The sequence below is a fragment of the Silurus meridionalis genome, chromosome 6 (genome assembly GCF_014805685.1).
Source record: "Silurus meridionalis isolate SWU-2019-XX chromosome 6, ASM1480568v1, whole genome shotgun sequence".
In the NCBI taxonomy this organism is placed as follows: domain Eukaryota; kingdom Metazoa; phylum Chordata; class Actinopteri; order Siluriformes; family Siluridae; genus Silurus; species Silurus meridionalis.
Window position 1 is genome coordinate 16,607,834 of NC_060889.1, and position 72,089 is coordinate 16,679,922.

Genomic DNA, 72,089 nt, shown 5'->3' on the forward strand with positions numbered 1-72,089 from the left:
TTTGATATGTGTGATTTTCTTTAGCAACACTGACAAACAAATAACATGTCAATAAGCCAAAATTGAGGAAAAACAGCAGCAAATCTCTTCCATTGAACTTTTTTGCATCTTGTCATCATTGTCCTTCGCAAAATGACTTTACTTCGGGTCCAGTGCGTTGAGGGAACGTGTTCTGCAATGAAGATCCATATAAATCATTGAGATGGGAAATGGATCTGCCTCCAGGATGTCCTAAAAAGGCCAAGGACAAGCGGGAGGTGCTTGGGGAACGCTTTTATACAGATATGGAGGTGTGGTCACATAGAGGGGTACATGCAGCACACGCTTCAAAGTCGATGTTAAGGATTGGAGGGGATGCTGGAGGTTTGAAGAAGAGGGAAAAAGTAAGAGAGAGAATTGAAGAAAGTGCTGGAGCAGCAGATCTCAAGGCCAGAATCTAATTAATCACTGAATAAGGACAGTTCAAGAAGTGGCAACGTAATATTGCCTGTATAAAAATTCCCTCAACCTCTTCTGGTGACCTAGAGATAGTGGCTCTGACACTTCTGGCTTTTATGACACAGAATACATTTTCACAAGAAAGAGAAAAAAAGAAACAAAAACCCTCACCACCCTCAAATTCATTTCATCTTTTCACCACAAACCGATCTTGGAAATTAATATACTGCTAAACCAGACTGGGCCTTCCAACAAAAACGTGGGAAGTCTGTTGAATAATTGGGCTCAGTGCCCTGTGGTTCAGCATATGAGAAAACCTGCTTGTGAACTGCACAGACTGTGGCGATAAAAACAATTTTCATGAAGTGAAACAACCAAGGTCAGTAATTTGGTGGAAATATGAAAAGGAAGTGTGTTTTGTGTTTGGTTTTGTGTTAAATTTACGAGGAGTGGAATACGATCCGCAGCGAGGCAGCGTAGACCCAGGAATTCTCTTATTCTACCTTATTCTCTATCTCTCTTTCTCTGAGGCTTTGGAAAGCAATTAAAGCGCCATTGCGATGATCAAAAAGATGTGCAAAATGCTGGACCCAAGTAAGACCTGTTTTAACAGCTTCAGAGTGTACAATCATCACACACAAACTCTCTCCACTGAGCACAAACACATCTTTCACAGATGCTTTACTCACAGAAATAGTCCTTTTATGTAGCTACGAGTCACATGGAATAACTTTCAATGGCTTTAAATGGAGAACTTGTCCACTGGATTCTACACACTTACATAAAAATGTAAATGTAGTCGGTGAGACAGTATCAGTTGTTTTTCATTTATATTCCTTCTTATAGGAAGATTCTACCTTTGGGCACATAGTCTGCTTTGTGGCATATTGAAGTGCCATGGATGGATGCCTATCTAATCAGACTTCAGACTGCATAGAGCTGCAGCAAACTCATACCTGGCCTGTTCAATTTTGCCCTGTCGTCTTGGTACTTGCAGAAAAACAACATGAGCATATAACTAGTGGTCCAAAGGCCCTTTTCACAAGCTATTACTATTATTTTGATTCACACAGGGCTGACATACTGTCTGTCAACCATTTCTTAATGGTTTTTCAATGCGGGAAAATGTAAAGTGAGAATGCTTTCAAAAATAAAATACAATAATTATAATTATAAAAACATAATCATTTATATTTAACAAAATGAAAAGTGATGAACAAGAGAGAATCCGAAACAAATCAATATTTGGTGTGAACACTCTTAGAATTCAATTCTTACTTTTGCACACTTTGTACACTTGCAAAAGTCAGGGATTTGTAGTATCTGATTAACCAGTTATACCAAGCAGGTGCTACTGATCTTCAGTTTCATATGTAGGTTGGACCGGTCATTCTCTGAAACAGAAACAGCTGTGTAGGAGGCTTACACCTGGGTGAGGAACAGCCAAACTCTGCTAAATAAATTAATAAATAAATACTAAGGTGAGGTTGTGAAAGGCAGTTTCATGTCACAGGTCATACACCATGGCAGAGCACAGCAACACAAGGTACAGTGGTACAGTAATTTTATTGCATGTTTGTCACACTTTAATGTTTCAGATCATCAAACTAATTTAAATATTGGTAAAAGATAACACAAGTGAACACAACATGCAGTTTTTAAATGAATTGAATGAATGGTTTTTATTATTGAGCAAAAACAAAATCCAAAACTACATGGCCCTGTGTGAAAAAGTGTTTTCCCTCTAAATCTAATAACGATGTGAAGGAATTTTGCTCCACTCATCTATGCAGAATTGTTGTAATTCAGCCACATTGGAGGATTTTCGAGCATCCCAATAGGATTCAGGTCAAGACTTTGACTAGGCCACACCAAAGTTTTCATTTTGTTTTTCTTCAGCCATTCAGAGGTGGACTTGCTGGTGTGTTGTGGATCATTATCCTGCTGCAGAACCCAAGTTCACTTCAGCTTGAGATCACGAGTAGATGGCCGGACATTCTCCTTCAGAATTTTTTGGTAAACAGCAGAATTCATGGTTCCATTTATCAGAGGAGGTCTTCCAGGTCCTGAAGCAGCAAAACAGCCCCAGACCATCACACTACCACCACCATATTTTACTGTTGGTATGATGTTCTTTTTCTGTCAGATGTAATGGGACACACACCTTTGTAAATGTTCAACTTTTGTCTCGTCAGTCCAGAGTATTTTCCCAAAAGTCTTTGGGATCATCAAGATGTTTTCTGGCAAAACTGAGACGAGCCTTTATGTCCGTTTTGCTCAGAGGCGGGTTTCGTCTTGGAACTCTGCCATGCAGACCATTTTTGCCATGCAGACCTCTTTCTTATGGTGGAGTCATGAACACTGACCTTAACTGAGGCAAGTGAGGCCTGCAGTTCTTTGGATGTTGTTGTGGGGTCTTTTGTGACCTTTTGGACAAGTCATCGCTGTGCTCTTGGGGTAATTTTGGTCGGCCGGCCACTCCTGGGAAGGACACTGTTCCATGTTTTTGTCATTTTTGGATAATGGCTCTCACTGTGGTTTGCTGAAGTCCCAAAGCTTTAGAAATTGCTTTATAACTTTTTCCAGACTAATAGATCTCAATTACTTTCATTCTCATTTGTTTTTGAATTTCTTTGGATCTCAGCATGCTTTCTAGCTTTTGAGGATCTTTTGGTCTACTTCACTTTGTCAGGCAGGTTCTAATTAAAAGATTTCTTGATTGTGAACAGGTGTGGCAGTAATCAGGCCTGGGTGTGGCTAGAGAGATTGAACTCCGGTGTGATAAACCACAATTTTAATAGGGGGCAAACACTTTTTCTAATATTTACTAATATATAAATTAGTTTAATTATCTGAAATATTAATGTGTGACAAACATGCAGAAAAATAAGAAATCAGGAAGGGGCAAACACTTTTTCACACCACTGTAGCTATAATACATCAGCAAGGGCTCTCCCAGGCAAAGATACACACCGATCAGGCATAACATTATAACATTACGGACAGTGAAGTGAATAACACTAATTATCACCATTGCACCTGTTAATGGGTGGGATATATTAGGCATCAAGCGAACATTTTTTCTTAAGGGCCAAATTGTGATGGCTAGACGACTGGGTCAGAGCATCTCCAAAACTGCAGCTCTTGTGGTCTGTTCATGGTCTGCAGTGTTCAGTATCTTTTAAAAGTGGTCCCAGGAAGAAATAGTGGTGAAGCAGCGACAGGGTCATGGGCAGCTGAGGCTCATTGATGCATGCGGGGAGCGAAGGCTGGTCTGTGTGGTCTGATCCAACATTTGAGCTTTTGTAGCTCAAATTGCTGAAGTTAATGCTGTTAATGCTCAATGGATCAGGACTGTTTTGGCAGCAAAAGGGGCACCAACACAATATTAGGCAGGTGGTCATAATCTTGTGCCTAATTGGTGTATGTTACCTTGCTCTGTCTGGATCATACTCGAAAAACAAGCTGCCATTTACTAAGAAGGAAGTGAAGCAGCTAATATACCATATAACTCAATTGGATCCTTGATTAGCTTCCATTACATTTAACTATTAGAATCAGTCTAAACCAGGGGCATGCAAACTTTTGTCATTGAAACTGAAAATCATTAGAGTTAAACAGGTAGAGTTTGGTGTACAATTGCTTGGTTGGAGTGAAAACCTGCAACCACACTGTTTATTTTTTGTGGAAAAGATTGAACACCGCTGGTCTAAGCAGTGCTGAAGCAGTCAAGAACATGCGGTCACCTTAAAATGATTTTTTGTTCACTCATGGGAATTAATTCTAGATGAAACACCAATCCATTTCCGGACACTATTCACACTCTCACACACACACAAATGTTCTTTCAATCATACTTAGGTAGAAAACTAAAGAATCTAGAACACATGTAGACAGACACTAAATAAACTACGATGTAACCACTGTTTCTCCACCTCAGTTATATTTTACTGTTGCCCTGTTGGTCTGCGATATCCCAAATACTTGTTCACATTAGGCCGGCATGCCGGAGTTCCAGCAGGCTGTACACAAAGTACACAACACTGTTGTACACAACAGTGTTGAGGTGACACGTCTGTTCAGATATTAAATGCTCCACAATAAAGTGACGGATAAAGCACGATGTGTGAAAGTCTTGACCACACATCAAAGAAAGATGCATAAAAGTACACCATTGTCTTATGTTTAAAATGATATACTGTACAACAAGATATATACATATTTTTTGTTCACAAAAAGTAGGCCTATGTCCTGTGTATGGCCTGTGTCCTTATTTGTACAAATTGGAAATACCAAAGGTTAGTTTAAAAAAAATAGAATGTGAGGTTAGAAAGATACTACAATTGGCACATTAACATCTTGGTCTTGGAATATCTTGGTCTTGCCCCACTGTCATACCCGCACTCCATTGGATATGGTCTTTTTCATAGTTTTCAAAGTTTCCAGATTGCAATGAACTCACACTTTGCATTAAACTTATAGAATAGACCTGGGCTTGAACTCTCACCGTATTCCTTTTAAATGATGGGTTTCAGTGAAGACAGCAATTCAGACTAATGATGTTTCAAAAGCAAAAAAAAAACAATCTAATATTCAGCACCTTGGACAGCTACTGACAGATCCAAAGAAACCAAAGCAAAAATCTCAGAAAAAGGCCAAGTGTCTGTACACCCAGCACGTTTGCCTCTGTTCAGCTCCCAAATTTTCTACTGTCAGGGCTGCCGACAATACAGCACAATCCGTAATAAAAATGAACCTTGTGAAGCCTGAAACACTTAGCTCATGGCTGAAGGGCAGACTCTAGTACTCCAGTAGCAGCACCCAGTGATTTCACAGCTCTGGCCAGACCCAGCACACCGCGTACAGCCACATAAAATAATGTAAAAACTTTCTCCACTGCTCAAGCATGAGTGGATAATCTGGTCACGAGGATGCACTGCATTTATTTATTTATTTTTTGTTTGTTTATATTTCTGCACCTAGCATCCAAGACAACAAAACTCACACAACTTCTTTTTTCTTTCTGATTCTTTTAAGGAAAAGCCTTTTTAAGAAGCTTTTAGGCTCCATCAGCCCACAGTGACTCATGTGTCTGTGGCGCATAGAAGCGCATAAACCTCTTGATGCATTGGGAGAGTAATTGGTTGTGCATGTGCAGGAAATGAAAAGCTCCCCTGGTTTTTAATTACCCAGTTTAATTCTGTTTTTCTCCCATTTTTAGCCTCTTTGTGGGAAACTGCGCACCCTGCAGTCTTATTGACGTGGCAATTATATAGCATTTTGCCAATGTGGTAGCTCAGTGGTTATGGTGCTGGTTTACTGATTGGAAGGTCAGGGGTTCAAGCCCAGGTATCACCAAACTTCCACTCTTGGGCCCTTGAGCAAGGCCCTCAACCCTCTATGTTTCAGGGGTGTTGTATCATGGCTGACCCTGTGCTCTAACCCCAGCTTTCAAAAAGTTGGGATATGTGAAGAAAAGAACTTCACTGTGCTGTAATGCATATGTGACAGATAAAGGCTATCGTATCTATTAAAATTACTCTTTCCTGCTTTTTTTTGTTTTGTCTGATGCCTAAATATTATAATGGTTTTAGAGAATATGCCTCAAACCCATAAATCTCTGTAAAAATGGATGCTCGTGTGGCCTGAAGTGTGCAAGTCTTTCATACTGAAACTATGATAGAATAAATATGCAACTAGTACACACAGCATCAGTCACAAGAACTCATGGAGGTTCATTATTACATTATAAAGTGACATTTCTCTTAATGACTGCTCATCGTTTTGGAAGATTAACAACAGACAGACAATCTTGATTATTTACAATTTGACTTCATATAAAAGATCATGTTCAGGAAATGAAATTGTTGACCTCAGATGATGAGATGTTAACATTTGTGTTCTATGTTTAGGTTCATCATCTGCACTGTATTCAATAAGACTGAACTCAATCAAAGCATTAAGGAAAATACGAACACCCTGTAAATATCACCAAGCACCCTGCCAGATTAGAGCATTGCGAAAATAAACTCATCCGACAACACAAGGGAAAGTTTAGTTATCGTTTTACGGAAGTGTTCACAAAGCACAATAAGGCCATAAGTAGAAACCCCACCTACTTTACCACAGCACACTACTAATAATAACTGTCAGACATCCATTCTGACCAAAATGCTCGAACATCCATAACCCATGCCTTCACGAAACACAATTTCCCACTAAATTTATCTAGAACACTGGTATCAATATAGAAATCTGAATTATAGACCCATGCCCAGCGTCACACTACTGCATCAAAGCATGGCCTCATCGAGTTTATTTCATTGACTGGATTTCTGGGGAAGATTTGATGCATTCTGTTTATTGTGCTTATTAATGATTCAAATCAACGGCATGGCTTGGGGTTTCTATCGCTTGCAATGCAATGTAACTTTGGATTGTTATACTTGTAAAATAAATGTTGCTGTTTAGAAGTGAGATGCATGAAATTCAAGCATTATTTAAAACAGTGGTTCTCAATGTGGGCTCTATTAAGCAAACAATTTTTATTATTTTTTTTTTTTATTGATTTATTATTATCATCCAGCTTATTTATGCAGGGTGTTCCAAATTTCTTCATGCATACAGGATTATGTATGCCAGTGCAATGTCGGTCATGCCTTCATTAGTGGATATTCATATACATCCTCTTCTCGGGTTGGTCTTCCCGTCATTTAAAAAAAAAATGTTTCAGAGTTCATCAGCAGCAGCATAATGTCTGATGCGAGACATTCAGCACCATAAGAATGTCAAAACTTTTTAGCAAACCTTTTTTTAGTCTGGTTCCTCTCAAAGTGTCTTCCTCATACTGTCTCAGGATAGTTTTTCCTCGTCACTCTCGCCACTGGCTTGCTCATTAGGGATAAACGTATCATGAACAAACAAATAGGCACTAAACTTTTACATTCCAACTTCATAACATATTTATCAATGTAAAGCTTCTTTGGGACAATGTCCATTGTTAAAAGCTCAATACAAATAAAGGATTATCTGAAAATATATATCAAATATAAACTAAGCATGAAATATTTTGGAAGGCATTGTGCTAAAAATTCATTTTCCCCTATGGACAGAGATTTTTGGGACATGCTGTATGGATTCCCGGTTTGAAGGTCATGTGAATAGACACAGTTAAATCCGAACATCTTAAACTGAAGCACAGGGCCTATTCTTTGTTTTCTCCATGCTGTATATTTGTGGGTTGCCTCTGGGTTTCCTCCCACCTAAAAAAATATGCCAATGGGTGGAACAGCTATGTTGAATTGGCCAACGATTTGAATAAGTGCATGAACTGACCTTGTGATGAACCAGGAATCCCGTTCAAGATGTTTTCTCGCCTTATATGCTGTGGTTCTGAGAATCCAGAATCTATAATGACCCTGGAGAAGTGTTTACTGATGAATGGATGAATGAACGAATAAATGAATGAATGAACCAAAGTAAGCCTGTACGCCTATATATATATATATTTTATCGCTTTGCATTCCAAGAACACATTACGCCTAACAGGTAAATGTCAGGATTATGTAAGTCTGTAAAATTTCGTAGTTAAAACGCTCCCCGGCTGCGTAAAAGTTTGAGAACACCGTTGCTTTAAAGAAAAGTTGCTTAGCATCTCAATTCACATTTTTCTGACTATAAGCCACTTTATACAGATCGTATAGTGCAATTAAGGCTTTCACTATAATTAAAAAAAAAAAAAACGTGACCTTGTACATTTTACGTCACTGTTTGATATTCATAAATACAGGCATGTGAGGATTACCATTATTTCAGGGTTTGTCACCTCTGATGTCATTTTAGAGCACTCAATCAATATCAGCTTTCATTTTTAGACTTTACCTTAGATATATTCACCATGCAGGTGATATTACGTTCAAATTGACAATTTTAGGTATGCTTCATCACGAATATGGCGAATGAGAGCCATTTTCTCGGTTCTGGATGAAGTGGAGCAGCAAGGTGAAGCGGATACAGGGCTCGTGTCCCCTACCTGCTCAAACGAATTCTCCCAGGTGAAGTTGTGCAGAGACGAGGCGAAGAGCTCCTCTTCCGACAGCCCGTAGCCTTCCATGATCTGAGAGGCTGTGGGGACTTGTGCTGGACAGGATGAAGGAGGTGAAGAGAAACGCCTGCAGACGGGTGTCGGTCGGTTCGGCTCGGTTCCGCTCCGTCCTGTCTGTGGACGCAGACGGCGGATGGAGCGCGAGCTGCTCGGCTTGATCACGTGGGCGTCCTTGAGCGGCGCGAGCCTTCACCGCGACCCGTGTCCTTATTTCTCCTGATCCACTTCCTCCCTCACTCTGTGCACAGCGAAGTCCTCCAGCCTCATCCCAAACCAATTGGATTTCAGTTTGGCACTGAAGTGTCACAATATGGAACTTGGACAGTATTTCCCTGGCACGATGGAGTGCAAAAGTTTGCAAAAATGCAGCTCTAGTTTACAATTGATCTGCAAATGAAAACAAGATGCATATCATTCCAGGATGTTGGAATCAGACAACCATTTTAGAAATGAAAATAAATGAATTAAATCAACAGTGTTTAGAAAGTTTTACCAGAACCCTTTTAGTGAATGAATGATATCTGGCATATTAATAAAGTTCTATCAAGTTATACTGTAACTAGGATCTTAAGGAAAACTTTTCTATTGTTAAATTTATTAATGAAAACATAAACCTTGTTTTTGTCTTAATTGAAACCATTTTAAATACACAATAGGGATAAAAGTATGTGGACACTTGACCTGACCACTAAACATCCCATTACAAGGATTTAGACATTGATATACAGTTGGTTCCCCTATGCTGATAAAACAGCCCCTATTCTTCAGAGAAGGTTTTTTTACTTGATATTAGAAGGGGGCTATGGGATTTGTCGGGTACTGTTGCTGTCATGTGTGTTTGTATGACTCACTTTTTCACCTCACTGAGATGAAAATGATGTCTCATAGATTTTCAAAGAACGCATAGATACACTAGAACCCTAGAATGCTTAATGGGGTCACTCTGTTTCGAAAAAAAAAAAATTCTATAAATAAAAACATTTCTTTGTTTGATATTCCATGATTATTTTTTTAGAAACCTGTTTCTCACACTCATCAATAAGTTTTTAAGTATTTGGGCATAGTATGGGAAAATAATTGTATTCGTATATCAGTACCAATGACCTATATTTGTGCCTATGTAATTTTGATAACACGGTTTTCTTTTAGAAGTACAAGTCAAAAATTAGATAGATAGATAGATAGATAGATAGATAGATAGATAGATAGATAGATAGATAGATAGATAGATAGATAGATAGATAGATAGATAGATAGATAGAGAATTTAAAATAATTTCTCAAAACTTTATTTATTATTCACAAATCTGTTAAAACCTTTGGCTCTAAGCCAATATTTTACTCCATCTTGGTCGGTGCCTTTTGGCTAAAAGAATTAGAATGTGTTGTCCAAGAGCTGTTTTGTGACCCATACAAAATCTACCACGTATAAATATAATGAGGTAGATTTTGATCTGATCTTTAGACCTTTAGATAATTGGTTTGATGATAAGGAAACAAAAGCTGCCTGTCTAGCAACAGACCACATATAGTTGGGACCTCTTTATGGTCAACTGTCAAAAGTGTTTCATCCCTAGTGACTGTCTGAGAGTTGATGAACAGCTGGTACCCTTCTGAGGGAAGATGCAAGTTTACCCAGTACATGCCAAGTAAAGCAGCAAAAAATATGGCATCAAGATTTCCTGGCTCTGTGATGCATATATTCCTTATGCCATAGATAGTATTATTTATACTGAAAGACAGCCTGGGGAGGATATCCAGAGGAACACGGGTACAAATGTTGTCAGAGGAAACACAAGTGTGATATCTGAGTCACTACAACATATTTTACAATAATCCTACAGAAGCTCGAGTTTGTTCAGAACAAGCAGAGCTATATTTAAAAATAATACGTTTTATCTCTTGTTGTATGTAAAAAATAAAAGAGAACAAATAAGCTTGATATATTCACAAACTTGTGTAACATTGGTTCTTTTAATTAGTTTATTACTGATGTTTTAAAGAAATTCAATAAGTCTAATAGAGTCAAAAGATGTTCTGAGCATCTGTTTTTTTCTTGTTCTTGCTGCACTGTCATAGCCAGCTTGGCTCAGACTCCATAGTTATGGTATGACTTGGTTTTGATTAAGGCGAACCGAACACAAGTCATTTCCACCATTTTATTTAAAGTAAGGAACACACCGGCACTGTATTTACTTTTGGATATCGTGCATAAAGGAAGAGCTATAAATGAAAAGAACCTAAGTAGCCTCCAGAGAATCCTGACCTCAACCCCACTGAACACCTCAGAGATGATTTGAAACACGGACTGCACACCAGGTCTTCTTGTCTGACATCATTGCTCGACCTCACTAATACTATTGTAGCCGATGGAGTGCATCTTCACCGCCACTTTTTAACATCTAGTATGAAACACTTCTAAAAAAAAATTGGAGTTTATTATAACAGCAAAGAGGGACCTGAATTTATAATGGTCAACAAGCCCATGTTGGGTGACTGATTAGGTGGCCACATATATTTGACAACATAGTGTATGTATATAGTGTAGATTGTAGCACAACAGCTACATCAGACATTTATTCAAAATAATTTTCTTTAATGATTGACAGTGTACCCTGTCATTTTCAAAATATAGTACAGCAAAATGTTGGAGCTATATCTTCACTAAAATTAGCTCTCTTGGCACTGGTATTGTGATGCTAAGAATACTGCATTCAAAGACTCATCCTATGTGCACCTGACATTTATAGCAACTTACCGTATCTGACTGTTTCTGTGACGTAAGTGTAGTTGTTAAGATGAGTGGAACTGTGTTTCATCATTCATTCACAATCATAGCTGGAACTTTATCCTGGTCAAGACTGCACTCGATCCAGAGTCCAGAGGCATAGTGGGAGGTTCTCCCATTAGGGGTCGCCACAGTGGATCATCCTCATGTTTGATTTGGCACGTTTTTACGCTGGATGCCCTTCCTAACGCAACCCTCCCCATTTATCCGGGCTTGGGACCGGCACTAAGGCTTGTGCAACCCTAATGGCTGGGGTTGGTTCCCTGATGGTACGCATTATATGGTACGTCAGTCCATGTGCATTATTTACATACTTATTTGCTATAGGTAATTTAGCATAGCCAATTCAGCTTCCAGCGCAATAGCAAAGCTTGCATGAACATATACAATATTGCCAAAGGTTTGTGGCCACCTGACCACCACACCCATGTGTTTGATGAACAACCAATTCCACTAGACTACCATAATGCAACCCTGCACCTGCGACTTATTTTGGAAATATTATCTACCCTGCACAAATTATATATTTAAAGTCTCTATCTTTATTTATTGCTTAATTATTCTTTTATTTATTTATTTATTTATTTATTTATTTATTTTTATAGAACAAGCACACCATGAGAAATTCCTTGTACATGCAACCCATGATACTTGGCAATAAAGGTGATTCTGTTCTGAATTCTGATTTAACCCTGTGTTAAAATAACCTCCACTCTTCTGAGCAGGCTTTTCACTAGAGTTTAGAGCTGTTGCTGTGGAAATTCACCTTATCGGTCATTAGAGCATTAGTGAGATCAGATCATTTATTAATGTTTGGTGAGCCACAGACAACAATATTGGTTCCATTGCAAACTTGGCAATCCATGATCCTAATGACTTTGTGCACAGAGGCATTGTCCTGCTGGAACAGGTCTGAGATGCTTACTTCCAGCAAAGTTAAAATCATAATGATATAGAATACAAAGACATCCTTTACAGTTGTGTGCTTTTAGAGTTCATAAGGGTGTGATGGTCAAGTATCCACAACCCTTTGTCCTGTGTACCTGTATCTATAGTGTACTGTAAAATTCCACACAGAGAGAAACCTAAGCTCCAAATTAATCCAGCTGTGACGCTTCCGTGCTCTCGACAGTGTTTTTCCATTCATCCAACAGGCTTTATCAGTACAACTGAGCAAAGCTGATGAAACTCTTCAAATGAGCAGCAAATGAGCAGCATGTCATAAACTGTAATTAAGGTATACTATTGATTGTATAAGATATAAGAGTTATTATTAGATTTATTTGAAGCCAGTTTCAACATCTTTGTGTCCTTTCACAAAAGTTGTTCTATATTTACAACCAAATAAATACATCAATCAATCTTTCAGAATATAAATAAGGGGTAATGAGGAGGTGTTATAAGACAAATGAACCTGAAATTGGGCAATTTTTAACTAATCAGGAGAGAATTTCCCAGAGGCATGGTACTGCAGAGTTTTTTTTTTTTTTTCTCAAGATGTTGCCGAGTTTCATTTACATACTCTCTGCAATAATTATGCTGACTTTGGGAATACAAGAACAATAAAGCCGTTCCTACATTACTGATACTCTCATCTTAATATCACAGTCTAATTTGTCCACACAATTATAAGTAGGCGATTTTCGTACAAGAATTAACTTGTCCCTCTGTCCCCCTAGAACACTAGACAAAACCTTTTGCAGCACGCTCGAATAGTTCAATTCATAGGCATGTTCATGCTTACTGAAATTGTCAAGATTCACTACATTGGCTAAAGTAATGAGAAAAAGAAATTGACATTGTTCTGTGTTGGTTGTGTCGCCCAAAGTCATGTCTCACAAAGCCAGTGTGAGATGTGATTTGTTTGAAGTGCCTGATAATATATTGCATACCCACATCTCAAGTGTATTAAATTAAATCAGGAATCAAATAAGTTAACAGACGAATATTTTTTTTTTCACTTCTGAAAACATTGAAGGTTATCTACTAGCGCAAGGCTCGGGAAATGGGCTTTTGAGCGTTTGCAATCTTCTGCAGGATGTACATTTAAGAGATTAGCACAATGCTCAAACACTGTATTATTATTAAAACTACACAGTCTAAAATAACCTGGTCAGGCAAATGTACATTGTGTTTTTTCCCCCCACAAACATAATTTTTGGCAATTTTTTAATGTAGATCTAATCATCGAAGTTGAATTTATCTTACTACTGTACTGTATATCCTGCTATTGTTCTCACTCAGTAGTTCTGCAGTGTGTCTAATACATTTAAAAAAAAAGCACCAGTACAGCAGATCAAGACTTTCCCTAATACGCTGTTAATCCCACAGCATTGCAGAGGAAGTTTCTCACCCAGAACACTGGTGCCATCTTGGTGTCAGTGGCGTAACCTTTCTGTGAACTTTCATTAACCCGGGGTGAGACACACGTCTCAGGGAACTCACTATTTCTTGTGTTTCTGAAATGCGCAGAACACACCTTCTCCCCCGAAGGGACTATACATCAGCACAGACGCACTGTACATCACACAGGAACCTATCACACGCAGGCCGACGAGTTCTGTGTCAGAGATGCTATGATTGAATTGTTCCATCATTCAGTCACCAGAGGGGCCATTACTCCAAATTAGCATACAAATTCAAACCAGGACAGATGGATTTGTCACATTCCACTCGACTGCGTCGTCTTCCAGGCAGGCGTCGGCAGCACCGTGTGATGGAGATAAGACACCTGTCTCAGCTTCGTTTGGGACAGACTGCTGTATGAGCGGCGAGAGGAAAGGCTTTAGGTGTCCGCAATAAACTTCCTTACAAACCTGACAGAATATCACGGGGGGTCGTAGGACACGTGGTGACGATGCTTAGTGCTCGTCTGGATGATGGAGCAACGTTTGTGTCTGTCAGCGAGACTTAAATAGACAGCGGCTGTACGTATGGACATTTCGTATGACTGGATAAAATGTCCCAGGGAGAAATAAATGGAGCAAGGCAAACAAGGGCTGACACTTTTAAGCATCATTTTTATTTGACAAATTACTCTAAGCTCCATAGTCATTAGCACACTCATTTTTTTTTAGCATGGCTAAAGCTAATTTTGCAATTTCTCTCTCAAGTATAAAAAAAAATACAATTCGAGTAATAATTTGGCAAACAGGTTATTGATGCAAAGCTAATTAACTTTCACAAAACTGTGAAGAAGGTCAGTTTTCACATCACAAGACATTTGGTGGTTAAAATCTATAGTATATGTTTATGTGACTTCATTATTATTATCCACTGACCAGGCATAAGATTTTGTGTATTTTGGATATTACAGACCAACAGTAAAATATAACTGAGGTGGAGAATCAGTGGTTACATCGTAGTTTATTTAGTGTCTGTCTACATTTGTTCTAGATTCTCTAGTTTTCTACATGAGTATGATTGAATGAACATTTGTGTGTGTGTGTGTGTGTGTGTGTGTGTGTGTGTGTGTGTGTGTGTGTGTGAGAATAGTGTCTGGAAATGGATTGGTGTTTCATCTAGAATTTATTCCCATGAGTGAACAAAAAATCATTTTAAGGTGACCGCGTGTTCTTGACTGCTTCAGCACTGCTTAGACCAGCGGTGTTCAATCTTTTCCACTAAAAATAAACAGTGTGGTTGCAGGTTTTCATTCCAACCAAGCAATTGTACACCAAACTCTACCTGTTTAAATCTAATGATTTTCAGTTTCAATGACAAAAGTTTGGATGCCCCTGGTTTAGACTTATTCTAATAGTTAAATGTAATGGAAGCTAATCAAGGATCCAATTGAGTTATATGGTATATTAGCTGCTTCACTTCCTTCTTAGTAAATGGCAGCCTGTTTTTCAAGTGTGATCCAGACAGAGCAAGGTAACATACACCAATTAGGCACAAGATTATGACCACCTGCCTAATATTGTGTTGGTGCCCCTTTTGCTGCCAAAACAGTCCTGATCCATTGAGCATTAACAGCATTTATGTCTTCAGCAATTTGAGCTACAAAAGTTCTCCTGTTGAATCGCACCACACAGACCAGCCTTCGCTCCCCACTGTTCCTTCCTTGGAGCACTTTTGAAAGATACTGACCACTGCAGACTGGAAACAGCCCACAAGAGCTGCAGTTTTGGAGATGCTCTGACCCAGTTGACTAGATCAGTGGTCCCCAAACCCCGGTCTGTGGCTCAATTGGTACCGGGCCGCACAGGAAGAATACATACCTTACATTGTTTCTGTTTTATTTATCTGATTCTGAACAATGTTTAATTTTGAAAATGACTGGATTCTCTCTGCCACATCTGTCTATGACTCACTCTTGAGGCATTTCAAGATGCCTCGGTTACGTCTTACCTCCATCTGCTACCTTCTTAAAGGGGCTGCTCCGGCCGCTAACACATAATACATTACTGCTAAATTAAAAACCCCAAGCGAGCAAAATTAACAAAAAACAGTTGATTCACGTTTATTATTATATTTAGAAAATACCAGTTTTTATCCCAGTCGTATCATTTTGTTGTAATTATCTGCCAAACCTTAAAGGCCGGTACATGAAAATATTATGACATTAAACCAGGCCTTGGTGCAAAAAAAAGTTGAGGACCGCTGATCTAGTCATCACAATTTGGCTCTTGTAAAACTCAAATCCTTATGTTTTGAATTTCTGTAAAGCTGCTTTGAGACAATGTCTGTTGTGAAAAGCGCTATATAAATAAACTTGACGACTTTCGCTTGCCCATTTTTCCTGCTTGTAACACATCAACATTGAGGACAAAATGTTCACTTGCTGCCTAATATATTACACTCACTAACAGGTACCATGATGAAGAAAGAATCAGTGTTATTCACGTAACCAGTCATAATGTTATGTCAAATGTTATAATAAACATAAACCAACCAGGCATATTTTTGCTAATTACATAATTATTAAGAAGCATTTGAAAAACCCCAATCCCCTTTCAAATCTAAATCAATCCCACACAATTTTCCAGTCAACTCCAACTCCCAGTGTTTTCTCTATTGCTTTTGGAGAGGTGTGAATTCTAGCATGTTCATTTAAGGATAAAAAATAATAAATAAAAATCAATAAAAAGATTTCTATTTAGAAATTTAGAGCTGAGAACACTCTCTCTCTTACAGTCAACTAACATCAAAACACATGCTAATCTCTCCCTTTTAAATATTGAATTCAGTAGCCCTGATGTGAACTCCCACAGTATGAAGCACATCATTTCTGTCCCTCCCTGTCACTGTTCAGCAAAGATCTAAACAACAGCGATTCTTGCTCTCCGGACGGTGCGCCTTTCAAACTGGGGGCACACGCTAACAGGGTCGCTTTTGAAGTTACCATGCCTTCATCAAATGCCATTTTGCATAAAGCTCATCCCCACTTCTCCCATACTACCATGGTGTATAATGCCATAGGTAAGAAACGTGGTTTATCTGCGTCTAATGGATTAACAAAAAGAACCCCCTGGGTGTTGTGATTAAGCGTGCACTCTTCTAGCCGAAGTGTTGCATAAACACAGGGATGAAGCAGTAAATGCTATAATCTCAGGCTAGCGGGGCAAGGCATCGAGATGGATTATGCCTGGTGCCTTCACTAGGATTCTAAGAATTCCCACAATTGAGGAGAAACAAGTCGGATGAGTATTCACTAAAAATTGAGAATGTGGAATGCATTAAACAGCTGGAGTAAGCTCTGAAAGCAGCTCTAGATGCATGCACTTAACCATTTGCATATAGTGGGGTTTTCAGCTGTCTGGCATCAATGCAAACGAGTACTTTTATGAGCATCAGCACCCGGGAATCCATTCCAACAACACTGGGTGAAAGGCAGGAATGGATAGAACACCAGTGCAAAGCATGAATGGATCTATGACCAAATACTCAGGTGGCCTCCTTCCAACGGATATTTGACCCCTACTCAAAAGCTAGTGATGTGCCACAAGACCCAGCCTTTCTGCAGAGACGACCCACAACCCACTTTCCACTCTGCCGCTCTTGTTCCCTTTCATTTTGCGCACTCGATCCAGAGAATTAAAAATCTTTTCAAGAATCACTACAATAGAGGTCAAGCAGACGCAATTACACCCAGTCTACACACTCTTTCCCCAGTCCCAACCATCTTACATGATAAAACTGAAAAGTTATCTACATACCTTTGTCAGGCCCTACAACAAAAAGAAAAAAAATCCAGGCTGCTCAATAATATATTATATATCTGTCGGGTCTTTAAATCACAATATTGTGAAATATAATTGGATATGAAAGAAAAAAAAGACCGCTTTTAATTTAATTAACTGTACATAAGGGAGACAGGAGTTTATAAGGGAGCACTATTGGAGAAATGACCAGTGAGGAGTTTCCTTTTTCAGTTCCCCCTCCAAGTTAATTCATCCCACCTCTATCCATTCTCAATTGTGTCACCTGCTAAAAATAGAATCAAAATTGACCAGGGGCTTTGTTGAGGTACCATGAAGACCCAGTGCTACTCACATCCCAGACACTGTAATTCAATTTAGATTGGCAACTTTCGCACTTCTGAAACAGTTACTCATCAGTTTTTTTTTAGTCAGTGGTCAATAATAAGGGGAAAGGCCATTCTTTTACATCACATGTAACACGAGCCTGGATTAAATATCTTAACCACTGTATCACATCCTTTTTTTTTAAATGATGAACGCTGCTTAAAACATATACATATTTAAATCGTGTTCTGAGAGTCGATCCACAGCCGGTATCAATGTTTTTTTTTTATTGAATCCAAAGTTTTTCTTAACAGAATAAACAAGTACTTGTCTACTCAGTTACATTTCAGTAAAAGTTTGCAATGCCTATAAGGAATGTCAACATCCACATGAATGATCATGCATAAAAATGGTCGATGTCTGTATCTCTGTTGAGCATTCACTCCCAATCAAATGAATCGTTTGTGTCTAGTGAACACTATGTAACGTCACAAGTGGCCATAAAGAGAGAAAAGCCATTAATTATCCTTATAAAAATAATCTTACCGATAAACAAACAGAGCGAGGGAGGAAAAAAAAAACAAACAAACAAATGACAATCTAATTGTTGACAGGATGACGATGTACAACTTTCAGAGTTGAGAGAAAGAGACGTCGAACAGCTGCGGGTTAAATTTCATATTGTCCTTGAAGCCGTTCAAATCGTTTAGTATTGAGTGTATTCCTTGGTTTGAAGTTTAGCGACGATGCGCTCCAACTGCCGCTTGGCTTCACACTGAGGGAAATTGCCCAGCTCGTAGTACTGTGGGGCAATTTTGACAAGCCTGGAAGAAGAAAAATAAAAATCCAGAGTAAGAGTGGTGTAGCTTAAACTCTCAGACCTTACACATCAAGCTAAACTTCAGTTATTAGACCAACACCGATAGTACACTACATTCACACTAGCAAGGCACAAACAGACAAGCAATTTTCTAGATATATTCCTGACACCTGAATTCCCCAACCATATGTGGTTCATTCCCAAACAGTTATCGCAAAGCTGAAGGCACACAATTGTATAGTGTGTCTGGATGCAGTAGCATGATTGTAGGAAACAATGTGTCAATGCCCCTGTGCACAAAGAAAACTCCATGAAGATTTGCTTTGCATGGGATGAAGTGGAAGCTCTATTGCCATAGAGCTTGGACCTCAAACCTATTGAACATATTTGGGGTGAATGAACGCTGACGGCACCCCAGACCTCCTCACCTTAAATACATCAATACCTGTCTGAACGAGCAAAACCTACACAAAAACATTCCAGAATCTAGTGGAACATCTTCCCAGAAGAGTGGAGGGAATTATAAGGGAATAAAATTGGGACTAAATGTGGAATGTGATGCTCAAAAAAGAATATACCATACTTATTGACCAGGTGTCCGCAAACTTTTGGCAATATAGTGCAGATATACCAGACACTCAACTCCCCATGATAAGAAATGTTCATCCTGCGATTCTGACGTGTTTATATACCATTTAGATGTTTTGCAGCGTATAATAAGACTTTGTTAAACTCGCGCTGTTTAAATATTATGCGCAGTTTTACATGCAGAAGAAAATTATTTACCATTTTTCTATTTTTTTTGGGAGGGTCACATGTTTGCATTTCACTAGAAAAAAATAATGTATCTAATATTCACATAATTTATTATTATTGCTATATTTTAATATGATGGTCACGACTTAGTACTTCTGATTAATATTTGTGCTTTGCTTGGCTCTCAAGACTGTGACTTGTGGCCAAAAAGTGTTGAATGTTACGATTTTTAGATTGTTAATTATATAGTTCAATAAAAAAAATAAAAATAAATAAAATAATTATTATATATATATATATATATATATATATATACACACACACACACACACACACACACACACACACACACACACACACACACACATATATATATACACACACACAACTTTATATTATTTTGTTTATATTTTATATCATTCTATTAGATGGCTTCTCACTTTCTGTTGCCTATAGCGAGTGTATGTGACAGATTAGCAAACCAGGATCGGTCTCTGCATGTCCATTTAATACTCAAAGAACTTGTCACTTACTATTGTGAACACAGGACTTATTAACACACTCTTCGGCTACTTTCTCCATTATAAAGCTTAGATAAACAAACAAAGAAAGTGCACATCCATACATAGAAAACACAAGCACCAGGAATTTTTTGCTTACCACTCAGGTTTGATGTCTGTACAGGTGCGGATGTAGTTCTTGGTGGTCAGCACAAACTCGTTGTACAGCACCCATTCGGGCTTGTGGTCCAGCACGGTGGACGGGTGCAGCTGGACCACCTGGTTGTCCTTCACTGTCAAATAGTGCCCTGTACGCTCCAGGTGGGCCACCTGATAACACAACGGCAGCAAATTAACAAATAAATCCCCTACTCTCACGGATGCGCGCACACGCACGCACACACACACACACACACACACACACACACCCGCCCATGAGCCAATTAAACATTCAGCGAAGAATGTGCAGATTAAACGGGGTGATCCGTCTCAATAAAATCCCACTGCAAACAAAGACGTCGGCAACAGTACACGAAGGCACGAGTTTGCCTTGCCAGTAAAGGTTAATGTTGACAAATATTTTGATATTAATGGAGTAATTTAACTAGTCAGGTCACTTGTTTCAGGCGCCCCTTCTAGAGACAGGCCCATTAAAAATGCCATTTATTTTCCTTCAGCGGGCCAAAAAACCAAATTGATTTCTGATTATATGCTTAAATGGTTACACTTTGAAAGAGAGCTATCCATTATAATGGCAAGCCCGAGGTGACTGTGCGCTTGTTGCAGGGTTTAAACCCATTCATTATTCAGTCAACTCTAACTTTCTGGTTGCAGTTCTAAACTGAGAGCGAACTTATACGGAGTGTCGAGTACAAAACCACAGTGCATCTGACAATGTCGAAAGAATAATTATCTGCTTATTAACAACAATAAGCTGTTAAGTGGATTCACGCAGGACCATTTATCTATGGCATGGCAACCCGAACGTCCCTTTTGGCGCGAATTAATTAATTACGATCTCCAATGAGACCCACAAAACAGCATTTAATGAAATTCTTTTTAATATTATATGACAAACGGGTCATTTTGGAGAAGTATTTAAAGGAAAACAATCAGCTCCCATTCAAAAAAGATAACTCAACATTAGCCTCCGCTACCTCTCGCACTCAATGCTGAACTTCCACACACACACACACACAAACCTGCATGAAGAAGCCGGTGACCAGTGCACGGCGGATGTTGATGTAGTAATCTCTGCTGGTGAACTCGGTGCTACGCCGTGGCAGGTTGAAACGGTCCATGATGCGCGACAGCTGCTGCCGCACGTTATCTGCCGACATCAGCGAGCGGTAATTCACAAAGTTATCATAGCACCATTGCACTGACTCGTGGTCTGGGGTTGGGGGGAAAGAAGAAAAAAAAAAGTTTAGAGAGTATTAATTATGTGCCTCGTTTCACATGAAATAACTGCTGCCACCATCTATAAGTCATGTTACTATTCCTAAATAAATAAAACTGATAAAAGTCTATTTGTGTGTGGTACATACTCTGTTTAAAGGCGTGATAAACGTTGAGCAGGGTGAGATGGTCTCCGTCGATGTGGGCAAACCTCATCTTGGCCTCGTCAGCCGCCTTCTTGGCCTCGGTGGGGCGCACAAAGCACTGTGGGACTAAACAAGGTTGGTATGGGCCCCAACACAGCCGCCCATAGGCATGAGTCACGCGTTCAAACAGAACACAAGGCCTAGTTGAGAGGCTAGAGCATGGCACAGGCTATGCTACACGGAGGGGGGAAGGAGAGAGAGCACACGCCACTTCTGCTTGCCTTAATGTGGAACGTTCCAGAGGCTTAGGCTGCAGCACATAAAGCCCAGCTTCTTACGAACCTCTCCGGAACCACCCCAATCAGGGCGAGTTAAGTCTTTCACCAAAGAGGAGCGCAAAAAACGCTCCAACTCGTCCTTTCTCTTCGGTATAAATCAGCAAGGCTTAATCTCAAAAAACTTTTGAGAAAATCAGCTCAATTTGGATCAAAACGCTGAATTAATTTCAGACTCAAATAGTGACCATTTATGCGAAATGCATGCAGGATTAACCGAGCAATGAAGCGCTTACCTAAAGCCTTTTTTTCCGTCTCATTTTTCCCCTGCTCTCCCCCACCCCTCCACTCAACACACCCTGAAATCATCTCTTCAGCAACCGGACACGCTTACCATCTACATAACTACAGCAGCACACTGAATTATTTACAGTGTTTTTCTTTCTCTACACATACTCACCAGGACTTTATGTTTATAATAATAAAAATTAATAAAGAAAAAAGAAAAATCACTTCTAAAGTAAAAAAAAAAAAAAGAAAAGAAAAGAAAAAAAAAAAAAAAAAAAAAGAGTGAAACTTTCAAGGTTTTTCTCGAGGAAGCAAAATATGAGAAGCTCCAGACACTAGCCAAATGGAGCACTTCTTTACCAAACATGACACCACAATTTGTCCAAATGAGACAGGTTGAAAAACAAAAGTCCACCGATTCAAAGCCACACTGTGCTGAGTGTGCATTACCTGATAACATGGCGGTGATGGAGAGGATCTCGTTGGAGCAGTTGTATTCGCAGCTGGCGATGACCATCTTAGCCAGCTGAGGGTCCAGAGGGAACTCTGCCATCATGGAGCCCAGCTCGGTCAGGTCTCCATCATCGTTCAGCGCTGCCAGGTAGTTTAACAGCTCCAGAGCACGCATCAGAGTCTCAGGAGCTGGCAAGAAGAAAAGCCATAAAATAAAACGGTGATTCAGTTTCTCCAAACGTACACACACCACTTAACACCAGTCTTATATTTCAGAAGTAAATACTATAAATACAACAGAGTGTGACAGAACGTCACATTATTCTAGTTAATGAAGTTCTATTAAACACCTGCTTCTCATAGCCAGGACATAACCTACTGCTTTAATAAAATCAAGCTCATCGGCTCCGTTTCACTGCGTCCGTAGGTGAAATTCCGTTGTTCGATCGATGGATTATGTTTTCAATCCAGAATTAGAACCGGATGTCTGTGAGACGAGGTGTATACACGAACGTAATGAGATCGCGAATAAAAATTAATTACTTGCTAATTGCTTACCGATAAAAACGGACCTAATTTACAACTGAAATGCCACACGGCAGCTAATAATACTAAAGTATCGTACGACTAGCAACACACCAGACTGAATCAGACACGCACAATCCACACACTCACTCACTCACACCCACAAAACAAAATTCAATTATTGACCTTTAGCTCTGGAGAAGCAGAGCCTAACAATCAGTTGCATGTTAAGTGAAAACTGCCAGTGGAACAATCAAGGGTCTGCATGCAGTCAATCAGGAAAGATTTATTCCTTAGAAGGCAGCTGTTGGTTAGTTATTAAGACTTTGTATCGATCGCTTACACTTATACTGTTTTTTGGGGTTTTTTCTCTCTTCCCACTGTGATGAAAGCATGCACAGTTTTTTTCTCGGCTCAACGGGCGGTTTTGGCCTGAGTGGATGACCATGGCATTAAGGCTAGGTAAAAAATAAAAACATTTATTGATACACCATATGCCCTAATCAGCAATAAACTTTATGATGAAGGGTGCTGATTTGCTGACCCAAGGCCAAATGGAAAATAGGAAGACATAAAAAGGTAAAGCATAAGCAAATATCTCTAGGCAAAGGGTTCACTTTGGCTTTAACCAAAATTACAGACTACCTCATTTTCCTAATTTAGCAAAAGGAACCGTTGCTCCAATAGAATACAGTAATCCCCCTTTTACCACGGTTCGATTCTGGAATTGCATTCATCACATAACTCATTTGTTGGGCTGATTTTTCCGGTCTCTCGCTGGATAGCACGATAATTATAAAATTAAATAATGAATTTTTAAGAAGAATAAAATGTTAATAAGTACAGTACAGAAATTTAAGAATGCAGTGACATGTATCTTTAACTCAGCCTCTTTTTTTTTTTTTTTTTTAATGTCATAGGACGCTTCAACCAATCAACAAGCAGAGAAACTACGCATAGGCTACGCTACTACAGAACTGTATAGTGTACAGTACAAGTGCTCACTATAAATGATGCAGTGTACTGTTTTTCTACTGATTTACACAAAATTCCTCTTGCTATATTCTTGAAAATGTTTTCTGTTTAAAGTGTGTGAGAGGAGGATTTATAGCTTAAACAATAAAAAAAAAAAGTTAAAAAGCATTTTGGGGTGGTGTCCGTTTATTAGTTTTGGAACGAAACCACCGTGATAAATGGGGATCACTGTATATATCGTTTACTGAATTATTTTTCCAATAAGATTTCAGATATTTCAATAATATTTTCATTAAACACGACTGGAAATATTCATATTAAAACATTTGCATTGCCTGAACAAGCACCAATATTTGAATTTCAGATAAAACAAAACAAAACAAAACAGGGCAGCAATAAGTAAGAAAGGCACCATAACACTCATCCAGAAATCTCATAGTCAAAAGGAATTCTAGAGACACTAGTACAACATTTTAGAACGGGGGGAAAATTTTAAGCAGAATTGTATGAACAAGGTTTAGACAGACATGGATGTTTAAATGTATAAAGGAGTTTCTGGCTTGCTTTACGCCCAAGGTGGACTGACTCACCCAAAGAGATTGATTCAACCCAGACAGAAATGCCCAGTCACCCCAATTTCATGTGTGATTAAATCATGAAGAATTAACAGCAGAGCTAGCAGCAACGCAGTGCCAAGGGGCAACTTCTCAATGCCCAGTCAGAGGAGTCAAACTTGCCCGGAAAATAGAACCTATATCTGTGGGTGCACATTATACTAGTGTGGGACTGGGTGCCTCACATTTCTCATCACTTTCTCTCAGAGATGCATTGGGCTTTTAAACATTGGAAACACAGAAGAAAAAAAATACCCAAGAACACCAGAACAACTGAACTCAGTCGACTGCGTACATCCTGGCAGCATCCCAACGTAACTGCATATATATTAGAGCTGCACAACTGATCGGAAAATAAAAATCGATAATGAGATTCGCCGTCAACGAATACCGTTCTTGATTAGTTGGGCTGCTCAAGGTACGGTTCAGCGTGACGCCAAGAAAGCACAGCCGCCCGTGACAATGACGGACAGTACAGGGTCAACCGGCAGCAGGGAAAAGTGTGCGTCCCAAGTCATCCAATATACATTTTATACTGAAGGCAAGGCATGAGAACATTTTATAAACAAAGAAAACTGTACCTGCAAGTTGTGGTTATCAGCAAATGATTAAGCATTTGTACACCAATTTTGCCTTTTTTAAAAATTTTCTTTTTTTTTAAATAAGCCTGTTCGCTTGCGTTTCTCTGTTCCATTCTCAGCATTTGTCTGCTACAACAGTCAGCTTCGGTTCTCAAACGCGATTCACTGCGACTTTACTACGTTCAAATGCTGTTTTTTTTTTTTTTTACTGAAACAAACAGCATGAATTTGTTCAAAAAAGAGATAACTACTGCACTCCTCAACAAGCAGCCACTATAAGCTTTAAAATATCTAAATAAAAGATAGTTGAAATTGATACGATTCAACATGATTCGGTTCAGTTACATTTTAAAGTTTTCGATCATGAAAAAGACTTTAGGGCACAGGGCTACGGGCTTTCGTTGCAACATGGGGGTGGGGAGGAATAAAAAATATTAAGTGTATAAATAAAACTATGAAGTGTTTACAGAAACTAGCCAATATAGTGAGGTTGCTTTTTATGGCACTGTCCCAAGTTATGCGCAAAGCAGTGTCCTGTTTTGTTGAGACTTTGATTCTTTTTTTCTTTGTTGTCACAAACATTAAACAGGGAATACAGAGAATATACACAGATGCAATATCGGTTTTCAACTTTTTCCCTTTCATACCAGATTAAAGCTAATAAAACCACTGGGTCAGAATTGTGGACCAGAACAAATTTCCAATTGGTTTTTAACTTAAATTGTAAAGGCATGCTTAGATTTTGTAACTGCAGTATTTTAAAAAGAAAGTGCATTTCATTACTTGGATTGAATAATTCAATTCATTTTTTTATTTGTATGAAGTTTTTAACAATGAACATTGTCTCAAAGCAGCTTTGAACAGATAATGTGGTGATAAATAAATGAATTGCAGTATTAGTATTAGAGAAGTAGATTCATGTATTCACTAAAAAGCTTAACGTACCTGGTGGGTCCATGAAGTCAAAATGCACCAGGTCATCGATACCCAGCTTCTTTAGCTGTAACACTACAGAGCCCAGGTTAGATCGGAGAATCTCTGGGTACGTGTTATCCTTGTCACAAAAGAGAGAGAACAGAGAGAACAGAAAGAGAGAGAGAGAGAAAGTAAAAAGAGAGAATGAATTAGTCAGGGTCTCCCATCAGGCACTAACACGTTCTCATGTGTCAAGAGAGTCGAGACTGGCGCGTTTGAGGAGCTATTTAACATGTTTTAAAATTCACTTTGTCGCCTCACGCGACGGGGAAGAATTACTCTTTAAGAGGAAGACCGTGTTCACTTGGCCATTTGTCAGGGCGTCTTACTTTCAGTTCGGCTAGTTATCAATTTAGGAAGAGGAGGGGAAAAGAGAACGAGCGAGGGAGCCATCTGGCACGGCTAAAGACTAAAGTCAAGAAGCAAAGTAGTGATAATGACAATGGTCACATTCTCTCCATGTCTCAGATCCTCTTTTCAGGATACTGTAAACGATGGAAAGCATAAACGTTCGTACATACCACGATTCCACTCAAGTGCACAAATATCACACGGGTTCACGATGGCCATTTGGATACAAAATGGTGAACTGAGCCCAACATGTAATCACTTCATTTAAATTACTCGAAATATAAATGCATATATATATATATATATATATATATATATATATATATATATATATATATATATATATATATATATATATATATAGACATTGAACAAAAGTGCTTATACGCTGATGGTTTGTCGCTTCATTAATAAGCAATAGTTTCGGCACAAGTCAAGGCTTCAGTGTTTAAAATGTAAATGACTGTGGACTACAGCAAATGACCACCCTACGTTATATTACATAAAGCAGGGTTCCATGAAGCAAAGCCAAAAGGTCCATGATTTATTCTTTTCTTTTTACAGTGTCGGAAATCACGTGTTATCGATTATATTTATTGAGTAATAAAATAACTTTTTCCTATAGATTTAATCAAAAAGCAAATTCAATCAAATCTGTGAAAAAGTTCAGGAACTAGAAAAAAATAAAATGGCTACAATATTATTGTACACATTTCTATACTGAGCCAAATATTTGAATAGCTGGATTACGTTTATAAAAAAATAAACAATTGAGAAATTCGCTTCATAGACAAAAAGGAAGGCGAACGCAAAACGTTTGCAAAGCCCTGAGATAAAGAAAGAAGAGAGAGTTGAGATTAACAGGGCCGTTTATTTACCTGCATTTCAGTCTTGTACGCCTTCTCCGTGTAAAGGCGGAAGCATTTCCCTGGTCGCGTACGCCCGGCTCTTCCTGCCCTCTGCTGAGCCGATGCTTTACTGATCGCAGTCACTAGCAGGGACTCCACCCTGATGCGTGGGTTATACACCTGCGCAAGATGTGCAGAGACAACAAACTGAATGTGTGACAGACACGGCAGCAGAGTCCCAAAGCAATCTCTCAAACTCCGACTGGATTAGAACAGGCAGCAGAATATCTAACTAGCTTCTCCGTCTCTACGGCAAACGCATTCACCTGGGGGAGGTTACGTAACCGTCAGAAACTGATGATGTGGCATTAAACAGGGATGAGGGAAGAGGAGGGTTGCTGACCTTTTGCTTAGCGAAGCCAGGATCGATTACGAACACCACACCGTCGATGGTAAGCGATGTCTCGGCAATGTTTGTGGACACCACAACCTGTAGGAGAGCAACAAAGAAGAGAGACCAAGACTTGCATCAAATATGAACAACACACTTTGTGCCGTGACGGAAAACGCTCCATTTTTAATACTTTTCTTTAAGCAGAATCAACATGTTAAACGTTCATCTTTTACTACTTCTACACATACAATTCAAATTTCAAAAATACATCAATAAACGGTTCAGTTCACAGTTATATTTTTAGGCGTAATTACACCAATACAGCAATGGGATAAATGTTTAATCGTTGAGGCGAGACCACTTTCGCCCCTCCACATGAAAGCGCGATACGTTTCGAATCGCGCGCATCATCGCACGTCTGAACCGATGAAAACGGTTTCTCTACCGTTGCCTTCAGTTTCTCGGCGTGGCTTCGATGATAAAAACGTCTCTGCTACAATAAAACTCCTGCATCCAGATGGCTATTAACGAACAGCACACGCACGTTTCTTTAAGGTTTTCCTGTATTTCATGTGAGGAATTGATTCAAATGATCCATAATTTCATACATTTATTTACAGAAAGCCACATCATAATATTGTGGCAGCTGTGAAAATAAAAAAGGTAACGCTTTATGCAACAGCTGTAGTTGTCATTATAAAAGCTGATTTAATCGATCTGCGATATCGTGCGCTACATTTCAAAAGAATTGAGCCGTTTTTTCCATGATTGCTCGAATGCGGATTTAAAAACTAGTAAATGTGTTTCGGGGATCATTTCTGTTCAAACTGCCTATTTTGTTTTAAGGTTTTCTTACTGTATAGTCAAAAGTTACTTTTGGGACTTTTAAACGCTGCGCTTCGTGTGGATTTCATCATTGCGCATGAACACTGCCCCCTGGTGTACACGCTGATGTTGCGTTCGAAATTGAAATTAGGCAAGCGCCCACACTGTGACCTGACGAGCTTGCCGTTAAGACAAGAAACCACACCTTAAATCACGTTCATTCATTTCAGAGCTTGGTTTTTAGGAGTACACGTGAGTACACGTGGCCCCCGCGTGCAGTATAGCAACATCCCGAGCAGAAGACTGCTGGCATCTTTAATATGGCGAGACAACAAAGCATCTGTTCACGAGGAGAGAGAAAGCCCTGAGAAGAGTCTGGCAGTAGCAGGGATTTGAGATATAAATTGCTTTAGAGAAGCCTGGCACATTGGACAAACAAAGTAACACAGAGGTAGATGATTCATGCACACCGAGGTGTTCACAGCACGCACATTCGCAATGCGGCGCAAAAACAGAAAAGGCCAAATTAAAATCTGTCACACTGACTAACAGAGGGAAGGCTCCTAAAACTTCACAAAGTTAGATAACCTAATTAAATTAAATATAAAAATATTCTTTAAAACGAAGAAGCAGCTTCGAAGCCAAAAGGCAAATCCTAATTCAAAGCAAAATCACTTTCCCCCATTTCAAAACAAGGACAAAATAACAAGCTGGAAACTACAGAACAAAGCTTAAAAACAGGGTGGACAGCTCAAAGGATTAGGAGTCACATTTGCAACCAAGCGATCAAAGAAATAAAGGTAGTAGGAACGTTTGTTTTCTTCTGAAATTAAATAGAGAGCAAAACACACACTTAAGAGTCTGTAAGAGGCCGGGAAAAGTGTGTGTGGGGGCTGTGACGAGAAGATTCCTCCGATTTTCGATCGCTTCGTGTTACTGAATCAGGTCTGTCCATGAGGAATGACGGCTGGATCGGGACAGAGAAATCAAATGAGTCACATTACCCAGTGGGTCTCTCCATCAGCATTTATCCAAAAGAAGAAGAGAAGAAAAGGTCTGAACAGGAGGGAAAAGGGAGAGAAGGGAAGAAGCAGCTCCTCGCCTGTCCTGCTGGTAGATGTTCCCGTTCTGTAAGAGTGCTAATGCATTTCAGCCTGCAATGGATTGGTCATGCAGAACTCTCTTGTTAGAACTTTCACTAAAGAACTGCTAATGTGGGCTCCTTGTCCAAAACTACTGCAGCCCTGACACGCTGTTCATTGGCTGAATTAATGATCCGGCCAAACAATTAACGATCTATGCAATAATAATAATTAATTGCCATTAACGATCTGGTTAAATAAATTTCCAGAAAGAGGATTTGCTGACTGGTGGATAGAGCAATGACCAAAACCGATAAAGCATGCTCAGCACTCAACACATTTTCTTAGGTTGACATTCGAAAGCCCCATCTACCTTTAAATATTCCAGAGGGGTAAAAATGGAAATTATATAAAAAGGTGGATGCATCGGCATAAATTGCATATCGAAGGCAACTGAATTATTACACAGGCGGATTCACAATCCTTGACCCACAGGGTGTAGAGAAATTGCATCTTCATGGATTCAATGATCCACATACAAAAGGTCTGGAACAAACGCGGCTGAGGCTGAGCGCATAAGGCCGAGATGTGCTATATCTTACTTGAGTGGCTTCAATCTAAATGTTTCAAAATTCTCCAGATCAGCTCCTCTGCCCTATCCAACCCTCCATCAATCTTCAAAAAAAAAAAAGGACTTTAAAACAAATTACTTTGGCAACCTTTTGTCTTTTCACCCCACAGCCAAGATATCAAAAGGTTATTAAAAAAAACCGAAAATGCAGAGCAAAAACTGAACTAAAACGATTCCTGGTTGAATATACCACCACTAGGTATACAACCTGCAGACATACCGAACGCAGCTGCTGAGATTTGTACAATTTTAATTGTATAAATGGTCTCCTGATAAACACCTCACCATTTCATATTCGAAACATAAAACCATGTTTGTGTTTTGTGATTGAAGGCATTTATGACTTCTTTTTGCCAGCGTGGAAAGGCAATCTAAGATGCTTTGTAGTCAGTCAGTCAACAGGCTATAGTTTCATTTATGTGAGAAAAATATGTGAGCGTAAGGATTCGAGCGAGTTTTACAAGAGCCAAATTGTGAAGACTAGACGACTGGGTCTGAGCATCTCCAAAACTGCAGCTCTGGTGGGATGTTCCTGGTCTGCAGTGCTCAGTAACTATCAAAAGTGCTCCAAGGAAGGAACAGTGGTGAACCAGCAAAAGGGTCATGGGCGGCTGAGGCTCATTGATGCAAGCTCCTGTAGCTCAAATTGCTGAAGAAGTTAATGCTATTAATACTCAAATGAAGAGGACTGTTTTGGCAGCAAAAGGGGGACCAACACAACATTAAGCAGGTGGTTATGTTATGTTATGATAATGTTATGCTTGATCAGTGGTCATAAAGTTATACCTGGTCAACGTATATGGACTCCATATTTCCAGTGAAGGGAATTTAAAATTCTATAAAAAGACATTTTATACCAAGTGTGTGCCAACAGTTTGGGAAAAAACACAGGTGTAATGATATACTGTCCGCATACTTTTGCATATCATCACATTGATGTGTTACTTTTCTGAAGCCAAGAACAGTCGATTGGCTCCTACCTGCCTGTCCCAAAGAAAGCCTTTTAATCCACAATATCATCAGGGTGTCAGAGGGTGTTACTTCTGGGTTATTAGCCAGTAAGAGAGGCAGAGACACGATCTAATTCAAGCAATCCTTCACTGACATCACCAGGGAAAGTGTCATACTGACAAATTAAACCCAATATAAAATCGAGCGTGTGCGCTTCATGTTGGGCCAAACAGCATGGATACAATGAGAGGGGAGCAGAGTGTGGAACTGACTGATATCTTGCATTAAAAAAAAAAATTAAACAATCCACATGTACGGCAGAGCACTAATGTTCCCGACTGCACTTCAAGCAATGACATTTCCACAAACCCCTGCATGTAATCCTCCTGGTGCTGATCTGCACAAATTTAGGCTGCTTTCAAAAGGAAATGCACGCCAGGCCTATAAAAATCTGTGGCGTCCAGAAAAGGACTGTTCACTAGGCTCCTTCCCAGTGCTCTACAGACAACATCCACATACGGCCTCAAAACTATCACCAAAGGGGGCTGATTTGCATTGTGGGCAACGTATGCCAGAGCGTCTGACAGGATGACATTTTAACAAGGTAATTTGAGCTCATCTCTATGCAACCAGGGACAGACAAGGTAGGATGAGGGAAAATAATACCTGAATGCCACAAGGCTAGTCCGACACCTTCAAGAAATCACCAGGGCGTGGGTGGAACTGCTGTCATCTCAAAGCCAGAGTCTGGGTTTATGGGCCAAGGAAGGGACCGTTTATGACGGAGCCAATTTACAACACTGCTGGCATCCCTGTTCTGCCAAACGCTTCATCAACAAGCACCCTTCCTCCTTCTCTTCCCATTTTCCAGTCAAGATGGAGTGGCTTTGCATCCCAGGAGGACCGCTGCAGCGATACGAGCGCCGGTATATCCATGTCGCTGTTTCATGTCAACACTTCTTTGAACAGCCTAAGCAAACACCGGGTAGTGTTTGAACTTTTAAAGCAGTTAGAAACCCCGGCTTACGGGCAATCAAACTAGCGCAAATTTCCGAGCCTCTGTAAACATGGACGTGGCTTGGAGGAGATGAAAAGATGACATGAAGCAGAGAGAGAGCACAGAGAGAGAAAGGGGTGTTGAGGTAGCAGATTGATTCAGTGTAGACATCCAAAAGAAGCTTTAGATGAGCAAATGAAGCGCACGGAGAAAGACGTACCGGACGCAGAGGGGAAACTAGAAATGTAAAAACTAGCAGCAGTTCAATTAGTTCCAAAAAGCCCAACAAATCTATTGGATTGAAATTTCAGCAAAGGTATAAGTCAAAGCAACAAGATAATCTATTATTCCATCACATCACACCTACAGAACAAGGAACAGGTAGAATGTGAACTGAATCTGAACCAAAGCAGCATGATGGAGGTCATTTTGTAAGGGGTGAAACCTATTGACAGTGAGATCCAGGGGCTAAGACCGCATGAGTAATACTTCGCTATTTCAGTAAAGAGAATCACATGCTGACAAAAACAACATATGCTGTGAGTCAATGCTGCACCAAAGCTTGGGGCAAGGATGAGACGTTTAACAATGTCCTAGCACTGCTTGGTGTTCGGCAAATTTCTAATGCATCATCCGACCACTTTCATCTTCCAGCTCACTGTTTATTCGTAAGAAATGACAGATGATCGGCGTTCAAAATAAATAAATAAATAAAAATTAAATAAATACCTTTCTCCCGATGGCTCCGCTGGATTTGCGAGGTGGTGGAGGCTCAAAGATCCTCTGCTGCTGCTGGGGGGGCAGTGTGGAGTACAGAGGGATTATTTTGATGTCGCCTACTTCGGGGCCAAGATCGTCAATTTCCCGTTTGATCCGCTTGCAGGCTTCGTCGATCTCCTGAAAGGTAAAAGAAAGAAAAATGTATGAAACTCAACAAGTGATGCAACAGTGCCATTAACAAGAAGACAATTACATGGAAGGTTTGGGTGCGGTGCAACAATCTCAGGGTTTCTGCAGGTTTCACCAGGTCAAACTGAAGACTTTTTAAGACCAAAATCAGATTTAAGACTAAGATCACTTCGAAAACACATGGACACGTCGTTAGCAGCTGAAAAAATAAAATCTGTTTTATTTCTGCGGTATAATCCGAGAGAGAGTTGCAGCGATAACAGAAAGCTGATTGGCTGTTGCATGTTGGTCTCGTAATACAGTGAATTATATTTGGACTAGCCAAAGAAAGAGGTACAACATGAAGGAAATCACAAACAAAAACATTCGAAAGTGCTGCGGGAACATTTTAATGAGCATAAGAAGTCGTGTTACATGAACATCAGAAATGAAACCTGTTTAAAATGACTTATGAAGCTAGAACAGCAAATTTAAGACTCTTATACTTTGTAAAATCCTGTACAGTAGATAAAGTGAGCTTTCAATTTTACAGCAAAGGCTTCGAGAAATACCACGTGTGTGTGATGAACAGCTGGCCATTTTTCTTTGTGTTATTTCCAACAAAAACATTTTAAATTCCATAATTTTTTTTTAGCATTTTTAAGAGCCTGCAGAAACCCTGAATCTGCCTCTAGGTGTAAGCCGAATCATGCCTTAGATTTTTAGGTTTTGTTTGACCCAGTTGCATAAGCCAGCAGCTGATTTTTGTTTTGCTTTTTAAACTCCCATCGACCCCGGTTTTCTTAACAAATATCACATTAACTTGTTCTGGACCAGGTTCCAGAAGCATAAAACACCAACATTTGTCAGATACCGGTTTGTCAGATCAAGTGTACTTTGCTAACCAGGTGCGACGTGGCTGAGAAAATTAAACCTGGAGTGCATGCTGCTTGGATGAACTTCCTGTGGTTCTGCTGTCTAAAGCAATAGGACACATGTGCACTCGCACACACAGGGTTCATTATTCCAGATGGTAACGTAGTAAGGGTAATGTGACATGAGAACGCTGCACTGGTGCATAAACAGAAGCAAGTCGCAAAGGATTGGTTAGGTGACGGCAAACATTGCAAACGCAGTGATCTCGTACACAAAAAGGGGTCTCGAGGAACCGCCGACTGACAGCCAACACTAAGATTTACAAACGGAACTAAATTAACCAACTGTGAAATGGCTCTGAAAGCTAAAACGGACTAAACAAGTGGAGAGACAACGAGCACCAAGCGTCTTGTAATGCAAACTTCCTGACGAGAAACCAACAACACTAAAGCTGCTGTAGACAAGCAGATAAAAAAAAGAACAATTTGAGAGCAATTCATCATATGCATTAGCAGTCAGGCGGTCTACTCAGGTCAAGAGCTAGTTTAGACATAATATAAATATCGCATCTTCTAAGACACTCAGCGTTTATATTCTTACTCGATGTTTGTGGATGAAATAAACACTACCTATACAATAGCACCATCCTGTGGCTAAAGAATGCATTGCCAGGGGGTGCTGTTGCTGATCTGTAGCCAAACACAGCACGATTTCTTCAAACACACAAGGAGAGCAGATAAATAACGCTTCAGCAACATCAACTAATCTATATCTTCCAAGACTGATCAGAGACTGATTGTGAGGTCCAACGAGGGCACATGGATTCATTTCTACAACACAGTAAAGATTTGGCAATTATTATTCAGCCCATGTTGGCTCTAGCATTAGTGTTCTATCAAATATATGAGCACAGCTTTGGGGCCATGTGGAAGTCCTAGCATGCACAGATTTACTCCCATGGGTGCAGTGTGTGTGTATATAGTGCTGGTGGCCATGTGCCTTTTAATCAAAGCCTTTCCATGGCAGCTTGAGGGAGAGTAAATGTGAATTGATTGATCAAATTAGCTGAAGTATTAATAGATCATTAGCTCTGGGGATGCAGCAGCTGTCAGGAGAATTGGCACCGAGGGAGACGGACGGGAGGCTGTGCCCGACAAGAGCGACTGCACCTGGGACACAACATCAACACCAGCCCACCGACTCTACTATTCTGTATAAACATTCTTGAAAGAATCTTTTTAATCCGCCCAGTGGAGATGCAAATTAGTAGGAACAGATGCAAGCTGGCTTGGGACTAATTCGAGCCACTGCCGTTGTACAAATAACAGATTTTCATCTGGAGCAGCTTGTTTAAGACTAAGAAAATACCAAGGACCCATTTTTGCATGAAACCGCAATCCTTTCTTATAACGAGAATAAGGAAAGGAAATAAACTGATTGGAATCGAATTGAATCATACAAAAGGAAGGGGAAAAACGAAACTAAAGAATTACGTGAGAACATTTTATGTACCAGTCACAATGCCAATTTAAAGATTATAACAGAATTATTAATACTGCTATTGAAGATTTTTTTTAGGGATATTTGTGATAGTCATTATTTGACTACAATCACAACAGACCAGAATATTTTCCCTTTTAAAATTAATGTGATATATATGGTTGGTAATGCTGATATATTCTGCACTTTCAAACCTGGTCGCAAGCACTACCATATAACTTAAAATGACATGAATAGACGAAGGATAAAATACGAAGCTAAGCTCTAAAAAGGGGGGAAAAACAAAACCCCCAAATCCATCATTGTCCGAATACTTATGATCTACACTGTACTTGAAAGACACACACACACACCAGAAGCAGGAGACTGCTGACCCATCATCTGTGACCATATTTATCATTCTGGCCGGGCATCTAACTCCCCATTCCAGTTGGGTGAGCACCAGTTGCAAGAAAGGAAAAATAACAAATGACTTAATTTCAGGCCTGAATTTGGGTCACACACTGCCATCACACACAGGCTCTTTACGCAAGCGCCAAGGCCAGCTGTGCCCGCAGCCCGTATCAATCTCGGCTCTGATCTTCTCGGCAACGTTCTGACGGGATGGAGGCGGATTCGCAAAATTGATGCGTGTACCTTTCGAATCCGCGTTTTAAAAGGCGGTTTGTTTACACCCATCAGTCACATCTACTTCTATAAATACCCTAATGATCAACTGATGGGTTTATACAGGCTTATCAGCAGAAAGCTTAATATTACAGGCATAAACACAATGTATTTTAGAGGCATAAATCACAAGGTTAAACCCCCCGGGATGCTGCATATCTCGCAATTTAATAGCTGAGCTTTCAGTCTGTGGATTCACTGACTCACTGTTTGTGCAGAAAGCACAAGCGACACACTGCTGGAGGCGACCGTTTTATCGAAATCATTACGCGCTGCTTCAAGCACCTGTTTTACTCCATACACCAGCTGGACGACCAACATACGACCGAGTCCACTGCAGCGTCACCACCCTGAAAGGACTTTACCTCTTGTCCTGTAAGGAAGAGAGCACGTCTCCCTCGTCTTCCTCGCACATATGGATCTGGATGACCGTCCTGATGGCAGCCTCCAGGTAGTCACGCTCGGGCTCTGGTGTGTAGAAGATCTCTACAGGGTGCGTTCTACCAGGGATAGTGAGCAAGGGGCAGCTGTCGAAGTACACCTGGAACTTTCCGGCATCCAAGGTGGCACTCATGACAATAACCTGAGGCAAAGAGGAGGAAAAAAATTTTATAAATCACCTGTCCAGTGTTTAGTCCTGAGAAAAGATAAAGAAACAATTTAACGCTTGAGGTTAGAGAGGATGGGGGGGAGTTTACCAACAACCCAAAACTTTCTTAGCTATAATATTTCACTAAAGAGTAAGCCACCGAGTCCTACTTTAAGTGGAGGATGCAGTACAATGCACTGTATTTTGCTATTTGGGCAACATCCAATCTTTCCTGAGGGCCTCCCCCACCCAGTATCTTTCTGCCCCATGAGACATCATAATTGCTGTTACCCAAGGGACATTTAACTTCAAATTCATATGGGAAGATGACCAGAGCTCATTTGGATTCACCTAGACCTCATTTAACAGTTCCTGAACAAATGTAGAACCTTTGATTTGATCCTGACAACAAGCAGTCATTACCCATCTGCTTTATGAGAACAGAGTTTGGCACGTTGTGGTCATAAAAGGCGACATGCTTCTGCTCCCTCAGGGTTGATTGCCTTAAAATGGGGTGACCAGAGGGCAGATTAAGCTCTGCTGAAAAATCAGACTGGCCTTTTGCATTTCTGAGACTAATAGCTGCATTAGTCAGAGAACAAACAGCCACACAGCTGTCAGGCTTTCAGCACTAGAGGAGGTTCATTAGCAAGTGCCAGCCAAAGTTAAGAGAGATCCTTTAAACAGGGCCCAGAAGCAGCACGGTGAGGAGGTGGTTGGGCGGTTACGCCCACAAGATAGTTACTATTAAAAAAAAAATTGGGATTAAGGTTATTTTACGCTCAACCAAAAACTCTCAGCAGATGTGTTGATTTTTATTGATGCAATTTCATATATCTCACTTCCTATTAATTAACTGTGGGATAAAATGAAATATTTGGCTAAACATATCAGGCAGAACAATATGCATCATAAATCGCCTTGATTCCTAAATATCGGCGAGAGAAAAACCCATATCGGTCGACAGCTAAACAAGAGTGTAATGATCATTAATTTGGATGAAAGTAGCATTAAAGTTTTGGGGGGTTTTTTTGGGTCAAACACACTAAAATTTAAGAAATCTCTCGGATATCTTGCGCATATCAACCGGTAAAGAAGAAAACTGAAACAGACAGCACTATTGTAGATAATGTTTCTGGCTGCTGCCGCGTCATGCTGCTCTCCTGTGAAGCGGAACATCGGGACAATCACATATCAGAGCACAGTCGGTCAAATCAGCTCCCAAGGAAATGACTTCTGATGAGGTTCCAGGCTTCAGGTGACAAGATGGTATTACAGCGACCCATACGCAACAGACACTGAGCTGTCACTAAGTGGTCCTGAAAAACATCTGCTTATCTATTTTTCCAGCTTAAACTAGAAATAAAACCGAGACGGGCTGCAGAAAACTGACAGAGAAAACAATGATAGAATATTTCACACACACACCCACCCACCCACCCACCCACACCCCACCCCACCCCACCTTTAGGTCTGCTCTCTGGCGAACGACTTCTTTCAGAACGCCCATCAGAATATCTGTGGCCAGTGTGCGTTCATGAGCCTCGTCCAGAATGATTACGCCGTATCGTTCGAGCAGCGGGTCGTTCATGGCCTCTCGGAGTAACATACCATCAGTCATGTACCTATTTAACAAAACAAAAAGAATGACAAAATATTATGTGAAATACCAAAAAAAAAAATAATTATGGTGATTCATCCTTAAAGCCTGCTAATACATCACATTAGACTCGTTTCAAAGTCATTTTGCAATTTATGTACAATCATAACACAATGTACACGGTTGTACAGCACCTTTTACGTTACCATGGTGATTAATAGAGATGGTTAATATAAATAAACCTTTGACTGACTGTTAACAGGCATACATACATCTTGATAATTATGTTCAAATCCTTTTCTGATTAAAATAAAGAGGGCACTGGTCTCACAGAGCAACTGGAAATGAACAGGCACATGTTTTTAAGTACAACAAGGATTTTCTTGGGTTGTGAGGCATTGCAATTCCAAAGAGCTCTTGTCTTGGCATTGTTTTCTGTATTGGAGCCAACACCGAAGTGAGAATTGTGGTTCGTTTATGTGCAGAGAGAGAAATGTATGATCCTATGAGCTGGGTTTTACTTGGGCACTGTATTTGTGCTGCAACACAGAGAGGAATTTTATGGGTAATCTTGAGGCACAGAGGAACACCGACAGACCCCATATTAACAACTCGTCACGTGTATCCCTAATACCATGGATTTACCAGCCTTTAGACGAACACTTATCGTGACGGGATGATGTGATTAATCTTTGACGATTCTTATAAGACCTCCAGTGTAATATTGGTCCAAAAACATTGAGGGTAAACGATTTTCTTATTGCACACATGAATTCTGTTCTGCCCCAATCAACTCGGTTCGAAAGTGTAAAACGTTAGAAAGCTTACAAATATTTTGCCTCTTAAATGCAATGCCATATGCATTCTTTGAGCTCCTCAGAATGGCTTTTGTAAATGACAGAACTCGCAGGCAGACGGTTATACATTAACAGCACAGGCACATTTCATCAAACCATCAGGTTTTCTTTCCTGCATTCCATGAGTAACAGGACAATATGATCACATCACTGTATCTAGGGCTGAAATGATTTCTCGAGTAATGTGAGTACAAAAGAGCTTCGTTTAGACCATTTAACTACACAGGGAGCACTATGTTTCCCCACGGAGCATTATTACTGATGCACCACCTGCTAAACTCTGGCACGCTCTGGACAGCAAACACAAAATGAAAAATATAGGAACAGGGAGAAAACGGCGAAGAAAAGATTCAGGCCAAAGAAAATTACAAAGTTTGGGATCATTTCAAACTAAAACCATATTTTACCATCATTTTTATAAAATTAAATATGTGCTTTATTTTATTTATACATTCGTACTTGCATTTTGATGTTTTATGGCAATTAGATGCACTAAACAGGTTTTCCTTATTTATTTATTATTTTTTAAAGATATTCTTGTATTCAAATTCAGCAATAAAAATTTTTCTAAAAAGGAAAAATTACTTCTTCATTTTAAAAGACCCGTCCTATTGTCTCTTAAGTATTGCTCTTTAATGAAGAAAAAGTACTTCTTATCCAATTACTTAATTAATCGATGGAATAATCGTTAAAATACTCAATTACTAAAATAATCGCTTGCGGCAGCCCTCATTGCATCAGTGATTTAGTTACAGAAAAACAGATTCATGATACTGAATATAAAACAGGACACTTTATACTGGTAATAGCTTTCCAGTGATTGACATTGTCAAGTAAAACATTTGTGCTTTCACCTATTCCTATGTTAAAACCTGGAACTATGCTTTGTTGTTTGGTTCATATATACTTCCCTTTTAAACACCGATGGCGGCATCATACACGAAACCCTGACATTCTCACGAATACGTTCTAAACTGTTGACTATGTCTCAGAATACTACTAGTCCTAAATCAAAGCGCGGCATTTGCAACATTTACTCTAATAATCTGCCAGTGTACGTTTCCTTTTCAGGCTTTTCATTTATAGACTCACTTGAGGATGGTTTTCGCCGAGCTGCAGTCTTCGAATCTGATAGAGTAGCCGACTTCCTGTCCAAGCATGACATCCATCTCGTCTGCCACTCGCTGTGCCACACTCATGGCTGCCACTCTGCGGGGCTGGGTACAGGCTACGCCACGCTTGGGCCCCGGCAGAGCACGCACCATATCCACACACCACTGAGGGATCTAGAAGATAGAAACACAACTATAATCATTAGCTCATCTCTGCTGTAACCGTGGCAGTGTACTACTAGTCCAGGGGCATCTAAAATATACTACTGTTTGAGAAAAATTATTTTATATATATACATTTATATATATATATGTATGTATATATATATATATATATATATATATATATATATATATAAAATAAAATAAAATAAAATAATAAAAGATATATTGGTACCATAATGAATAAATGACTGAAAACACCAATAAGATCTAATCAGAGGTCTGAAGTACATAAACATTTTTAGATGAATGAACAGCCAAGCTACAAAATTAGAAAATAAAGCCATACATTGGTTAAAGTAAATGATGGTGGCAGATGCCGGTCTAATTTATATAGTAACTATGTCCAACATATCACATAGCCTATAGGAGTTATAGTTCTACTGAATTTGTAGGAGTAGAAATGGCCGATAAAGCAATGTGTCTTAATACTATACAGAAAATCTGCGTTCATTAATGTGGTGCCTTTTCATTTAAGGTTTATTTTTAGAAACTTGCTGCGGGGTGCTAATCACTTTCTTTGTGAACACAGGGCTTCGCTTGACAGCTCTCTGACTCATCAAAGCAGCTGTTTGCTATTTGCATGAACATTAAAACTTTCGTACCCTTTAATTTCTGTGGGAGATGATGATGTGCAAACAAAGTTTTCCACTACGGCTTAAAAGCAGATGCATGTTGATTAGGTTAATATTAATAACACCATTTGCAAACATGGCTCCGTTACATCCCAGTGCAACTGTGGGTGTGCGATTGTCTGTGGTAAAGACTGAGGATGCAATTATATTTAAGCAATATTGGCAAAAAAAAAAAAAAAAAAAAAAACCCAGCAGGTAATATATACAACAGCGCAACCATCAGTGTGATATTGCTTTTATACGATAGTTCTTTAAATCTAAAATTAATATTGCTTAACTCATTTGAGACATAATCCGGCCGAATATTTGCTTTATCCTTTTCTCGCAAAAAAAATAATTCACCGACAGACTCACTACTGCCACTGGTATAGAAATGGCTTCAGTTTAACAAATTCTATAAAAAAACTAATCTGAAATTAGTGCTATTTCATATAATCATAATTAATAATATAAGTTAGTTCAAATTATACAAATAGTTCACCTGCAAAATGAGAACTGCATTTGCATAGAATACATATTTAAACCTGACCCAAAATTCTTTATATTTTTATATTACATATAGAAAACTATTTATAAATGAATACATTTCCACCATTACAATTATACATTTTTGAGAATTCTGTCTGATGAAAAGGCATCAATAACTTAAAAGCAAATATGTGTGTGCATCCTGCCGGTGTAACACACCTGTGTGGTCTTGCCGGAGCCGGTCTCTCCCACCAGCACGAAGCTTTGGTGGCGTGTGAGGATCTCATGGAAGCGCTCTTTGTACTCCCAGACGGGAAGCTGCAGACGCTTCTTGAGGATCTCGTAGTAGCGTGGCGTGTGGGGTAGGTTGGTAAAGGGGTTGATCTGCTGATGGATTGCTGCTTGTTTCAGGGGCAGCATCCCTACTCCAGGCGCCACGCTCACGTTTATGGCTGAGTTGGGGGCTTTGCTCTCCCGGTCTCGTTCCCTGTCTCTGTCTCGCTCCCTGTCCCTGTCCCGATCTCTGTCGCGATCCCGGTCCCGGTCCTTCGACCTTTCTTCTCGATCTCTGTCACGGTCTTTTCTGTAAGGAATTGAAGATTTTGGATTAACGTGTCAATTCTAAAACAGATGTACTATTATCACCAACTTTTATGTGCTTTTTAACATGTCACAATACAAGCATTTTTAAACATGCATTATCTATAAGCCCTGGCATTTAGGAAATGCTGCTGAAAACATTACAAAATAGATAAAATCTGTGCTACAGAAACAGATTTACAGAAGCAGACTTATAGTTTGCTCTCTTCTCATACTGCCCAGAAAGAGCTGTAAATTTCAATTCAGTACATACAGTAATGGCAAACTCACCACAAGATGCACTATGGACTCTTTATTGCTGGGCACATGCTTTGTCAGTGGACCACTAAGGATAATATATTATCTAAGTGCTGGATCATTTCGATCACAGCAGAAAGAGTGGCATGGCAAATACCGAACTGTTCAATGTTACAAATACCATTTCAAAAGGATGATATTGCACATGTCTGGTCCCTAAAGCATTTCGGAACCTGTCAAAACCAAACGAACACGTTCTTCTGAAGTTTAGCTAAAACTGAACAGTTAAGATCAATATAAAAGCTAAAAACAGATGATAGTGTGGAATTACTGAACCCCTTATATCATACATCAAGGCGATTCATTCATTCATTTATTCATTCAGAACATTAAAATGTTTACCTCAAGTACCGTATAATACGTGTACTATTGGTGTGTTTACGATTAGATTAGGCGAAGTGTGTATGTTGCTGGGATTCTTGTTGTGGTGGAACAGTGTGTGTGTGTGTGTGTGTGTGTGTGTGTGTGTGTTTGAATGCTCCATCTGTTGATGAATAAATAAGATGGTGCATGCAATTCAATGCTGTCTGACGTGTCTCTTTGTTTTGTATCTAATTCATACTAAATTCTAATTTCAGTGTAGAAATCCAGTAGTCAGTATCCAGCATCCTCTCTTCACTGCTGCAAACCACGTTTTATTTTGTTTTTATCGGATATTTGAACACTTTCATTTTCCGACAGCAAGTTAGTTCCTGGCCTTAGAAAGGTCACAGTTTTAACTCTGACCATTTTAATCGCAATAATAAATAAACTGTTAAAATATCACTGTAAATAATCCGCCTCTCGCCGGGGTTTTAAATGTGCGCGTTATTTAACCGGAAACGTCCAATGACGTCACGTCCTCACATTAACAAATGGCCGTACTGGTCTATAGATATATCAAATAGCGAAAATGGCATATAAAATCGTTTGTTTAAAGCCAATGTCGAAAATGAACTTTCTTCCCGTTCAAGTATGCAATTGTGGACATTTAAGCAGCTTTATTGTTGAAATTAAATACATTGAAATACCTCAGCGGCTTGTCAACAGTCCGCCATACTTTACTACATTCACTATTCTGCACTGCCGCAGTTACTAGCGAGCTAATCAGCCTCAATACATTCATTCCCTGTGTGTAATAAGCCCTCGTTAATTGATGGTGGCTACTATTAATAATGATTAATAACGTAAAAAATAAACCGTGTTGCTGACTGAAACCAGTGTATGCGGTTCCTAGCAAGCTAGTCGGCCGTCTTTCAGGAATACCGGGTGGCTGCAAACACGAGCACGAAGATGCTACGTATTATAGCATGCCTTACAAATTACATTGAATTACTTTGATATTCTTAGACGACATTGGTGATAAAGCGAGATAAATGCTTAGCATAACATACGAACTCATTAAAACGGGCCAGAATGGAAAATTATGCGGATAGCAAGCGGGCTTGCTAGCACAACTAGCTCGCCTCATGTGCGGGATGTATCCCAAATGCCCTGCTCGCTCCCTTGTTAAGGGCACTTCCATTAAACGTATACTATAGACTCTTGGCGGTCACGCAGTGCACTATACATCCAATAAGGCGGCGGTTTGGGATGCAGCACGCGGTACTTTGCTAATCATCAGCGCCAAGAGCAGTCAAGGTAACAGACCCACGTGTTCTGGCGGCAATCGGCCAAGGATACTAAATGATATGCTCGTCTTAATCTACATGATATCGAACGATAGATTCGGAATTTCGAAATGTGTATGAGCCATAGTGAAATTCCGGTTTATTTTGGGCTCCTAGCGGCTCCATTTGGCTGACTAACCCGACACAAAGAGGCTGAGCGGCCGGGCCGGATCGGACACCACGCAGCCGACAACAGACCTTCCAAACTCATCGTGCTGCTTTCAACTCACCCGTCTGATGATCTCTTTTTGCTCGACGAGTAATCATCGCCCAAATCCAGTCGATGTCGTTTAGACATTTTAATCAAACAGCGTCAAAAACACGCAAACACAGATCGTGGTCGACGATTTCCAAACAAACCCCTCTTCAGTGCTCTCAGCACTGCTAAACGACAAGATGGCGACCGGAAGCACTTACCTCATCATTCTTATTTCTGGAGAAGGAGATAGAGGGAAATATTCGAGAGGAAGAGACGATCAGATGCGGATAGAAAAAAGCCCAGTGATAATAGTTACTACTGCTGAGAATGTTGCATGAGTTTATTCCTAGTTTTTTTTTTTTAAACCCTTAGTTGGATTAAGAGCGTAAGTTAGCGCGGCTCTGTTCCTTGTTACCGGGAGAGGATGTTGTAGCTTTAGCGCCAAATTCCCGCTGCAGTTTCAATGTCAGCCGCCAGGAGCGCTACAGTGAATCGCAGAGAGAAAGCGCGCCATTGAACTTCAGAATACAATACATTTGGCCTTTGACAGCAGTCCCTGATCTTTTTTGCACCATGGACCAGTTTTACCCACTGACTGGGGGTTAACAATATGCATATTATATGGCTATTATACATCTTATAAGATGTAATTATTAGTTTATTATAAAACATATATACAGGGTTATTTAAAAAGAATGAATGATATGACTCATTGCTTCAGTTCAGTTCATGAGTCAGTGACCATTTGAAAAAGGAGTTCTCTAAGTTGATTGTGAATATAATACTTGTGACTTTACTGGAGTTTTGTATTACTTTTCCTTAATAAAATATTGTACAATGAAATCGGTTCATTCTTTTTGAATAACCCTGTGTGTGTGTGTGTGTGTGTGTGTGTGTGTGTGTGTGTGTGTGTATATATATATATATATATATATATATATATATATATATATATATATATATATATATATATATATGACCAGGGGTCACCAACGTTTTTGAATCTGAGAGCTACTTCTTGGGTACCCATTAATGTGAAGGGCTACCAGTTTGATACACACTTCTGAAATAACACATTTTCTCAATTTACCTTTAATTATGTTATGATATTGATCTATGTGAAGACACTGATCATGATAATGATTTCTTACAATAATTATCAACAATGATTTAACAAGAAAGGAAACATTATCAATATGCAAAACTTTATTTCTATAAATCTCTGCAAGTATTTACATTTTCAAATGATCACTTCTTCAACATTTTCACTAGCCACTAACGATTTTTAACAAATCATGCACTACGTTGCATCATGTTTGTACAGATTATCAATTACGTAACATACAAAAATCAACTTGGAGGCCAGCTAGCTTTAATCTAATATTGAACTTTTTTATTTAAGTTTTCCTTTTAATATTGTCATTTTTAAATTCACTCCAATGCAAGTGTGATTTAAAAAAAAGAATAACAACAAAAAATTTGATGCAGCTCACTGGTAAGTGGCGCTATGGTCACCTATTTTTAGAAATATATACCATGTTGGTGACCCCTGATGTATACAGTGGTAGACAAAGTACACAAAGCATGTTGTTGAGTTAAAGTAGTAACTCCAGTAAAAATAAAAGTGCTCTCTTTAAAATTTCACTTGGGTAAAATTACAAAAGTATTTGCCTTTAAATATACTTAAATATCCAAAGTATTATGTTTTTTTTTAATGGCTATAATGTTCTTATTATTTTTTGTCACAAGACTTTAAAGTCTCTTTAAAAGACTTTGTTACTCTTAGCACACCAATCTATTGATAATAATAATATTCATGAGTCAAACACTGATTGATATTTAATCAAAACCTGCTTCTACTACTTAGAGTCTGGATTTTCTTCCATTAGTTATTACTATTAAAAAGTTCTGCTTGCTATTGAACTGATGCTGAACTGTATGTTGGTGATAAGTAGATACCACCAAGCTCCAATCAAAACAAGTTTAAAACAGAGCGTGCGCTCGACCCTGATTGGTGGTTTGCTGCGTGCTTGACCAGTTAAGATTTTGTCCACACATAAATATGATTTTGCGACTGATTTAGCAAAATATAGTTGAGTAAAAAGTATGATATTTGACTTTGAAATATATAAGTTTTAATAAAAGTTTCTCCAAATTGAAATACTTCAGTAAAGTACAGATATGTGAAAAAGCTACTTAAGTACATAAACTAATTACATTTACTTTGTTACTGTCCAACACTGCATATATAATGAAAATGTAACTCAACTTACAATAATGCTGAATATATGTGCGCTTAATTGATTATTGTACTATGGGAGATTAAATAAATAAGTGGTAAAATAAAAAGTTAACAGATTTTTCTTATTTCTGTGCATCCCAGTACCTAATATTCCACAGCCCAGTGGTTAGGGACCCCCGTACTAGAAAAGGTTCTGATGTAAAATATCAGATTTCCTTAAAGAAAGAAAAAAATAACAGAGCATTGTGTTGAGATTACAATACACGTTATTCTGCAGAACTGGATTTCTTTTGCAAAAAGTAATAAGCACAAGCTAAATAGAATAATTGTTGTGGGTTTTTTTAAAGTTAAATCCCTTGTCACTTGTACTTGACTTAGTCATTACTTCTTGAAATTACATTTTTTCAGCTGATTATATCAGGTTGAATAGGTTTATATATGTATATATAATATATATATAAATGTGAGTTGTGGTAGCTCAGGGAATAGAATGTTGGACTCCTGATAAGAAGGTCATGGGTTCAAATTCAAAGACCACCAAGCTGCCACTGATGGGCCCTTGAGCAAGACCATTAACCCTCAATTGCTCATCTGTATAAAAACTGAGATAACTGTAAGACTTTCTGGATAAGAGCATCTGTCAAATGTCATGCATGTAAATATAACCCTAATGTATGGTTCTGTAAAGTCATGCAAGTTGAATATGATTTCTGAGCACTTTCTCCTTCACCACTGTTTCCCACACATAGGCATCTATCTATCTTCCAGACAAAGGGTCTCCAAATAATCTCCATTTTATTGACTTTTGAGGTGACTGCAGGGTGTTTTCATTTGTATTCATTCATGACCACTTTTCAGTTGCATTTTTGTATACTGTGTGCTGCAATAAATTAGGTTCCCACTAATTCTGTATTATAGTGATTTACATTTTCAAATATATACGTAGTAATTAAATTAAGATTGAAGTCATATGTATGATAGTAATATGCATGTCATTGCATGTGACAATATATGGACACCCCACCCCCACCCTCTTGAAAAATGTTCTTGTGTGAAACCGATGTGTGATGTAAAAAAGGTTGGGGATTGCTGTTCTAGACCATTTACCCTAAACAAGGACGCCTGGAGCATAAAGCACAATCATACAAACACTCAGTTGCCAGTAACGCATTTCTTTGGAATGGGAAATGAATCCAGAGTACACAGAGAAGAAGAACCTGAAAACACAATGCACACAGGACACATGCAGCATATGGCATTTTTGTTGATACCCAGACATGATCATTCATATGTGGTTCTTCCCCAAATTGACATTCCCCCAAAATCAACATTTATTCCCGTCCAGAGTTGCAGTAATGTTTCACCAAGATCTTGTTTTGATGATGGGAAGAGTCAAGTCTTCTCCAGCACATCCCAAAAACTGTTTGTATGATTGTGCTTTATGCTCCAGGTGTCCTTGTGTAGGGTAAAAGAATATTTTTCAAGAGGGTGGGGGTGGGGTGTCCATATATTGTCACATGCAATGACATGCATACTACTATCATACATATGACTTCAATCTTAATTTAATTACTACTAGCCAAGATTGTTGCATCAGTTAATCCACCTCTCTTCTTACCCTGATGCACCCATCACTCTGGAACAGGGTAAATCTGGACTCATCAGACCACATGACCTTTTTCCATTGCTCCAGTGTCCAATCTGTTTGCTCCCTAACAAATTGTAGCCTTTTTTCCCAGATTAGCCTCACTGATAAGTGGTTTTCTTAAGGCTACACAGCTGTTTAGTTCCAATCCCTTAAATTTCCTTTGCATTGTGTAGATAGATAGATAGATAGATAGATAGATAGATAGATAGATAGATAGATAGATAGATAGATAGATAGACAGACAGACAGACAGACAGACAGACAGACAGACAGACAATTGACAAGTGCAGATAATTATGTAAGTATATGTACAGCATGTTAATATATTTGTAAACATGCCCAGTAATTAAATATTAAGGCTATAGCAGTGAAGAGATGTGTAGACACTGCTGATAAGTACCAGTATTAAACATAGGCGTAAGTTTGACTGTTTTGACTGTCAATTTTTACGATCTGATTTCACCAAAAGTTTAAGTGATCGGCAACCACAATCATTCAAGATTTTTTTCCGACTAATTTTCTTCCTCGAGGATGATGGTTTCCCCACTATTCTTCCAGTTTTTAATAATGCTTTGGACAGTTCTTAACCCAATTTTAGTAGTTTCCTTAGATGTTTTCTTTGCTTGATGCATGCCAATAATTTGACCCTTCTGAAACAGATTAACATCTTTTCCACAACCACAGGATGTGTCTCCTGACATGGTTGTTTAATAAATGAGAAGCTACTCACTGCATCAGTTTGGGTTAAATAATTTGTTGCCAGCTGAAACATAATCATCTATGCAGTAATTATTCAAACTGGAGGCTCTTACTTATTTGTTCAGTTAAATCCAGGTCGTGATTTTTTTTTTGGACAGGCAGTACATTTTGTAGCTTTACAATTTGCCTTTGAATTAGGACACCCAAACCTGTTATGCCCTGTGCAGAGTGTGCCAAGGTTGGTGTCGAACAAACTAACTAATGCTTTTGTGGCTGGATGGGTCCGTATTAGTCTTGAGATTACCAGGTACCACAATTTAAAGGAACATGACCAACCTGTGTTTTGTACATTAACTATATGCAGTGATTTATTGCTTCTTTATTTCTTTTGGCACAAACACATTTTTTTGGAAAAAAAAATTGTATAGCAGAATAAATCAGATCCTTTAAATTTCCCAAGTCCTGTCCCAGCACTGCTATTATATTAGAATGAATCAGCTAATGCAGAAGACAATCGTTGCCACTGACACAGGTAATTACGCCACCTGGGCATTTCTAACAAGCCACATAACAGCATCTGGATCATTGCATGTAACTCGCGACTAATGGTGATAGGGACAATGAAGTTAATATTACGACAAAGATTTTTGCGATGCTCTCAATATCCAAGGCTAATCTAAAATACTGTTTTTTTTTCCTCTAGTCTCACTTTTACAGGTAATTAAGTAATAGTTCAGTTGTGTGTGAAATAGGCCTGGCAGACAGCCCTGTACATACACATACACAAACACACAGAAAGCTCAGAAAACAGAGAATTGTAGCTTGTGCCCAGTAACCTCGGCTTCTTTACCACAACTAAATCTATTCAATCTATCTAACTAAACAGTCCAAATCTGATTCCAAGTCCCAGAGTAATTTGATTATGCAAAGAAACCTATGAGAAACTATGTATTATTGCATTTTTAGGCAAAACATCGGAGCTAACCTTGTACTGCATACCATGACATTCACGAACAATAAATGACTAGAGGATGTACAGGATATGTAATCAGCAGACTAGCGATTTATATTTTTCTGCACAATAGCAAAACATTATATATATTTTATACTTTGCCCTCTAAAACTTTGTGTAGCTCCATGTAAATAAAGGCGATCAATAACGTATGTATCACGTCAGCGTGTTCTCAAACAGGAGTGGGTTGAAAGTCCAAGATTTCACATTTCACCTGACGACTTTGCTGCGGTCGGGACTAACAGAAATGGTAATGTACATTTAGGGGATTATTGTGTGTTTGTATGGCCTGACTAGTTAGTATACTACAGCATATTTTGGGTAAAAAAAACTTGTCAGTGAATATAAATATGCATATCACAATTTCACTCATCTGCATGTTTCAGATGAAGCTAATTCACAAGGGAAATAGAATGTTACCACTACTTCTGACATGGGTAATACTTGTGCACACTGGAGAAGAAATCGTCTTTAATCCTAGCAAAACCTCTTTTGCTGAAGCTCCTATGGAGGTTACCCTGTTTAATGGAACTCTGTTTGCCACTTGTGAAGTCATACCTGACATTAATCTTCCTGCTGACCATCCCAAAATATATGGACAAGTTCTCTTCAAACAAGAATTCCCAGCAGGTATACTGCAAGTACTAGTTAATGTTTATGGCTTGCCCACTAATGACCAACAAAAACGAGCTATTCACATTCATCAGTATGGAGACCTGAGCCAAGGGTGCATCACTGCTGGTCCACACTACAATCCACTGGGGGTGAACCATCCTGCACACCCTGGTGATTTTGGCAACTATGCGCCCATTAATGGAACTATAAGGCAACACCTAAATGTGGAAAAAGGCACCCTTTTTGGTGGTCAGTCAATTTTGGGACGTGTTGTTGTGATCCATGAGAAGGAGGATGATTTAGGGTTAGGGCCAAATGAAGAGAGCAAACGAAGTGGGAATGCAGGAAGAAGGATCGCTGGATGTGTTATTGGCATTTCGCCTCCTAGCCTTTGGGAGAAACTCACCAGGGAGATGGAGGGAGGAAATAATGATAAGTAGCATGGCAAAACATGAAACATAGAATAGGAGGAGTGAGAGACAGATAAAGAAGACAAATTCTAGAAATCATGCAGAAATCATGATATTGCATAAGGAAATAGTGCAACATTTGGGAAAGAGATATGAATGTTCAAGCCAATGCACACAAGATATTTGATATCTAATTCATAATCCATAATAAACAAAAAAGTGCATTTCTAAACATATATAGATATTATCCACTAACCAACACTTTCCTTGCTGGTTTCTATAGTAAATCTTGTCTCATCTCATCTCATTTCATCTCAACTCAAAATACCATGTTTCAATGCTTGAGGTGACTATAATGGTGCATATATTTAAAAAAAATAATAATAAGTTGTACATTTGTGAACTACACAAAGAGTTTATCAGGAATATATCTAAGAAAATCTTGGGTCTGAGCCTATAAGAACTCGATGTCAACAACAGAGGCCTATAAGATTTATTATGTTCTCAGTTTAGGAACAAACCAAATGGGCAATATATTAAGGCGTAAAACTCGATCTTCTGTGTGTTTCTTTACAAGGTCCATTTGGGAACATTTTCCATCACAACACATTAACTGCATCCAATAAATAAGTTAAGAAACAACATGAGAGGTCATCATCAGTTATGTGTATGGCCAGGGTCAAGTTGAGTGGACTGGAGTGATCTGCATGCAACACTGGTATTTAAACAGTAGAAATAATGGTAGAAACAGTAGATACTGGCTAATTGTAAATGTAGAATAAATTGAGTGTATGTTTTCACTATTATATAGGCAGTTTGATAGAAACAATTCTTAACCGTAAGTCTTTAAGACTAATGTAAATAATAATTACTATTAAAAAAATACTTAAAAAATAAGTACTCATACTAGAATTTTCAGTATGCATACTTAAAAAACTAGTATTATTTTTTAGATTTTGTAAAAATACAAGTATGAATACTTAAATATACATAGAAGTATGCAGAATGAATATAATTGTATTATCCATTATGTTTTTCATTTCAAAGTTTGTATCCAGAGGTGGGAAGTATTGAAGTACAAATACTCTGTTACTATACTTAAGTAGATTTTTTCTGGTGTCAGTACTTCACTTCTTATTTATTCAACTTTTAATTCACAAATATCTGTACTTTCTACTTCTTACATTTTTATACCAGACTTGTTACTTTAGTTTTAATCAATTTGGGGACATGATCGATATTTTTCTTGTCATTGCGCCGTTTTCAGCCCATCAAACTGTTTCCTGTCATTGTGCGGCTTTTTCAATCTGCCACTCGTGTATCATTTCTGGCTCTCACACACCACAGCTGTAGACTAGTTTACATTGCTAACAACAAGCAGGGCAGAAGGCAAAGAGAAGTATGTGGTTAATGTGGATGAGACAGAGGGTGTCAGTGATGTAAACATGACTGGGAACAGAGACATTTCTGATCACCTGATCATCATCTTTTCTCTGCTTGTGTTCTATATGGTGGATGTTCAGCCTGAATACATTCATTAGGTAACACAGTTGTAATGCTTTTGTATTAATATATTAATATGACGTGAGGTTCAGTTACCAGTGTGACACTAAAACAGGTGGTAATAATAGCTACTTTTTACTTAAGTGCATGTCGGACTTCTTTACTTTGAGTAAAAAAGTGAAGTCAGTACATCAACTTTTACCAGAGTCTTTTAAAATATGAGTATCTGTACTTCTACTTGAGTAAAGGACAATTCAATTTTGCCACCTCTGATTGGATCTACTCCTACATTAGAAAATCTGTAAGACGTAGAGCATATGGAAAGCTTATTAAATGTCTCATTTTAAAACTAGCAAAACTTATTGAATTATTCTGTTTTAAAAATCCCTAATAGTTAGGATTGCTTATTCTTGACATAAGCTTAACTGTGTATAAAGTGTAATGCAGATTAAAGGGTTAAAGAGGGTTAAAGTTGTTAAAACACCCTCTAAAATGCAGCATGATTGCAAATTATGCAACCATTATATGGCAAAAAGACCATATTCAACTTACATGTTTGATTCGATTCAAAGTTGTGTTAGCTCACATTTGGCATTAATGTATATTAACTGTACATTGCATTCACACATTCATATACTCACATCTCATAGGACACCTGACAGATCGAGTGGCATCATTTTCCTCTTAGCTCTAGTGGCACCCCCTCAAAGTCAATCATCTCTCTGAATGTAAAGCACCAGGGGCTGTCAGTCAGGGATGCTGTGGGCTTTTTTTCCAGTGGTGGACAGCACGGCTCCATACCCAGGACTATGAGCTATATGTTCCGACACCTTTCCATCATAGCCAGTATGAATCTTTTTTTAGCAATTTATGCTACGGTAGCTTTTCTATGGGATCAGACCGGACAAATTAGCCTTCACTCCCAACTCGCATCAGTGAGTCTCAACCGCCCATGACTCTCTCATCGGTTCATTACCTTTTCTTCCTTAGACCACTTTTGTTCCAACACCCAACACAAACTGCTGTTTTATAAATTCTCAGTCAGTCATTTAGCCACTACAATCAGGCCCTTGTCAGTTATGATCAGATCCTTATGCTTGCCCGTCTACATTTAATTTTTCTTAATGGATAATAGATGGAAGAAACAAGTGTATATACATGCTTTCCAAAATTCTTACCTGGCTAACCCTACTCGTGCTCAGATCTGACAGCTTCTTCTTATTCTTCTATGAATAATTGAACAGTGTCTGTGTGCATTCTCCTTAACCAACGTGTTGTTCTTTGTCTAAAACAACCCAAGAGTAAGTTGGGAATACCTTTCTTTCCTGTGGAGTAGCTGTGGCAGGAGACTGACGATCTGACGCTGAGACAGTGGGGGCGTGTGATGGGAAGGCTGGGCTGATGTGTGGGATGGAGGGTGTGAAGAAGATAGTCGACTTCAATCGGCATCATATCAACATCTTGATCCTCCCCCCCAAGAGTCCGCTGAAGCAGAAACAAGTTAAGCAGTGGCAGAGAAAGTCGTAATGAATTGGGTGGGCTTCTCTTCTGTCATAAATAGTGACTCAGATGATCTATGGGAGCAATGAAAAGATGATGCAAAGCCGAAACTCCCTCTGTGCCTGCAAAGTATTCAGAGAGGTTGTTACCAAACTTAGAATTCAAACCTCAAGTCCATACCTGTAGCTAGAACCCTGTGTCTTCTTCATGCAATTCCAGAACACTCATTCCAAAAGATCTCACCTTCAGTGTTTTTTTTAGCCTTCAGTGTCATAAGAAATAATATTAAATATTGGTCAATATTTAATCCTGTCTTGTATAGTGCAAGAAAAATGTCTGTCATCTCCACTCAACGTTTGTTCCTTATGTATTTCATAAAAATAAGTGAATTCATATCTAAATTAGCATTTTATTATAAATCACTTTTCAGCACTATTCTCTTGCAGTATGAGATCCTGCATCTGATGTGTTGAACATTTTCCAACATCCAAAATGCACATTTACACAAACCTTCCTAAGAAAAGGCAAGAGGTCTCCCAGTGTTCTATGTGGCTAATTTTCCATAATCACTTGTGGGCTAGTCTGGGACTGCGCTGGCTCGGCTCATGGCTTCAATAGAGCATAATTCAGTCTGTCGTTCTATATAGCCCGCCAACATGACGCATCAGCTGGCATCCCGCCTCACCCTTCGCCTGGCTTCTCCAGAATTTCTGCCCATATGATTGAGAAGGAGTGTGTCATTGTGATTGTATGTGTGTGAGTGAATATAGCAAAGTGAGATCAAAAATAGAAAAGCCATGCCTTCTGCAGAATACGCAATTGGGTTTTTGGCTTAGATCAGGCATTTGCTCAGAAAAACCGACTGCCAGCTGAGTCCATGCTGAGATGATGTGTGTGGGTGTGTGTGTAGCCTGAATTGGAATAGAAAAAAAACTGAATACTAAAAAATAAGCAAAACAAAAATGCACACAGAAGCTACCTCTTTGCAAGAGAAATAAGGTATTTACAGGATGTTGATTTAGCACATGCACAAGAGTGTAGATTCCAGTAGTGCTGCTCTTGGACACTGGCATTAAGGTCTGTGTGCTGCATGCACAGGGGTTCGGTCTGGTGTACAGATTGCTTTCTGGTGGAGTTGTTTACAATGTGTTTTTGATATTTGTGTTACAAGAATAATACAACTGACTGCCATCAGCTTAATATTTTAACGCGTTAATAAGTGCATAGAAGTTACGAATAGCACAAAAAACCCGCAATATGAAATTGATGCATTGAGATTTTGAGAAAATATATATTAATATTTAATGAAACAGGTATACCATATCAGATAGACTAGGACATAAACCGAATGCCAGAAAAAATAAAAAAAAAAAAAAAAAAAAATAACACACCCAGTATCCCATCACATTTATCTGTTTTCTCTCAACAGAGAAAGCACAGTTCATTTTGCATTATAAGGCACATGCAGCAAAAAAGCGGAGTGCAGCCACAATCAACATTTGTAAACGCTTAAATCAGTATATAATTAGCCATTGTGTAAACAGCAATACCATCATGATTTGAAACATTTTGATATCGTTTGTGAATCATCTGTTCATTCAAATGTGCACAATCCGTGTGAAGAAAATTGCATCATTTGTAGGACAAATGGGAAGACTTATTTTTATTTTATTTTTTTATACCAAGGAAAAAGGGGAATTAAAAGAACAAATATCCTGCTGAGGCAACAGGAAGTAGAGAAGATATAAAATAGAAAATATTTGGGATCTGTTTTTTGTTTGTGGATAATGAAATACTCCATGTATTTTTTTATTTTATGGCTCTTGTTACATAATCAGTTTTCTTTTCTTCCCAAATGGCTTAGGGACACCTTTTCCTTGACTCTGGTGTGATATACGTATGTATCACAGTACTTCCCTGTTGATGGAAGTTGAATAACTGTTGCTTGTAAATAATAATGTATACTCTGGAATTGTAAAATTGAGCATACTGTAATTCAGCAGTTAAAAGATAAAACTGAAAAAAACTGTGAACTGTAAAACTGGAGCAAAACACAATACATCTCAGATACATGCACTGGATTTAGACTATACATACAGTCAAACATCTTGAGATACAAGTGTTAAGTGTGCACACTTTAGTTCACTTATAGCCAGGCCCTGTGTGTTTCGTGTTTCATATTTGTATTTATTGACAATGCCTGACCAAGTTCACCAAATGAATATTAAGGCTTGAAACACACAGGGCAACAAAACATACTTTTGCTTTAGAGATTTCAGTTTCTAAAAGATCTGTTCCTGCTCTAAATAAGAAAAAAAAAATTGTACTCGATATTTAAGCCACACTTTCACTGTGACAGCTATCAGTCTCTCCTGATTGATAGTCCAGCTCCCAGCGTGGTGTGAGAGGTGAAGCTGGGGTGGGCTCTTTGGAAATAGATGCAAAACTTAAAAACTTCTCTTCCAACACATCTTCAGGATCAGCAGCTACACTTAAAATCTGTCTAAAATCATGGTGGATATAGTCCTCATTCTGGATTTGGTCACAAATGCGCATGGAACCGAGATGTGGAGAATAATCAGAGCCATCAGACACTGGAGAAGCAAGTGCCATTGCAGCATCTTCACCTTCTTCCACAGTCAAGCTGCTGTCCAACTCTACAACTTGCCCCTCCTCTACGACAGGATGCTGCTTCGCGATTGGTTGCATCCCTGCAACTGGCGCAGCTCCATCATCACAAAGCCGTTGCTCTGCGTGCCTCATGATTTCCAGCCTGCAAGACGGCGTCTCCTCCCCTTGCTCAGAGGTGACAGGTGTCTCCACCTCATCCCCACCTCCATCTGGACTGGGGCGGGAGCGAGGCCACACATTCAGGAAGCTGTCATCGCCAGCTGTGTCCAGTTCCCATGGCAATAACCCACCACTTCCTGTCCTGTCATCTGAACCAGTCATGGGGACAAAGAAGATTAATGGTCATTGTTTTAGTGCCATTGCTAATGAAGCAGTGCCCTGTGGGCTAAAAACATGAAGATGGTCCTAAGATCTCAATAACTTCAAGGCAGCTCATCTTAAAAAATGTCGAAATAAAATAATAACCTTGATATAAAAGAGACCAAATAATAAAGGAAAGAAATGTCTATGAATTTGTAAATACAAAAAGCTTTTTGGAAAGCGTAAGCAACCCGTCAATAGCAAAAATAGATTTATTTGTTAGAGTCTTCACATCAGCATATTAAAAACGCCATTCTAATAAGAAATCATCCATGTGGAGAAGCAATTAACACCCATTCACTTGGATTACTGAGGCATGTTTGGATGCATGCAAGCAAAAGGTTAAACACACAGCTTTCTTGAGTATGAGTGAAAAGAGAAAAAGCTCACAATATGGCTGGCATCCATATTTATGGACCATCCCTTCTGCAAAAATGTCCCAAAAGTTGGTGAATGTCAGCAGGCGAGAATTTGCTAGCATTTGCAAAATGCCATGGCATTTGAGAAGGATCGGCCATTTAGCTACCACAGCGATTAGAGCGTGCATGAAGCAGTTTGTGGTGACACATGCAGGACGAGCTACAGCGAGTGATCACGCTAATTATGGCTCTTTAGCAATGAGTTGAGGGCACAATTAGAGAACAGTGGTTTCAGTTACACACAATTACACTCCCTCACCTGCAGGGGGCTGTGAATCAGTCAACCGGTCACTGGGCACAGGCTGTAAAGGAAGGCCAAGAGAGGAGGGAGGTGTGGCACGCTGACTCTCACTCAAAATAATGGCATCTTTACCTCCTGCTGAACACCGAGACCAAGAGGGAACATTGTGTTATCATTTAATTTCTTCAAGACAACTACATTTGCAGCATGGATGGTTCAGAATGACTGAGGAGGATTCTGGGATGACAGGATGGGACTACACAGGACAGGGGTGTCAGACTTTAGTAACCTCATCCTAACCTCCTACCTATCTCTAACCTTATCTTCACTACATCTAACCTCGACTAAACCTACCGGGATACACTGAACCCTAACCTCATCCTGTCTACTCCAAACCCCAACCAAAATAACCAGAACCTCAACCTCACTTCAACTAACCCAAAACACATCCTCACCACATCCTTCTTCACTTCACATAACTGTAACCATAAAAAGACCTTACCCTAACCATACACACACACATATATATATATATATATATATATATATATATATATATATAAATAAATATATAAATATATTAGGGGTTTAACTGTACACGTATTTGTACCGAATGCAATCATTTTTACACACGGAACGCCTGACTTTACAATCTCATCACAATCAGTTTCCTCAGGGACATCATAAAGTGGCGGACCACATGTTTGTTAAGTCTCCGCCTGGCACTTTGAGAATTAAAAAAAAATAGATTGTCAAAACATGCACAAGAATGCCAGTTATAAAAAGGAAACTAGTGTTAGTGTAGTGTCACTGTGGCTACTCAATCCGAACCGGAAACAAGATTTATTTTGCGTATGCTTATAAATGCTAAAGAATCAATAGCACTAGCGCTATAGATTCAAGATCTTTTATTTGTCATAAACGTAGTTATAGGCAGGATGCAACATGCAGTGAAGTGAAAATTTACATCTTGAATCTTGAATCCATAGCGCTAGCCGCTATCCAGTCTTTAGCATTTTATGTCCAGCTTCAAGAATTTCTCTTAAAAGGAAGAGAAATTCCTGACAATTCCGCATATTGAGGGAGTGAATGAATAAAGGATGTAGAGAATTAACACATTTGTTAATGTATGCTGAAATAAGTAGAAAAATTGAGTAAATCATATACTTTAAAGCACACACACATCTGTATTACCCAAATAGGGTCTAACAAATGTAAACTTGTAAATCTTTTTTTTTTTCATTTATTTAATTTTATTGAAATCAATTTGATGTGTATATTTCATTGATTACTGAATTTAATAAATATAATAAAAAAAGTATATTGCACTTTTTTTTTATCAAATATTATTTTATATATAATTTAACCAAGCAGGCATTTTATTGAAAATTGTTTGAAAAATGTAAACTGTACAAATGTTGATCACAAATGTTAATAAAAAATAGCAAGCAGACACACACACACACACACACACACACACACACACACACACATACACACACACACACATATATATATATATATATATATATATATATATATATATATATATATATATATATATATATATACACACACACACACACACACACACACACACACACATACATACATACACACACACACACACACACACACACACACACACACACACACACACACACACACACACACACACACACACACACAATCACTTGAGATGAAATATTAACAACACACAACCACACACACAGATACAGACCGACACATACCCTCACACACTCACAGAGGAAGTGGCTACAGACACCCTGTCATCCGTCTTCATTAGTGCTAGCTGTACGCATCACAGTCTAAAGCCATATGCTGCTCACAAGCAAATGTTCACTATAGACCCATGCCATTACAAATAGCAATTGCCAATGCTTAAACGTTTGCCCGCTTCCTGGGAACACCACTACCATGTCAAGGGGCACAGCAGTATTGTGGCAAAGTTGTGTTAAATTATCCAAAAGGTTCATGCCGTAGGAACTTTTCCAAGGTAGATACTATGACACAATGAGGGGATTGGTATTACTCAAGGTGGCTATATGGTTAAAGGGTACTTAACTAGATGGTAGATTTATCTCTCTGCCTCTCTCTTACCCACACATCCAAAAACAATAAATGTGGTTATTATTTATCGAGTGGTGACTGATTAATGCTTTAAAAGCACCATGTTCAGCTCCCTTGGTTTGAAAAGGTCATTGATGTGATGTAGAAAGGCACCTCAGAACCAATTAAAAACTTGGGCTAATTTGGTATGCAGAGCAGGACGGACGCTTGGCACAGCCTGCTGCGCAAAGCGGAATGGATGGATGAGTGGCTATTCCCACCTGGCAGCTGCCCATCCATCCGTTCGCTCCCTGTCTCTGTGTGTGTGTCTGTCATTCTCCCTCTCTCTCTTACTCACACACAGACACACACACACGAAGCAGATTGGCAAGAATCCTCTTTTTGTCTATCTTACACACAATACATACATGCTTGCTCACATACATACAGACTATACACAAAAGGATGTTATTCTTTACAATTAATTCACCTTGTTCCTCACTATAAGTGCCGGTACTGTACCGCCATGCAAACGTGCACCTGCCTTTTACACGCCTCAAAAAAAACATGGAAGTGAAGACACCTGAATTGCCATCACAAAACATAGTGTCTGAACACAAGAAGTCACCTAAAGAGACAATAACATGGGATGAACTGACTGGGAAAATGGTTCACCTGTTTTTACAACTGAACATTTCTATGCAGTTGAAAAGGCTTATATCTCTGTACTAAGGGTAAGTGTGTGCTCTTAATACTAGTAATGAAATGCTGACATTTCCCCCCTCATAGTCACATTATTCCTCTATTTTCCACCTGGCATTAACTAGTGTGTTTTCACAAGGCCACTCTCTTCCCTCCCAGCTGCATTTACCTTGCTAGGGTGAGCCGCAAGCCCCTCTGTCTCGTCTACAAATTCCACTAATAACAACACATTCCCCAAATGCGTTCGTAATGTGGGCAATCATTTTTTGTAATGGATGCTTGTCAGTTTTATGGTGGTAGAAAGACAGTCTTACGACAGGCGAGCTTCGCTGAGCCTCAGTGCTTCAGATTTAGACTTGGAGAATGGGGAAAGAGCCACACTGCCCTCTTGTGGATGGAAAAAGGGAGCCCTGCACTTCACTATGACTGCTTTTGCTGCTAAATGCATGAAGTCCATCAATTTAAAGGCATACAGTTTCAATGAAAAATGGTCATTAATAAACCCGATTAATCAAAATGTATTAGCATTAAAAAGCAGTTGCTTTCACAATGATTATCATCTCTATAACTGCAACAATACCCATGGGGAACAAATCCGCCCACTCGAACACCACGTAACACACCAGTTAAGCCAAAGGAAATCAGATGCCTAAAACCAAATGAGAATCTTTGACTTGCTGACATTAAAATTATGTATAAAGCTAATAGTTACATTAAAGAAAAGCTAAATTTTCTGTACCCTTGCTAAACCGTTTGCTTAAAATTTACAGGACAGACAATTTAACATATCAGCTAATTATCATGACTTTGTTGGCTAGAGGAGAAAAGCATACACCTTTAGTGCCTGGGGTTTAAGCTCTGGACACACACAGACATCATGTTAGAATGGAATGTTTATAAGGAAGTGGTTATGACAAAGAAATGAGGGGCAGGTTAGTGGGCAGGTGGCCAGCATCCTGTTGACACATAATGAAACAAAAGCCAGAGGGGCAGAAACATACTCCCTAATCCCACTGATATGCTGTAGGTCAGACCTTAACAAGGCAACAAAGGAAAGGAGAGAAAACATCATAAATTTGACATTTGACTTGATTTTTATATAGCAATAGGTTTTGAGATGCAGCTTGGGTGAGAATACAGACTAATGCATATATACTCACTGGCCACTTCACTTCTCCTGGTAATGCAAGCCATTACCCAGACTGGTTCCCACTGACAAGGAGGTGATAGTAACAAAGAAAAACACACTCTTTGCAACCATATGGAGTAGAAAAGCATCTAAAACATGCAACATGTTTGGCTCCTACAGCAGCACCCCAATGCATTCCACTCTCATCAGCTAAGAGTTGGAGCTGATTTGGTTTGGGCTGGTGGTGGTGGTGTTATGGTGTGAGGATTATTTGGTACCCATTTGGCCCCTTAAAGTCAATTCAGCATTGTTTGAAAGCAACAACATATTAATGCTGACATGCAGCCCAACAACTTTCCCATCTAATAATTGCTATTCCAGCATGGTAAATCATCTTAAACTGGCTTTCCACACAACGCTTATGAGTTAATTGTACTCAATGACTTCTGCTGTCACCAGATCTGAATCTGACAGAGCACTGGTAGGATGTGATCGAACAAAAAAGTGCTAAATCTGCAGCGATTTTGTGCCGCTATCACATCAGCATGGACCAGAATCTCAAAAGAGTGAATCCTGTGGAATCCATTCCATGAAGAACTGCAGCTGTTCTGAAAGCAATCCTACAAAGTATTGGTATGGTGTTCATGATAAAGTAGCCAGTGAGCATATATGTAGACTGTTCTGAACCCATATGTTAGTTTTACACAGTAACAGTTCTAGATATGGTGTGCAAGATCTAGCCAAACATATCATTTAAAACACTGCTATATTTATTCCTAGTGCTGTAGCCTCAGATCTCTGCACTAATAAATGTATGTCTGTGGTGTATTCTTTAACAGATATAGAGAAAAAAAAACGAAGATGAAATGCATGAAAATTTGCAATTACAGTCACATGGCACTAGTGCACCCTAATGTAAACCACTGTGCAATAATTAGCTAATACCTAAAAGCAGAACACAGCACTGACCTGGTAAACTCCAAAGCCCAGATACCTCCAGAGTCTTCAATTTCTTCTCAAGCTCAGCAACTCGGTTTCCAAGAATCCTGTCAAAGGAACATTAACACCACCAAAGTTGGAGCTTTCAGTCTCTAAAGCATTAAAACAATCATTGAGCTATAGCGGTTACTTTTAAATGTGTGATCTTAGTCCAGAAGTAGCATACTGTGCAAAAGTCTAAGTCACCCTAATTTTATAAACATAAAAATTATAAAGGCGAAAGTCAACTTACGGCCTTAGGTTTTGTGATCATGTTAGTTCCCAGTTAAACTGCCCATTTTTCTTAAAAATAAAATAAATCTTCAGGAACTGTATATTATTATTACTATTACTACATTGTATATATATTTGATTTCTTTCCTATATGCAGAAACTTTTGCCATTTTGAGACCACTGTCTTTGCATTTAAGACAGATAAAGTACTCAAACATACATAAGATTCGCTGATTCTCAAGAAAGCAAACATGATGCATCAAGGGCCATGTGTGTAAACTTTTATTTATGTTATGTTATTTACATATTTCCCAAAATAAATTTAATAATTTATACAATCAGCTTGTTAGGTTCCCTGGTGGTCTAGTGGTTAGGATGCGGCGCTCTCACCGCTGCGGCCCGGGTTCGATCCCCGGTCAGGGAACCAACCCCAGCCATTAGGGTTGCACAAGCCTTAATGCCGGTCCCAAGCCCGGATAAATGGGGAGGGTTGCGTTAGGAAGGGCATCCAGCGTAAAAACATGTGCCAAATCAAACATGCGGATGATCCGCTGTGACGACCCCTAACATGAGAAGTTTATACAATCAGCTTGTTGAAAGGTTTACACACTTCTGGCATTATACTGTATGTGTCATGTTGCCTTCTTGAGACTCATAATTCAGTCCCTGAAGAATATTTCTTAAGAAGAACAGATTAACTGCTCAATATCATCAAGAAATTTAGAAATGACACAAAACATAAAAACAGACATTGGCTATCCATAGAACAACACAGTATTAAAAATTGAGCATTTAATCTGGTACATTTGTATAGATTGTATTTATTATTGCATCTTGTGGACTACATAAATAGATGAAGCAGCTTATTCTGAGCCACTCTAAATAAAAACAATGCATTTTTTTATGCCCTTATTTATTTATTTTATAATTATTAAACATTTTGCAGACTCTGCAAGGCGTACGAAAACCTATGACCTCAACTGTAGATGTTATTTTATGACATCTGCATTATTGAGCATATTTGCCAGCATTACTTTTCCCATAAAAATCGGAAGGGGAAATAAACAAAAAACAAACAACAATCAAAAACATTTGTTTCTATTTTAACACCACACAAAAGCAAAACAAATAGAAAGTCTGTCAGGTGAAGTCTGCAAGTGTGACTACTTTGACAAGTCCTCTAAAATGTTTAGAACTGTACAAAGTCTTCTTGAGACTACTGATATGTTTAAAAACACAAAGTAGTAGTGAATTTCTTAGTCCATTACTGTTTGCTGCCCTTTACATTAGATTCATTAGTTACATTTAATTACAGTGGAACCCGGTTATCTTGCCCTCGGTTACCTTGACAACCCTATTAAGTCGACGTTTTTGAAGTGGAACCGCCAAATTCTCGCTTTTTCTAAGCATTTTTTATCGGTTATGTCAACTTTTTTTATGTCGCCGAACCCTAATATCTCGAGCACAAGGGGGGAAAAATTTGCCATTTAACGTCGGTTATCTCGGTGCAGCCGCAGAAGAACTCGTGAAAGTGGCGGAAAAATCAAGGCTTACAGCTGCTACAGGTGTTGTATTGTATACTGGTGAATCTCTGCTGTTAGTTAGTGCACATATGCCTTTTGTTGTTAAATGTTATGCGATGAACGGGAGGCGAAAGCCACGCTTGGCGGCGCGGAATGTGTGATGACCATCCAAAATCATAGAATGAACAGGATCGGGGGGGAATCCGCGGTGCGCTTTGGGAAGAAAAGAGCAGCTGTTGAGAGAGTGCCGGTGGGAAGGCACGTACCGGGATACGCATGCGCGATCAATCAATCATGGGCCTTCATCAAACAAATCGCAGCAACGCTGTTGTGTAAAAAACCCCTTCAAAAACACGTGCATACACATTCTTATTTATTAACGCACATCATGTACATAAAGAAATTTCAAGCATGTTAATATATTGCCGCCATATTGATTTTCGTTTATCTCGATCATCGGTTACCTCGATGCTTTTTGGCGACCCCCTAGGACATCGACATAACCGGGTTCCACTGTATTTATGTTGAAGATTTCTCTGCATGTGCCCCAAAACTTAAAAAATGTTTTAGAAAAATAAAGTAAGACAAAAGACCACACTTGCGCGCACACACACACACACACACACACACACACACACCTGTTAGTCTGGCGTTGGTGCTGAATTACCATGTTCTTCTCATGAATTGTTTCCAGCAGAGCCATGGCCAGGGACTTTAGGTCAGAGAGAGACTGAGGTGTGACTGGAAGACCACATCCATTATCCTCCGACAATAAATCTTGCACTGCAGTGAAACATGTCGTTTGAGTGGTAAGTGGCAGTAAATATGAGAAAAGGTAGAAGACAGGTGAGACAGAAGAAAATAAATAAATAAATAAAAAATTTCAGTTGCCGCTAAATTGATGCACATCTAAGCCTTCACATCTTCCATTTTAAGCTATAAAATATATTCTCTTCTGAGCTACCGTCTGGTTACCCTGTTTAGCAGAGAGCACACCAGTAAGTGCACTAGTGTTAGATTTGCCACTTGTTTTCGTGTTCTTTCTCCGGTCCAGGGCATTCTGCAACACAAAAATTAAACGTATAGATGCAGTATCCCAGAGGACAATTTATTGCTTCAATTAAAAGCAAAACCCCTTTACAAACTTAATTTTAATTCATACCTTGTATTTCATTATGTTTGCTTTCAGTAGACTGACTTCTTCTTGAATTTGTTTTAGCCTTTCATGCAAATACCTGGAGTTAAGGGAGACATGGCAATGCGAAGCACTTAGCTAAATTTAGTGTAAGAAAAACAAAAAATCTATTAGTTTTATTGACACTAATTTAAACATTTTAAATAATTGGAAAAAAAAATGTAATTCTTCAAATTGTAAAATGACAAGTCTTTAACCATGTCTTGTGCATGTAAAAACCTTTAAACCGAATATAGATATATGGGTGTTGACCTGCACAAATCAGGTAATAGAGCAAAACCCTCACCCTCTTTATATATATATAAAGAGGGTGAGAATTAAGCACAATTAATATTGTGGTCTAATAAGGACAAAACATATGTTTTGCACATCATCAGCAGGTACAGTCACAAAAGGAAACTATGAACTGCTCTTGATGGCTACTGAAAATGTAGTGGTGGATCACTAACACTTTGGTCCTGTTTTATGGTTTGTAGTTCAGAGGCTCTTGATAAATAAATGACATTTTCCTACCATAACCTTAAACCTGTTTCTGCCACGAGGTTTAAACTTGATACAGCTTTCATTAAAAGGGAGCTCAGTGATTTAGTCATTAGACATCTGATTGAAAAGGTTGCTAATTCAAATACCAACCTGCCACTCATTTCACTTGTACACTGTTATTTATTGCTCAGAATACAGTGATAAAAAAAATCAAAGCGTTTTAAAAAAACTAAAATCAAGGAAAGCACAGAGAGTAAGAGCCCTATGTAAAATTTTACAATCATTCACTTTCTGTTTTTCCTGCTTTAAGTGGCTTGAGTTGTCCAGTTTTCCCTTCTCACCTGTCAATGTGCCCTTAAAGCTGTGTTTCAGTCCCATTAAATAAAAAAAGAAAGACTGTACATGATATGATTAACCACTATAAGGCTTTATGAAAGCTAACAAAGACTAAATTCCTTATAACTAAATGTTTATTACGAATGATATGATTTATAACCAGCTGTAGTCTGTAGCTACATGAAATGGTGCCTGACCTGTTCTCCATGCAGAGAGCATCCACGTCTACGATGCGTTTACCTCCACCACCTAATACATGGTTGAGCTCGAGGTTGAGGCGGTCAGCTTTCTCTTTGTATACAGTCCTTTCTGCTTTTACATCCTCCAATTCATCACTCACTGCCTTCAGGCTGTTCTCCAGCTCTTCTCTCTGCAACATGGGTAATATTGCACAGATGTTTGACACTGTAAGTACTTTATGGTTGAGGTCAGAGCTCTATAGCAGAAAAACCTCTACCCCAACACTTGGCGTTTTTTCATTAATAACATTTTGCTTTCTCTTGAGCTTGGAAACCCAAACCTGTTCCAGCATGGCAATGCCCCGTGCACAAAGTGAGCTCCTTGAAGATCTGGTTTACATGCTTTAGAGAGGAAGATCCTGAGTGGCCTGCTATAAAGCTCTGATCTCATCCCTAATGAACACCTTTGGGATGAATTGGAATGCTGACTGCACCCCAGACCTCGTCACCTACATCAGTACCTGCCTTTCATAATACCCTTGTGGCTGATTAACACAAATATCCATAAGCACACTTCAAAACTATATATATATATATATATATATATATATATATATATATATATATATATATATATATATATATATATATATATGTAATTTCCGGACTATAAATTTCCGGACACTGAATTTTACAAATATTTTAAATTTTTAACATAAATAAGCCGCACCTGTCTATAAGCTGCAGGTGTCTACACCAATGTACTTCACACAGGCTTTAATGAAAGACACGTTACACACGGTGTAACGGGTGAAATATGTTGTGCTTCCTTTAGGAGCATAGCGGTATTTTGGGAATAGCATGCCACTGCATTTTTCCAGTATTACTGCGTGTGTGCAAGACGAGGATTATGTCAGAAATCAGCATCAGAAATTAATAAGTTTCTTTGACTAACCCTTAACGCTGTTGCCAAGAAAAATAAAAAAGCACGAGTTTTGGAAACCTGTCTGTGCTTATATGATTTCTGTTGCAACTGGAGTTAGCAAGCTCTCCCTTCACCCTGACTCAACGAATTACAGCGGCTTGTATCTAAACAGTAGCCGTTCACTGTCTTTCTCCTTCCTTTCACAACTATTTCTCTCGGAAGTTTACCTTTTGGCATCGTCGTGCGTTTAAAAAAAACTTTTCCCGATGCCGTGCAGCTCAGAACACAGGTGAGGTGCGTTTTTTCGTTTACGTTTGGAAATTTCATTGGTCTAATGTTACGGGGTTCAGTTTTTTGGCTTAAAGTTTGTGAAACCGGCAAACAAACAAACACACACACACACACACACACACACACACACACACACACACACACACACACACCATCTGAGCCAAACAAGTTTATCTTTGTCTCTTCAGACTAGAGGACATGGTTCCAGGAATTTATGCTCTTGGACGGGTCTTCTTCAGCAAACTGTTTTTAGGGCTTTCTTGTGAGTCAGCTTAAGAGGTTTCCTTCTGGGACGATGGCCAGGCAAACCGACGTGTGGCAGTGTGCAGCATACGGTCTGAGCACTGACAAGCGGACCTTCCTATAAGCACTCAACTTTTTTTAAATGGACCCGTGTTCCGAGTGAACCCCTTTTGGAAAACCTCTGTATGACCCTGGCCCCTGCACTGTAACTCAGTTTCAGGGTGTTACTGATCTTATAGCCTAGGCATCTTTATGGAGAGCAACAATTCTTATTCTTAAATCCTCAGAAAGTTCTTTGTCATGAGGTGCATGTTGAACAGCCAGTGGTAAGTATGAGAGAATTGTACTCAAAGCACCAAATTTTAATCTTGCTCGAGTACAAGATACACAAATTTGTATGATCCAGTCAAGCGGACAAAAACATGAACATGATGAATAGGACATGTGGCTTTGCATTGTTACATGATGTACAGCTGTTATAACTTAGGGTGTACTTACTTTTGTTCACAGTTATTCTGACAATAATAGCTGTATGGTGAGTTACTTTTAGAGGACAGTAAATCTGTACTGCTATACAAACTGCACATTAACTACTCTAAAATATATCCAACTTTCATTTCCATAGTATTTTCTCTTCAGTAGATGTACTAAAATGGTTGCTGAAATGTGAGGAGTACTCACTTTTGAGAGATACCGTAAAAAAAAAAAAGAAAAAAAGCTTTTGTTGGTAATGACGGCTTCAAGACTCCTCGTGTATGGAGAAACTAGTTGCACACATTGCTTGGGTGTGATTTTAGCCCATTCTTCTACACAAACAGTCATCAAATCTTGAAGGTTCTGTGGCCTCTTCTATAAACTCTGATCTTTAGTTCTTTCTATAGATTTTCAATTGGATTCAGGTCAGGTGGCTGGCTGGACCATTCTAGCAGCTTTATTTTCTACCTTTAAAACCTTTCCTTGGCTGTGAGTTTGGGATCATTGTCTTGCTGTAATGTCCACCCTCGTTTCATCCTCCTCCTGGTAAATAGCAGCAGACTTTTATCAAGAATGTCTCGTTACATTTTTCTATTCATACTTCCTTCAATTATAAGGAGTTTGTCATTACCATATGCTGAAAAACAGCATATGGTATGGTGTTGTGGATTATGGCCTCCAAAGAGTACAATTTTGGTCTCATCTGACCAGAGTATATTCTCCCAGTATTTCACAGGCTTGTCCAAATGTTGCGCAGCAAACTTTAAGCGAGCTTTAACATGCATTTTCTTCAGCAGTGGAGTCTTGCATGGTGAGCGTGCACACAGGTCATGGTGGTCGAGTGCGATACTCGTTTTCTTTTAAACAATTGTACCTGCTAATTCCAAGGCTTTCTGAAGCTCTCCACAAGTGGTCCTTGGCTTTTGGACAACTCTTCTGATAATTATTTTCACTTCTCTGTCAGAAATCTCGGAGGAGCACCTGGTCATGGCAGTTTATGGTGAAATGTTCTTTCCACTTCCGGATTATGGCCCCAACAGTGCTCACTGGAACATTCAGAAGTTTAGAAATCCATTGGTAACCAAAGCCATCAGTATATTTTGCAACAATAAGGTTGTGACAGTCTTGAGAGAGCTCTTTGCTCTTACCCATCATGAGATGTTTCTTGTGTGACACCGTGGTAATGGGACACCTTTATAGGGGCAGGATTGCTTTCTAATTACTGATTGATTTCAGCAGGTGTCTTGGCTTTCCATGCCTTTTTTTTTACCTCTCTCTCTCTCTCTCTCTCTCTCTCTCTCTCTCTCTCTCTTCATTTGTTCAATACATTTTTCCCTGTCATTTCACATTATTAAAAATAAATTAATTAATAGACATGTATGGTTTGATTTTTTTTGCATGTGTGGATTGCACCTTTAGAAATATATTTACTGAGAAAAACTGTGACATGTTCAATACTTATATTACTCACTGTATATGATAGATAGATAGATAGATAGATAGATAGATAGATAGATAGATAGATAGATAGATAGATAGATAGATAGATAGATAGACAGACAGACAGACAGATAGACAGACAGACAGACAGACAGACAGATAGGAGTATTGGGACACCTGACCTTTCCAGCCATATGTGATTCTTTGCCAAACTGTTACCACAACTTTGCAGCCAGACCATTTTATAGGATGTATCTGGATGTATTATCAGCATTAATTGTTCCCTTCAATTGAACTAAGATACCCAAAACTGTTTAAGCATGCCAACACCCTCGTTCATAATGATTTATATCAAAATTCACTATAGGGTTGGCCTTTAATTCCAAAACAGTTGGGACACTGTGTAAAATGTCCATAAAAACAGAATGCAAATCTCATAAACCCACATTTTTCTCACAATAGAACAAGAAAACACATCAAATGCTTAAACTGAGAAAAAGAAAAAAGGAAATGGCCTTAACACATCAATGAATTGGGGAGTGTACAGCCATCAGTGACTCTTTACCTGCAGTCCTGCTTCCTCCAACAGCCTGACTAGATCTTCACGCTCATGGGCTGGGAAGTGCCTGACCCCAACTTCATCATCCCCTAGCCTTTGTTTAGTGATTGTCATTCTCAAAAGCTGTAGAGGAAGCAGAAATGGTATCTTAAACCACTGTGGAGTGAGTCCATGTTTGTGTATGTGTGTGTGTGTGTGTGTGTGTGTGTGTGTGTGTGTGTGTGTGTGTGTGCGTGTGCGTGCACGCACTATTACGTGTTGTTAATTACCTTGTTGTCACCCTGAGCCTCAGTTAGTCTCTGATTCAGCTCCTTCACTTCCTCTGATAACTGCTTACTCCTGTCCCGTGAATCCCTCAGCAGCTGGGCCAAATTAACCTGAGAGAGAAATACAGACAAAAAAAAAGAGAGAGAGAGAGAGAGAGAGAGAGAGAGAGAGAGAGAGAGAGAGAGATTATATATTAGTGGAATATTATAGACATGTGATAGCTACTTTATAAATGGATAAAACACCTGGATAAAACACCATAATTTTAACCTATTTACAAATGCAATTAATGTTGTGTTACTTCCTATGACTTACATTCTAAAAACTATAAGCAATAACCTGCTCTTTTTTTACTTTTATTGTTTTAGTCCTCCAGCGCCATGAGGCTCAGTGGACGGCAAGGGCCTGATGGGTTACTTGCCATTTCCATAGTGGTTTTGTTACAGGGTCAGGTTGCTAGCCAATGCCCACCCTTCTTTCGAGCTGGGTTTGGGACTGTCCCTGGTGGAGTACTTTATCCACATTCCCACAGCTGAGCACCCATGAAGTGGGGGGTTAAGTGCCTTGATCCAGGGCCCAACAGTGGCAGCCTGGTATAGCCGGGACATGAACCCACAACCTCCAGATTAAACGTCCAATGCCATAGCCACTAGGCTACCACCTCCCCCATTCCCTTATTAACCTCATGTTTTTTTATGTCTCTTGATGATGCAGCTAGTCATGCTACCAACTTAAAATACTTCTGACACTGTGCAATTGTTTATATGGTAAAGTTGAAGAGATGTTTGCTGTTCACATTGCTGTCGATGGGTCACTACTATCAATACTTTATGACCAATGAGATGCTGAGTTGCTTGAATTGTATTTTGTTTGTTTTTTTGCAAACTGATATGCAAATGCATTGGCTTTCGACAAAGAATTCTAAACAATTTTATTCAATCTGCTAATAGCATTCAAATGGAACATATCACAGGCAGGTTAATATTTAAATCTGTTTAAATCAAGTCTAATAGTTGATTTAAACCCTGTCCAACTGTAACTGTTCTGATGGTTATGCTATTGAACTCAGACCCACCTGGTTGCGTTTCTCTGGTGGTAATGTAGGATCCCCATCCTGTAACACAAAGTACAAGAGTAAGTGACAAGTTAGGAATGTTAATTTTTTTTAATTAAGTCATTTATCAGGGAATATCATCTTCAACATTAGAATGTTTCATAGAACACACAATAAGTTCTCTGTATTTTTTCTTCAGGCCCTGATGTCTCTCACGCAGCTGATTGGCCATCAGCTTGTATTGGTCTCTCTCTTGCTGACATGTGTCGAGCTCTTTAGACAGAATCAGCAGAGCCTCCTTCTTACTCTCCAGCTTACGCTTGCATATCAGAAACTAGAAAAAAAAAGACAAACAAATTAATATATTACGATGCATTTATGTGTT

The 72,089-nt window shown here is 39.0% G+C and overlaps 3 protein-coding genes across 6 annotated transcripts in view; 1 reads left to right on the forward strand and 2 right to left on the reverse strand.

Moving 5' to 3' along the window:
- Positions 1–18,071: 18,071 nt before the first annotated feature.
- On the reverse strand, positions 18,072–44,548 carry dhx15 (DEAH (Asp-Glu-Ala-His) box helicase 15). Its single transcript, XM_046851751.1, is given in 15 exon segments — positions 18,072–18,623; positions 20,036–20,205; positions 21,078–21,268; positions 21,423–21,545; positions 22,433–22,624; positions 26,076–26,184; positions 27,335–27,484; positions 27,708–27,794; positions 32,914–33,081; positions 36,480–36,502; positions 36,505–36,697; positions 38,169–38,328; positions 40,253–40,446; positions 41,817–42,180; positions 44,374–44,548. Coding segments are annotated over 15 exon segments (2,310 nt in total). The 5' UTR covers positions 44,442–44,548; the 3' UTR covers positions 18,072–18,505.
- Positions 44,549–50,120: 5,572 nt separating this feature from the next.
- On the forward strand, positions 50,121–51,520 carry sod3a (superoxide dismutase 3, extracellular a). The gene is made up of 3 exons (XM_046852005.1): positions 50,121–50,193; positions 50,330–51,056; positions 51,389–51,520. Exons 1-2 carry the CDS (start codon positions 50,191–50,193, stop codon positions 50,996–50,998), a joined length of 672 nt encoding a protein of 223 aa, XP_046707961.1. The 5' UTR covers positions 50,121–50,190; the 3' UTR covers positions 50,999–51,056; positions 51,389–51,520.
- Positions 51,521–55,469: 3,949 nt separating this feature from the next.
- The window catches only part of ccdc149a (coiled-coil domain containing 149a), an 18,728-nt gene continuing 2,108 nt past the window's right edge, over positions 55,470–72,089 (reverse strand). Inside the window, exons 2-13 of one of the 4 annotated variants that reach the window (XM_046852472.1) lie at positions 71,877–72,038; positions 71,726–71,764; positions 70,653–70,760; positions 70,390–70,506; positions 66,470–66,642; positions 65,421–65,493; positions 65,234–65,318; positions 64,897–65,041; positions 62,493–62,569; positions 61,396–61,428; positions 57,641–57,757; positions 55,470–56,910 (exon numbers count right to left, since the gene is read on the reverse strand). In XM_046852472.1, the coding sequence (XP_046708428.1) occupies positions 56,306–56,910; positions 57,641–57,757; positions 61,396–61,428; positions 62,493–62,569; positions 64,897–65,041; positions 65,234–65,318; positions 65,421–65,493; positions 66,470–66,642; positions 70,390–70,506; positions 70,653–70,760; positions 71,726–71,764; positions 71,877–72,038 (1,734 nt within the window). In that variant the 3' untranslated portion in view covers positions 55,470–56,305. Of the gene's footprint in view, positions 56,911–57,640; positions 57,761–61,395; positions 61,429–62,492; positions 62,570–64,896; positions 65,042–65,233; positions 65,319–65,420; positions 65,494–66,469; positions 66,643–70,389; positions 70,507–70,652; positions 70,761–71,725; positions 71,765–71,876; positions 72,039–72,089 lie in introns of all 4 variants that reach the window. The other 3 variants (XM_046852471.1, XM_046852474.1, XM_046852473.1) reach the window with 3 other exon arrangements.